The 72089-nt window shown below is 36.9% G+C and overlaps 2 long non-coding RNA genes across 2 annotated transcripts; both read right to left on the bottom strand.

The window, feature by feature from the left end:
- Positions 1–34810: 34810 nt before the first annotated feature.
- On the bottom strand, positions 34811–46522 carry LOC116183557 (uncharacterized). Its single transcript, XR_013339829.1, has 4 exons — positions 46471–46522; positions 40246–40410; positions 39386–39443; positions 34811–34897 (listed from the first exon to the last, which is right to left on the bottom strand). It is a non-coding gene; the product is annotated as an uncharacterized LOC116183557 (long non-coding RNA).
- Positions 46523–58345: 11823 nt separating this feature from the next.
- On the bottom strand, positions 58346–69214 carry LOC144246143 (uncharacterized). Its single transcript, XR_013339828.1, has 3 exons — positions 69074–69214; positions 68208–68296; positions 58346–58384 (listed from the first exon to the last, which is right to left on the bottom strand). It is a non-coding gene; the product is annotated as an uncharacterized LOC144246143 (long non-coding RNA).
- Positions 69215–72089: the final 2875 nt, after the last annotated feature.

Genomic DNA, 72089 nt, shown 5'->3' with positions numbered 1-72089 from the left:
TCTCTGAACCCCTGATGTCTGGTGAGGTCATAAGAGTGAGGAGAGCTGGAGCTGCCAAAGCTGTTTCCATAAAATAGGTGAAATGTTGGTCACAAATTAGATGTACCAGCTGAGCATCACACATAATGTGCAACTATACAGTGGGCTTTAAATGAAATAATCCTTGCTGTGTCTACTAAATCCCTTCCCTGTCCCGAATATATTGCTTTCTTGGAAAACATTTCCCCTTTCACATCAGTGATTCTATTGCCAAGTTCTATCTGCTAATCATCTGCAATTCAATTCTGGGAAATATGTTCAGCTGCTTAAATTCTCTGCTCAGCAGACATGCACTGGGTTTTGTTTTCTACCAGAAATCAGAAAAAGTTTTTGAAAGGTGCTGAACAAGAACGGAAATATAGCTGTTAGCCCTTTGAAATGTTTACCTCTAATCACATAACTGGAAGAGCACATCCATTTAACCAAAGGCTGCTCCCAAGGCAGCAGTGCTCCATGTGACTCTTCTATTACTTACAGATTGTTATTTGCTCTAAATAGCAATCTAAATAATACCGGCAGCTCTATTTTATTATGATATTATCAGTTGCTGCTTTTTGGTCCTTCAGTGCTTTCAGTATAGGATAAACGACCCATTTGATAAGAGTTAAATATAGGAAGGTAAAACCAGGTCATATTTTTGTGCCAGAAATGTGTGTGCAGCACATGACATAAGCTTCAGCACAGCAGGGGTTTAGGCTTTATTGACAAGTCTGAAAACATTATCTCATAAATTCATTGCACATAATTCCTGAGTAATCAAGGATTTTGAGCATTTTCATGTATTTTTAAAAATGAAATATGCATATTACAGATTGAAAATAATGAATGTTATGATTGGGAGAAATGTATCATTTTTATGTACTCAAAGCCTTCAACCAAACCCTTTCATTAAAGAAGAATAATTTCAGGCTAAATATTAAAGAAGCCGGAGTCTCATTCAGGCAGAAATCTCCAGTTTGTGCTTTCTGGCAGCAAAAAAACTTATATTGGCATTTGTTTTAACATAAACCACATTTAAACAGAGCATAAAAATATATTGAGGTCCACCTAAGACCACAGCAACTCAATTTAAGGGTGTACAGTGATAGAAGCAGGGCTTTAGAGTCACAAGTCCATGTTCACCATTTGCTTGTATAATTTTATGAAGTGGTGGTCTTGGATCTCTGCTCAATTCCTTTGGACTGCAGGAGATAATTCCATCTGCCAAGTGTTGAACTGAGCAATGTAGGCATGGACATTCAGACTACTTGGCTGAATGCCCTTTAGAGTAACTTTAATTCATCTTACACTAAATTAGGACATCTAAATCACTGCCACCAAACCAGCAAACAGCTCAGAAGCAAAGAACATTTTTAATTTTCCAGTAAGCTCTACTATTTACCTGTTCTCTGTGTGAATTGCTGTGTGTTTCCTTATAACATTATTCCTTGTCCACTAATAGTGTCCCCTTATGTCTTTATTCTCTGTCCCCTATTGAAATCTTTCAATAACAGTAAGATTCTTCAGATAATATTAGCAAAGTATGATCACTGCCAATGTCCACTCTCATTTTCATTAGATGATCTATGCCTTTTTATAGATCCTATTCTTCTTATGTCCTTGTGTAATGGTGAGCAACAGGTTTCTTAATTTTTCATGCAATATAGATTTCATTTATATTTTATTCATTTAAACTGTCCTTGCCTATAGGGAACATGCTGCATCCATATAATAGATTTCTAGGGTCTGTTGTTTCTGCACTGAACATCAGGATAAAGGACTGGAAAAGACAGTTACAATAAGGATAAAGGACTAGAAAAAGACAGGTATATTTGAAGAACTTACTTTACACACTTAGAAGCTCCTTTGAGAGCCTCTCTTCCTCCAAAGACTGGAATCACTCTTGGAAGAGCCCTGGGTTCAATGGCAGCTACGTATATTTGATTGCCTATAAGGCTGATACAATTGTACTGTCTTACTTCTTCACATAAGGATAACAACATTTTAATCAATATTACATAATTTGAAAGGTGTTCGGTCAGCTGAAAAAATAAGTGTAGACTTCAACTCTCTGGTTCCAAGGAGAGGTGAAATTGAACTTCAGAAGACAAATTGTTTAACATGTGAAGGATCTGTGAAGGTCAAATACAAATCAAATTTTACTATGCTGCCTTTGTCCTGAGGAAAACAGTCTAAATTTCCAAGATTAACTGATGTAGAGTGTATCTCGCTGATTAAAGTGCCCAAAATTGCCAGGAAGAATCTCCAAACAGGTGCTGCTGAGCAAGAACCCAGTTGAAAAAGTGTCAAATACATAGCACAGCTCTGTCAGACTGCAAGTTTGAGGGACACAATGCCTGAAGTCACTTTATTCACCCCATTTTTTCATGGCTCTCTGCTATGGAATGAACTAAAGACTGGATGCAGTCAATACCATGCAATGCCAGAACCATTGCATTCAACCAAAACTGGAGGTTTTCTGCATTTCTGTTACGTGCCACACTCTTCTATTACTTCTGTACTGAAAGCAGCTACTTCTGCTCTTCTGCTTGTTTATTTTTCTTTGTCTAGTGGAGTATCATGTGATCACCTATAAAATTCTGCAAAATAGCATTGATGTCAGTGGTTAAAATGCAAGCAAATATTATTTAAAATGCAATCTACAAAATATCCATTTTAATGAGTACATTTGACATATTAAAAATCAATACTTAAGTAGTAAAAGATTCTGAAGTTTAGGCTACACTCCACATAAATGATCTTTTCAAAATTAAAAGATGCAAATTTAATCAATATGTTTAAAGCTTTACATCACTTGAAGTACTTGAATTACTTCTAATCAGCCTAGTAAATTGAAACCATCATTTAATTGTTGTTTCTTCCCCCTCTTTGAAAGACAAGCCCACCTTCAGGCTATATTTTACTCAGAATAAACTAGATTATCTGCAACCTTTACTCTTCCTTGTTATTCTTGACAATGAAAGGTATAGTATAATGCCAGAAAAACAAACAACTAAAAATCCCAGATATCATTTCATCATTTAAGAAACTTAAGCCAAATCAATGGATTTAAAAAATAATATTGGTAAAATTTCCTTTTCACATTGTAATACCATTAACAAAGCTGAAGTATTTTTTTTGCTGATGAAAGGTCAACCTTTATGTTTAAACCAACCTTTAAGCCTATGTTCTTATTTTTCAGAATTATTTAAAAAAATGCTCATTTTGTGAAACAGGCTGTGTAAAACTCTCATATTCTGGTAATTTATAGTATGAACCAAAAATTGTCAAAAGTTAAAATTCCTTCTTTTTTTCCTCTGCAAGTATTAATTTTACAATCAATATGTTAACAATGTTGTCACAGCCATCTCTAGAAATATCTGCATGACACCTTAAAATAAAGTTCATACTGAATTTTAGCCCTGAAATACATTTTATTTTTACAGAATGTTCACCAACAACTTGCCGAATGTACTTCTGAAGAAGAGAAAGAAAGACTGAAGACCCAGTTTTACATTTTCACATGAAAATTCACACTGACATTGATAGAAAAAATCTCTCACTTGATTATTTTTGCATCTGGAATTAGTATGATTTTTACATGAAAAGTGACACTGACATTGATAGAACTACTCTCTCACTTGATTATTTTTGCATCTGGAATTAGTATGATTTTTTTCACTGTATTTTCTAGAATTATATCTGTACGTTAATAATTACATATGCAGCTAAAAGTATCTTAAAAGTTTTTCAGCTCAATATATAGCCTGAAGGTTTTCAGGCTATAAATCTTTTGGCAGCATGTATAAAGCCTATATTTCCTTTGAAATGGACAGGTGGAATTATAACAGAGAAGAATATGACAGTTTTATTCTTTTTTCTTAAAGTTGTCTGTGGTAAGTGCTGTGTGGGAAAGCCCCACACTTTGAAATGGAGCAGAATAACCTCTATATAAATTCTGGTATGCCACTACTCAGCTATTTAGTCTGTATTGTATTTATATAAAGAAACTTGTCAACAACAACATACTTGAACTGCAACTCACCCAGTTTTCCCATAAGCCACCAGAATCACATAAATAATGATAACCTGGAGTTACTAGTAGCTTATCTTCAGTAAAAAGCCAGCTTCTGAGTCATGGACAATGGGATGCTTAGACATTGGCATGATGTGAACTGGGTCAGCAATCTTTTCTTTCCTCAAATTTCAAGGATAAAAATCATATGACACACTTAAGGAAAGAAACCCCTGGGCATTGCAACAGAACCACTCTTGTATCCTCTGATATAGATGAGTCACTCCAGCAGGAGTTTCCAGGGCAAAGTATTTTTGGCTAGATGAGGAAAGCAGAGGATTGTGTTTAATCACTGAATTGTACACAGGCTGTTGCATGGTCTCAGCACGGCGACTTCCTAGAAGATGTGAGGTAAAAACAGCCACAAATTTCTGACCCTGGTCTTCAGCAACCTGGTTACTTCGTGGTGCTGTGAGGACACTCAGTAACAAATTCAGCAGTACCATTGTCTCAGGGTAAGATAAACTATCAGCATAAACTCACAGGTTTAAGATGTGAAGGTAATGTCCTTTTCATACATGAGAACCCAGCTGGGATTCTGACTTAAAAATGGAGTTATTCCCTCAAACCAATATATCATGGATGTCAGATATTCAGTGGAAAAAGATAAAACCCATAACAACACATTAGAGCTTTACCGTGCATCACCCAGCCCTCATTTAATAAATGGTGTAAGTATAACTAAAGAAGGATCCAGCAGGCAGCTTTTGAAGGAAAGGCTGAGCCTGCAGCTAGAGTGGGCAGCAGCTATTATTTCATATGAAGAAAACTCTGATTTTTCTTATTTTGCTACCAAATGGAAACTACATCCCATACTATAACGTCCTTTGACAGGGGCAACACAGCACTGCCCAAGGAATGGTGTGAAACCCACCCCCTTCTCTTCTCCTCCACTCACAGATGTTGTGTAGAGCTCTTGAACACACAGGTCTTGTCACCCATGTTCCTAGAGGGTCATGGGAGGAGAAAATCCAAAGGGAACTGAAAGAAAAGCACAGCAAGAGTTTCCAGTTCAATTTAAGTACGTACAGACGAAAGTTTATTCTTCACTTACGATTGTGAACTGCCCTTGTAAACTCCAAGCCCAGCCCTTGGAATGTTTGATATGACTTGCAGTACAGGTTCTAATTGTTTTTAAGAATGGAAACTGTCATCTAGCTAGCATACATTTTCTTTTGTTATCCCTTTGAATAGAGTGCTTCCCTGTGAAGCATTTTACTTTAAGTTTCATAGGCATTCTGTAAGAAATAAGAAACTTCCAAATTGTTGTATTTCCAAATTGTCATGTAATCCAAATGGACCATTGTTCTTTCCAGAAATTTAATGTATTGTTTACTGTGTAAAAATCTATACTGCTTGTATTTTTCATGGTTTCCAACTTGCATGCAATAGTTACAATTTGGCAGCAATCAATATTTTATTTCCTAATAGAAAGATCGTGCAATTCCATCTCTGAGCAGTTGTGTTCAGGAATCCATATATTGTCCAAAGCAGGCAAGTTGTGGGCTTTTCACTGATTTTTCAGAGACTAAAATGTCAGTTATTTATTTACTTTTCTAGATAATGTATGAGCAATCAGTTATCCTCTGACCTCAGATCCCCCAGGCACTTCCCATCTGTCAGACATTTCTGTAACTACATGTTCTTTCCCAACATCAGACTAATGCACCAGGCTTGTACACATCCCTTACAATGAAAAAGCTGCAACAAAAACAAGAAAGGTGTCACATCCAAAAAAACTAACCTCTGTGTTCCCTGCTCCTCTGCAAAACTCCAGGGAGCCATTGTTTTTACTATGTTTTTGAGCTTCATAATATTATACATCTGTATTTTGGTTTTTCTTTGTGAGAATGAAAGCTTGAGCACTGTACACTAAGCCAAAAAAAAAAAAAACCCAAAAACTATTTTCAATGAGGCAGGACTTCAAGGGTGAATCTGTGAATGTGTGGCAGACCCATCACAAATATGAACTCTAAGGGTTGTTTGTTTTCCTCTCATTAGTTCTTTGAGAAGGTAATTTTAATGAAATACAGAGTAATCGGTCGTCGTTTAATGGTTAAATGCAGAGCTTCCTGGAAATGTTTTCCCTGTGTATTTACACAGGAACATCTAAAGTGTAAATATAGTCCCTGGGTAGTTATCTCACATTGTAATGGATTTAATACAGTGGTTCAGATTCAGAGTTGACATAAGTGTTTTGCAAATATATTGCCATTAAAGTCAATGAGGCTAAGTCAATTTACACCAGTTAAGGGTATGACAGTGTGTACAGAAGATTTTTTTTGGCATAATCTTCCTGTGTTTGACAGCTTCATGGGCTTTAATACCATTGAGAGAGCCTTTAATACCATTGTGGGGCTTCCCATAAAAAGAATTTCTTCTGACATACAGAGGAAATGTATGGGGGAAAGGAAACAATTTAAAAGTCTGGTACCATAATGTTGAAAACGTTTGCATTATAAGAATAATGTATTGGTGAAAAATTTTTTTTTCCCCCAGATGTTGTAAAGCAACAGCACAACACCCTGGGAAGGAATCACTATGGTAGCCACCTGAGGGCATGCTAGGAAAAGAAGAAATTTGAGTCTTGTGTACAAGTTTGACTCACCCAAACCAACAAAAACTTCCTGAAATTATATCTTTTATTTGTATTGACTTAGTTCATTGCTTTCCCACAGATTATTTGCCTTTCATTTTTGTGATTCATCTGTGGGGAGCTAAGAGTATCTGAGGTATGGGCCTGAAAGGAGATGTGCTGGGCTGTTAAAACAAGTTTGCTGCTTTTCTGTGCAATAAAATCATCCCCTTTGCAATTATTCTAAACAGTTTAAAGTTTTCTTCGTTATTATTTGTTTTTCACTATTCTCCTCTAATTCCCTCCTCTAATCCCCATCTATGCAGAATATTTGTCCTGATTACAAGGGCCCAACACACAAAAGGCAATTTTTAAATATATACAGGTTACATATTAAGCCTCATTTTCTGATTTATTTCCTCATGATGTTCACTTTGCCTAGTCTGGTTGTCATGGCTTTTATTGCTAAAGTTACCTGACAGGCTTCCTATCATCACCTGGCCTTTAATATAAAAAGATTGCAATAATACAAGAACTGAAAATTAATGTTATTATTGACAACGTTTATCCCATTACTGAAACAAATGCTTACTTTTAATCACTAAAGGCGCTCTCTTTGCTTTAAAAAAATTTAAAATATGTTTTTGGAAATTCAGGTTACGTTTTCTTTGTTATTAATTATAAAAGAAAAAAGGCTAGAAATTATTTCCCTGTTGTTGTGAACATATTTTGTCAAACTGTGCTGAGAGAGGTAGTGGCACATATTTGGTGTAAAATGTAGCACTACATACTCATTCTTTCAGAATAATTTTTGTACATTTTGTGAATTATACAACAGCCTTCATGGAGGCATTTGCACTTTCCTTTTGGGAGAATGGGAAATATTTTCAGTGTTAAACACAAAAGGAAGGAAATCAAAACCCTACTTGCAGCGTTAATTAAAAAAAGAGAATCATCCAAGATTTGTTCATTTCCTTTGGAAGACTCGAATTACAGTGTTACAAATAGATTTTGCAAGTGTGGAGTTTTGACTTGAAAAAATAATAACACATAATAGCCTTATCTGATGCAGGGAAGAGACGTAAATCAAATGAGAGGGAGCACAATAATTAGTAAAAAATACCAGAAAAGGAGCTCTGATGTGGTTATATTGTGAGAAATAATGGACCTGCTTGCAGAGAGAATATTCCACTTGATATATATATACACTTTCTAAGTTTACCAGTGGGAAAGTTATGTCAGGCACAGGCACGAGCTTCAGTCTGCATTTTTCAACATGTCATTTAAAGTGCAGGCTGGTACACACCTACTCAGGTCTTACTCATTGCTCCAGGATGCAACTCCATTTCCCTTAATATGCTTGGATAATAAAACAGTTGGTGGCAATTAGCTTAATGATTTCAGCATGAAGATTAGTAACCCTTGTAATTTTTATGCTTGCTAGTATAAACCAATTTACAAGGGCTCAAAGTACCTGTTAAACTGCCAAAGTGGTGTGCACATTTCAGTACTCGAATTAACCTCTGAGTTTAGAACATCAATACCTTTTTATACAAAAGTGATGCCTCTCTACTTCTTGCATTAGTAATTGAAGTACTAGTTAGGATCACACCTTGGATTTAAAACACTTTTTCCACAAGGAAATGCTACCCTTCCAAATTAAATTTGAATACAAGTGATCCAAGAAAAAACAAAACAAACCTAATTTTTCTTTGATTTTGTAGAGTTCTCACACATTGGCATAATCAGCAATTACTGTAGCAATACATTATGTGTATTCTTTATAGAGTATATAAAAACCACAATGATAATATATATCTATATATAAGCTAAACAAGCAAACAGATTGTGCAGTCCTAATCTGCCTGTGAAAACTTCCACTGAGGAATTGTTTTCCCATGTATAATCAGTGAAACAAAACACATGCATCTTTATACAGATGAAGATTGCAAAGCAAACACTGTTTTTAAAAGACTGCTAGGTAAATACCTGTCCAGTACTTCAATTTTCTGTTGAACCTGTGCACTTTTTAATTACATAACAAATAGCTAGCCCATGTCTCTTATCTAGAAATTCCTTTAATCAAATATGAAAATGCTGTTCCAATCTATGATTTTCCAGAAAGAATCAGGGAGTGGCCTAACAAGAATTCTCTAACTGGAAAGAAATGATCAAGTGAACATTTAGATTTTCACCCACAATCAAATGCAATCAGATGATAGCAGCTTATCTGATAAGTTTACTTATCTTCACCTTAGCTTGCCTCTGCATCCATGACAGACACTTGATTTCTCAGAAGCAAGGACAATATTTTCTTTTTTGTAAAAATTAGTTTTCCTTTCAATATCTCAAAGACGAGATTATCAATTAAACTAATATGTTTTTTATTATTTTCATATTTTTGTTATTTTCAGTCCAATCAACATTGACTATTAAAGGTCTTAGGGTAACCACAGAAATTTGTCTACAAAATACTTTTCAGCAACTCTGCTGTTTTTTGGGTTTTTTTTCATTTCCGGTGTTACTGAGTTTTTTACCATTTTCCTTTTGTCTGTAATGTAACTTTTATTCACTGTTTGTAACTACAAAATGGAGGAACATCTCTTATTTATTTTTACATTGCCTGTTTCCCTGTAGAGTTTTTGACAACCATCTGCTTAGAGTAGACTTCATCTCCCTCTCCCATTCATCCCTGTCATAATAAAAATATTGACAGAAACAACTTCTCCCAGGAAAATAGAGGGTTAATGGATAAGTGAAAGCTTAACTTTTTTTTTCATTTAAGTCCTGGTGTACTCTCACAACCTGTTATGTGTTTATTACCTTATTTTATTTACCTTATTACAACCTTATTTAAGTGTTCACATGAATTTATTGAAATAATTGAAAGTTACAGCTCCAACCCCAAACAGTGGATTGCACAGAAAGATTCAGAATTTATCCAATCTTTACAAGTTGCTGTAGGAGTTTTGCAAATGGCAAGTAGAATGCCAGATGAAAATCTCTGTGTGCATTACATGCAGTGTAAGAGGAGGCTCTTTAGCAGCAATTAAAGGGGAGAAATAACAGCAGGCTTATGTAAATGAGAACAAAATGAGAATGAAAACACAGTGACAGCACAATAAGAGGTAAAAAATGTTGCATATGGGTAAGGGGGAGCTAGGGCAAAAGCACTAAACCACAGGCATTCCATGGAGAGCCTGGGGAGCTTCTGATGAGTCAAGTTTTGGAAAGACAGTAACATCAAGTTACTCGATTGTTATTATTAATCACTACTATTAATATTATTATTATTTTCTACATTGTTTTGATTAAATTGTTCTTATCTCAACTAAGTAATTTTACTTTTCTTCTGATGGTTGGGGTGGGTGCACCTTCCCTGACCTCGAGGTCCTGGGCCAGTGCCTTTCCCAGGGCACAAAACATGGGCAGCTACTCCCTATCCACTTCTCTTCACCCTCAGCCTTCTTTTTGAAGGTGTTCTTTTGAAGGACACTCACAAGAAGAAACTCCCAGCTGGAAAGCCCTTGTTTTGTGAGAGTCCTACCTTGTACACCAGCTGGAAACTCTCAGGGATCTGAATTGTCTCTGTTTATCTGGGTGGCTTTGGCAGCTGCACGCCAACGATGCCACCATTGATGTTCCAATGATTTTGGCTGGAACAACCTTCAATGTTTTTTGCATTAGTTTTATTCTTAGTTTATATTTTCAACTCAAAGCTCATCTTCCCATAGATGCAACACACCTCTGGAAGCTTGGGTACTGCTGACTCTTATCTGGTTGTGACCACAAGTCCCTCTCCATAGTGTTGTTCCCAGGATATCATCTCACAACTTGAAGGGACTGCCCAACATTCTCTGCTCTCAATCTTGCAAACTTGCATTTGGCCATTCCAAAAAACTTTTTCCAAAAGAAACACCAAAAAAAAAAAAAAAAAAGGCAAATTATATCTTTCTATATATATAAAATATCTTCATAATTAATTACTGTTCAATCAGCCTTAATGTCATTTACAAATTTTCTCAGTAATATGTCCACAGATTTTCCTGCAGATTTTTTACTATGTATCTAATGGCACTGGAACAAGTTGGTAAGGATTCTCCTTAGACATATCCACAGTAGATGATGATATAATTAACACTGATGATATAAATAAATTTTGATAAAGTACTTTTTGCCACCTCCTACTTAAGCAGCGTGACCAAGCACTTTAGTTTTTAAGGTTGTTTCCATTAACCTGTGTCCATCTTCTAAGAGATGAATTTAAGAGAAAAACCCATCAGATACAAATATCTATATAATAATTAGGATATCTAAATGGCTAATATAAAACCTAAGAGACCTTGAAAATTAAGTTTTATACTCAGAAGCTGATCTTGATTGGAAGATCTTAATGAGAAAAAAATATTATATTGATGAGCAACAATCAAATGGAGATGACACTAACAGAGTTATCTTTTAAGGAACATAAATTTCATAGATGTTTCAGAAAATCTGAGATAGAATTAAATTGTCTTCTCTTGTACCCCTTGTTTGCTAGGCCTAAAGCACTGAGATGGCCTAATTTGTAATTAATGGTTATTAGTTGCATAAAATAAACATCAGTTTTACAGGACATATCAGGGAAGAAATGTAATGAAGTAGGGGTGCGACTAAATGACTAATTAAAATACTAATTTCTGGAGGCTTGTGTAGTGCTGTTGAATATGATTTTGAAGTGGATGCCAGTTACTTTATTAACCTTTCAATTATTCTGCACCAAGAAGTTTACAATGTGAACAGATATTAAGGCCAAAGAGTATTATTTGATCACATCCTCAAATATTTTGCATACAGGAAAACTGTTCTACTATTATTCTAGGAAAATAAGACATATGTATAGTGCTTATAGAAACAATAAAGTTATAAGATTTTCCCATCCAGCATAAGTAATTCACCTTCAGGAAGGTGTTAAACAATTCTCAAGGTCTCTTCAAAATATTAGCTCACAAGTTCTGAAACAACAGTGTTCAAGAGCATAAAAATATATAATAAACTGCTTAATCCTTGTCTTGAATGCAAACCTAAGACAACTTTTATTGTGGAAATCCTCTTGCCTTTCTATTAAATTTTCCCTCTTCCAAGCAGATGGGGGAAGGGAGGAGGAATTATTACCACTGATTTAATTAAGCTCCTAAAATTACTGGTCCAGTCCATTGGGAAATGACAAGTTTGAGATTGCAAATTGGATGTAATCAACTCACCTCATTATTATTTTTGGCATAAAAATAAATTAATTTTGTGTATTTTCTGTTCTCATTACTGTACTTGTCATAAGAGGGAACTATCAAACTTTTAATAATACCTGATGTACTTTGGTAATGATGGGATTTGACATTTTCAACCCTGTCCTTGATTTGCTGGATATTCCACTCTTCCCTGTCAGGTTAATAAAGGCTGTAAATATGGAATCAGCAAGGCAATTTTCTACAAAATGCAATTGCCCCACTTTATCCCTTTCTAGTTTTCAAATAGCAAAAGGGGAGGGAGCGAAGAGAAAATGAAGCTGAACTGCATTGATATTACTGCAGTTTAAAGAAATTATTGCTGTGCACTGAATAAATAACAAATGTGAAATTATATCTCTGGATATAATATTTGCATTCAGGTCCAAATATTTAACTTCTTTTTTTGGAAGTAGGCAGGTTTTGCTAATGAAATGGAACCACAATTGCCTAATTTACAACCAAAAAAATGGGTTTGCCCATTTTCACTTGGAAATGTTGTTATAGATGATTAGAGAAACAAGATCTCCTTTAGTAAAATTTGCATCAAAAGCAAAAAAATAAAACCAGAAGCTTCAAATGACAGAGTTGTTACATTATTGGTCCTCTTCTTTTTGGACCTTTAGCAGAGGACACAAGACAGGCTGGTTTAGCTATCAACAGTGTAACATACTGCTATATATAATTTATTTTCAGCTAAACCAATCATTAAACCTTCTTCAAAACAGAAGACCTCTTAGCTTGTGAATGAACACGCAGAACTGAGAAAATGCCAAAATCATGCTAGATAACAGAAAAACTTCAAAATTGTATCCACCTTTTCCTCCAATACCAGCAAAATCTGCCACTTGAAGTGATGCAGAATTACACTTTGAATGGCAGGATTTTCCAAAAAATGCTTTTCGTCACCCATACCTTTCTAGAAATGTGTCTCTCCTGGATAAAGATATGGTTAAACTGGCACATGGCTTTCAAAATCCTGTTGTCTATTTTTATAATTGTTGGGTAAGTCCAAAAATCAGAGTTACTTACAGTTCCTGATGGTGACTGTGTGACTGACTTCCTCCTTCCAGGGCTTTGGGTGGAGTAGAAAATGAAGCCTGTGCTGAAAAACTTCCACTGGCATCCAGTCACGTTCTCACCCGAGCTGAAAGCCTTAATTCAAGTGTTCAAAGCAGTTAAGGGATCAAGCACCAGCGACATCAGAGAATGTATTTTGATCTATAAATCACAGAAACAGAGATATTTTTGAGGGAACACAGAGAATGAAGATCACAAAAGCCAGAACAAAGCAGGCAAGAGCCAGGGAGAAGGCATTTTCTCTCTAAAGGGATCCTCTGCCTTTTAGAGGACACCAGGCAGAGTGGGTTTGATTGCCTTTCAGATGCAGCACATGGCTCCATTTTAAGTGACAGAACACACTTTTGATCTCCAGCTCACTAACCCTCCCAGAATCCCTCTGCAACTGCACTCGCAAACGGAAAATTAAAATGCATACTCCTCACAAAGTTTTCTGATCAAAATGGCAAAAGCATCAGAGTCCTCATAAATTTGATGAGTAATATTATTGGGGTATATGAGGCCAGGTGCTACCTGGTTTCCCAACCATTGTCTTCTTGATCAACACTAATGAGAAGTCTTGTCCTAAGCCTCATAAAAAAATGAACCACCTTGGAGATCAAAAATAAGTAGTTATTTGGGAAAAATGACACTAGGGTGCAGAAGAGTTGGACAATATGCATTAACTGCAGAAAGACACGGGTGCTGAGATGCTGGCCCTTGATCAAAACTGTTGTTTCAGAATTTGACATCACATTGCAAGCAACTTTCCTAAGTGGCCCATGTGAGGTTGTGCAAGCACCAGTGGACATCTTGATATAGAACTGGGATTTCAAATTGCTTCAAAGTTTGACACTCCTATCTTCCTTCTCTAAGGATAAACAGCTCCTATACATCAAAATTAATGTAGATGTTCCGTGAGTCTAGATCTTTCTAGAACATATTTTCTAAATATAAAATTTACAGCTTTGAGCAAATGCCTGCAGTGAAAGAGCAAATTCTTGTGGAGAAACCAAGGGTTACAGAAAGAGCATCAGATAAAAAACAGGATTACTTGAAATCACTGAAACAACTTCTGTGGAAAGGACTCCAAGTGGCTGGAAAATCCTGTAGTAGAAATAAAACATAGAAAATTATTTTTAGTAGCTATATTAATCATTTGGAGCTTTTAAATCAATTTAAACAAGTCTGTGGGGGAAAAAAACCCAACAAACTAGTTTCTCTTAAATTTAGAGCCATGCTGTCAACTGACCTTAATAAAATCAGTGGGTGTCTAACATGATTCTACTGTGTTTGGCTTATTATTTTGTCTAGACAAAAGGCAAGATCATATCTGTAAGTCACAGAACAGTTTTGTATCTGCTGGGAAACAATAGTACTAAACAAAAAAGATTAAAGATAAATTGCAGAAAAGATTTGGTTTCTTCTGGGGACAAATGACCTATGCAAGAAAGATATACATCTATCACCTTGTAGAAAAGGCCTCCTCTACCTCTGTGAGCAGAAATAATTCTCTTTAGTTGCCTTTTTCCTTTATATAGAAACTATACAAAAGTTCATTTTAAGAAGCTGGGAAATCCCACATTTGCAGGCTGCCTTGTGCTGCTTTTTAAGCCTTCTAAACAATCAGAAATTCATTAGCAGCTCACTTTTTCTCTGGTACCCAAAAGCTCCGAGGCAGGTATTAAATACTCCCACTTTAAAGCATTCAAAGCAAATTCACAATCTGTTCCATATTTACTAATTCACCAAAGCTTGATGGCCACTGGAAAGCAGATGTTAGGGCTTTCCTGTCAACATCTGTGTTTGCTATGAATAAGTGGAGCTCTTCTAATACAAAAATCATTACGAGGGAGCGAATAAAAACCTTCAAAGAACTTAATAAAAATTAACCTGCACTAAGCAATGTATTTTTGCAGCAAGGATCTGAATGTTAGTTCTTTCTGAGAGATCTAAGGAAGCTTCAGGCTATATTTCCAGACAGCATATAACAGGAAGAAAAATAACAGTTACATAAACATGTGTAGATTTTTAGTGGTTGCCAAAGAGATTCATTTGATATTTTTATGATCCAAGTGTTTTCCATTTAGCCAGCAGACACTGGTAATTTTGTTCTGCAGAGAAAGCCATAACAAACCAAATAAACTACTTGATACAATAAAGCTGTTCTGCCCTTAAGGTACAGAGCTTTTCCATACTGTTTCCATTTGAAAGTTTATTCAGATTATGAACCCCCTGCTGACACCAATACCTCTACTCTCTCTCTCCCTTCCCAGCTCTTGAGTCAAATTGTTGGGCCAGCACTTTTACTTTGATTATGTGAAGTCCCTGTGGAAATATACAGTACATTCTAAAACATCTTTATTTTACAGCCTGCTATGATCTTAAATATTTGAATGTCTAATTTACAGGCATGCTTGGGGAAGTGTTGATGCAAAGAAACTGGCTATTCGTACACAACCCAGATCAAAGTGGTTCTTCTCAGTAACAGGCTCTATAGCATTAGTTAAATAATTGAGGAAAAGTCTACCCTAAAACATCTGTAGGCAATTTCAATGAAATTTTAAAATTCAGGACTGACTTTAGCCAGCCTGTTGTCTGGGCTTTCCTATCAAATGACCCTGTGCCCTACCACTGTGTGACTACCTGAAGGACAGTGTTGGTGCAAATACAGATGTGGGCAGATGTGGAGAGGTCCCTGACACATTTGCTACTGACCATAAACTTTGTAAGGCACCAAATTGAGACATCTGTGCTCTGCCTCCCAGCTTTGCTTGGTAGGGTGGGTTTACTGTGCCCTTGGCTGTGCTCACATACACAAATCAGCTTTTAGCACAGGCAAAGCCACTTGCACCTGCCTGAGATATAGTGCACAAGCCTTTTTTCAGTACTGGCACCTCCATAACAGAAAATAAATCTGGAGCATGGGGACTGGTGGCTTAATGCAGATTGGTGCTTTAATTCACCTGCTGAAATGTCTTCTTGGACTTGAGGGGTTGTAAAGAGGAATCACAACAATAGTGATGGGGATCAGACAGAGGTGCAAGCCTGAAGAAACAGACATCTCAATTCTATTTATATTATCTGAGCTTTAGAACATTAAGCAGCACAGTTCTTGTTCCTACATGTGAGAAACAACCACCTCTGTGGGCAGCCCTCAACCACAGCAGATTATGGATTCGGCCATCCAATAACACATTTGTCATTTTTTTTCCTTAAGAAGAAAATTGTTTAGTTGGATCCCAGATCAATTCTCTTCATAGTATGGCTTTGGGCAGGAACAATGAGTGGGGATGAAATATTTTAACCCAATCTTGCTTCCCAGCAATTTTTTAATGTTGAAAGACACCCTGAGCTATGGTTTTGATTAAGTCAATATTTATATATTGTTAAAAGATGTGCTCAGCACTTTAGGATTGCTCAGGATGCCAGATTAAGGAATTATCAGCAAACCCAAGAATTTTAGTGATGTTGCTGTTGAGCAAGCCAACAGCAATCACAGTAATTGCACCTTAGGGAAGCAGAGGAACCACTTGTGTTGTTAACTGCTACCTGTGTATCAGGAGTGAAAGTCATTACAGCACACAGTAAACTAAGGGCTGAGCAAGGGCTCAGTCACAAATCACAGCATATGCAGCAGAATTTATGAACCAATTTTGAAATGTCAAGACGATCTTTCACATGCTCTTACATGGACTAATAAAAAGCTTGAAATGGTTCTGCATGTTCTAAGATCTGCAGCATGTCAGGTGGATTTTCATATTTCTCTTGAAATGTAGACTTTGGTTCTGCGACTTTCCTCAAAATAAGGATGAATAAAATAAAAGAGACACAGTTGTGTGAGAGACTGAAATGTTGAAGGCTAATGACCAAAACCAATCAGCCATTTGCAAAATCATCAGGCTGCCTTGCTGAGGCCAGGTTTGCATCACCAACCAAAGGGGAGGAGGAGTTTTTGGATATGTAGTGACTGATAAACCAACCTTTGTTATTAACAAGCTAGGCTTTGAGCCAGATATGGGGGAAGGCCAATAAGTAACACATCCTGAGGAGCTGGGATACTGCTTTTTATCATGGCAGTGTCGTGCCTTACACAGCTGGCTCAGGTGTAAAATTCCCCTTCAGGACAGGTACCAGGGCATTCCCACCCAAACCTGAATGTGTATTAACCCATTGAATTTGGTGTTATAGCTTTGAAATTAAGGGGCTCTCAGGCAAAGATACAGGAAAAATAGGAATAATAGGAATAGAATAGGAAAATTATTATTATTAATTATTATTATTATTATTATTAACAATAATAATAATAGGAAAATTAAAAATACATATAATAATACTAGGAAAATTAACAATACAAACGCAATAGTACAAAAAAACCCCACTTACAGAGTCACTGACTGTGGGTCAGGGTGTTGGCAGCAGTCCAACTGAAATGGTGGCTGCAGTGCTCCTGCAGTGCCAGATGTGGTTCTGTTGAAATAAATCATCCTGTAGAATGGTCAGTGGTGGTTATGTAGACAGGTCTGGTCTTCCTCTAGGAATCCAGGGGGAAAGAAAGCTGCTCCTCTGGGAATCCAGTGGAAAAAGGCTGCTGTAGTGTTCCTAATCTCAGATTTATCTCCAGGTAGGAATGCTTGGCTCCTCCCTCTGGGTGCAGCATCTCCCAGTGGGATGATGGAATTTTATCAGCCATGCAGTGAGACTCAATGGACAATAAGAGAAGATATTTCCTAGAGGGAGGATTGGTTGTGGAAGAGATAAAGCCAACTCTTATTTTTCTCTATTCAGCCCCAAGGGATCTATTAACAAGAAGCTTTGTTACCCTTGCCTTCAGGGGCAGGTCATAGCAAGATGAAACACCAGTGATGGAAGCAGAGTGTTCTGCAGCTAATAGTGATTTAAGTACTCCAGTTTCCAAATATTCTCTTTCACTGTACTTTTAAAAGCAGAATAAATACAGATTGTCTTGAATAGTTATATTTAAATCCATAATCTTAACTCTCTACATCTCAAATTTTGATTGAAGTTGGAAAGTAGAGTTGCAAGTTAACCCAAAGAGTATGAAACCATCTTGCAAGCTCCTTTCCTCATGAACTCTCACTTACTTTGGTGAAATTATTATTGCTATTGATTATTAAAAATTACTATTGCCATCTTCTGGTGCAATTGAAAATAGGAAGTTTTCCTTCTCTAAAACACGTGTTGGACATGCTGATGCTACCTAGCACTGGGAACAGTAATGTTCCTTTTGGAACTGAACTTGGAATGCATAATAGGTGTGATTTTCCTCTAAATAAAAAGAGGGTTTCTACAAAGAGCTTTCTTGTAGAATTGTTTGTACTGAACTTAATGTTTGTCTTGAAAAGGATGTAAGGGGGAAAGAGTGATGATGTATCAAGCTCACTAAATTTCTGAACCTTTAATGAAATTATTCTTGGATAACTTAATGGTCTGACATGGTATGTTTTGGGTAAATGTCTAGGGATAGTAAGTTTCTATTACCAACTCAAAATTACCCTCACATTTTTCTAAGTTTTCAAGGATATGAATTCTGTAACAACAACAACAAAAAAATACACTAGCTTTCACCTTCAGTGGGCAATAGCCAAAAGTCTGATGCCAACAGCACATGTTGCTGGTTCATGGTTCTAGATTGAAAAGTAAGGGGGAGATCTGTGGGCACATTCAAAACACCCTGGTGTAATTTTTACTGTGATGATGAAAAAAAAGAACTGTAGGCCAGCCCACTTAAGAACAATATACTTGTCAAAATTAGTCACAAAGATAATAAAACCCACCAACTCCAGAGTTAAATCTTTCCATATAAAAAGCTGCTGTAAGTGTAATACATATTCCAAGGTAGAGCATACTGACACATTTTTAAGTATTTTTTAAATATTGCAAGGCTTAGTGGCTGCAAAATGAAGTGAACAAGTTTCAGCACTGGAATAGGTCAATGAATACCTAGTCAGTAAGGACCAAGCCACCAGGGAATTTCACAGTATTTGATGGCTTTTTATCTCTATGTATGCCCTTCCACCTGAGTACAACTTCCATGCACCAATAGCTTGGTGAAATTTTAATGGCCAGTGTTTTATAGTCTAGGTGTTTTCAGATCTTCAAATCTGCACATCTGTAAATTATACAGAAGGGAATGAAATGTGCTTCCTTACCTGCTTAGGTACAGTAGACTGATTTCAGAGTTTTTAGAGACTTCAGTTCAGGACAAAAAATAAACAAGGAACTTGCTCATGGACCCACAGGGAGTTTTTTCACTAAGTGCTTTATATATTCTCCTTCACTATAAGTGGTGCTACTTAATGTAAATTCTTAAATTACTGGGAAAAATTCAGCATTAAAATAAGTTTTTATTGGCTCTAAGATTAAATACAGAACACCCTCAAAGAAGTGTGGGGAAATTAAAGGGGAAATGAAGAGGAAAAATCACATAGATGGTAAAGTGTTATCCGTATTTCTTTGCAGATCTAATACCAGACTAGAAGATAATAATAATTTAAAGAAATATATAGAATCATTCGTGCGCTTGCCTAACTACAGCACATAATGCCTCGATGTTGCAGATGCTGTGTTCACCCAGAAGAAAAATGCAATTTTGCTGAGTTCTAGGCAGAGACTAACCCACAACAGTTTCTCAGTAGGAGATATGCAATGAGGTGTCCGACTCCAGCTTGTTCAGGTGAGACTGCTCAGCCCAGATCCTTCATTCCCATAAGGTCTGAGTAGGGACTGGCTTCTCTTTATCCCACTGCCATCCTAAAGAAGCAACCAAAGGCTGAGCTGCTCTAAAAACCCCAAAGGGAGCCTTTCTAAAATTTCTTTCTTTTTCCTTCAGCTGAAGATATTATATTATGAAAAGACAGTGAGTCAGGCTAACACATTAGACTCTTCCAAAAATGCCCCGTCCAGCTGGTCCTGAGCCTATGGTTTTCCTCCTTTTCCCTCTATGCTTCCTTAGTGTGCCCCCAAGAAGTACCATCCCCCTTTCCTGCCACAGCTTCTGCCCCCAAAATGTAGAGGTCATCCCAAATGGCTGCAAAATGTGCCTCAGGATACACCAGCCATTCTTCTGGCAGGAGAGGAGATGCAGCTTTCTAGAGAAGAAAGTGGAAGTCGGTTTATGAAGAACTTTTGGTTGCGTGGCAAGAGCCTTGCAATATAAATTCAATTAAATACATAGATCTTTTCCTCTCCATAAATTATGCATTAGCAGGCAGACACTTAACTGATACTTGCGTTTTGAAAAAAACTCCATGAGAACTGAAAGACAGAGAAAATTTTTTCTGTCCTTCCCTTCTGGAACAGTTTCACTCTGAGGTTACTTCCAAATTTTATCCACCAGCAGCATATCCTGTGCATTTGCTATTAGTTCTAGTTAAACTGATTGTGCCTTGCTTATTATTTATAATTGTAATTTAAAGATGATATAGACAGTTAGTTGTATTTTTATAATGTTGTCTTAACCTCTTTTATATTTATTTTCAGTTTCTGGTATCAATTTCATTAGCTGAAGTGACAAAAAAACCCCACAATTTTTGCATTGCTGATGGATTAATATTTATCTTTCCTGTTTTAAATAACACACATTTGTCATGGCAAATGTTGCACTGGCCCTTTATACCATGGATAAGTGAGCTCTCAGATGTCATTCCTCAATTCTCAAGGATCCTTTCTTTCCCAGTTTAAATCTCTAATTAACCAATCTACCTTCCTACACTGACAGTCCTGGTCACACAGATTTCTGGGGACATTCACTCATCACAAAACAGGGGACATCCTGAGCACTCAAGAACTTTTAACAAAGGCATTAATTTTGATTATTATTGAAGCAAATCAATTACTCTCATTTTAAAGTTTTGCTGGCTCCAAGTCAACCATTACTATTGCCTATCATCCACCAAGGCAAATAACAATTCAAAACTTTCACAAATGCCAAATATTTTGACTCTGCAGGTCACTTTAGGAGAGAATTGTCACTTCCCTTCTTTTTAGGTTGCTAATATATCGAAAGGAAAAACTAATGTCCATTTTAAGTACCTGGATATCTATGGCTGAGAAGTGTTCCTTGTAAGCAGTTATGATTTAGAAATGACAACAGAAAAACAAAAAGTGCTTTCACTTTTTTGTTTTTTTCAAAATTAGAAAACAAAAATGGAGCACTTCAAAGGGTATTTTTTTGTTACTCTTCACTTCCATGCACAACACGGTGTGACAGAAACAATGGAAAGTTCTTTTTGGGCTTTTTGTCCACCAAAAATAAATATCTTGCCACCTCTTTTTCTTACAGTTACTACTATATTTTCTACTTAATTTTTAAGAGATTTGCCTACCCATAAATTTAAAAGAGGGGGAGAGAGACAGAGAAGGAGAGAGGAATAACCAAAGTTTTAAACATTTAGAAGCCATAGGTAGGCCTTAGCATTTTTTCACCCCACTGATCTCTTGTATTAAACAAACACAACTAAGGTAAGCAGAGGAAGAAAAGCAAAGATGTTCACCTTTTGTCATATTTCCTGAGTATATTTCTTCATGAGTTATTTTTGATAACTGCTAAGGCATAAAACTGAGAATAGAAGCAGACCAACGGAATTGTTTAAGACAACAAATATGGGACCAAAAAAGGAACTAATTAAAATATAAATAATAATACTATTTGTATTCAAGAAAAATCAAATTTCCATGTGGGGAATTCGGGGAAATGGAGGCATTTTGGACCTGAAAGACAAGAAAAAATTTACAAAAGTGCTGCTCCTGTTGCTGAAAGTTCCTCCTTTCTGTGACTATGTTGGAGTGGCTTCTCTTGCTATTCAATAATTTTAGGAAGCAGCTGCCCCTTAAACGTCCATTTATGCCTCTGCTTTTTAGTGAAAAATAAGTTCTGTGAAGACGTGAAAATATTTTGATAAATAGGCTAGGTCTACAGTTTGAAAATTGACTGTAGAAATATTTCACCATTCTTATAAATGTAAATACTATTGTACATAACAAAAATCAATGAGAACAAATCCTCTGCAGTAACTTATATTACAAAACAAATAATACCCAAGTATTACATAAATATAGCCAGTGTGGTCTTTGCCGTAGAAACTAGATTCTCCACAGTAAATTTAGACAAAGATTTCTTAAAATCCATGTATAAAACATATGGAGAAAAATGGATTTTTACTGTACATACAACAATGGTTTCCATTACTGTAATGATTTTTCACAAGCTCTTTATGGTTTATTTTCTTGAAAAACCTAACATTTGTATTAAAATTCTAGTAACACTCAAACAAATAAATAGCAATAGAAAAAAATTATTTTCTGTATTAATATATTGCTCAAATAAGATTTTATGTTTATCAAAGTAAATATGACAGGTACATTTTCAATAATCTCGTTTGCTGTTTTGCACATAGAAGCCTTGAGACTTTTTCAGTCAAAGGGACAGAGAGGGTGTGCAGTTGTTTGGGTTTTTTCCTATAAACAAGTGTAATATAGATTCATCAGAAGTCTCATATGAATTTCTGTGAAAATTAGGTTGTTTTCATTTGTTTCATTTGGTGGTAGAGTTATACTTGTGTTTGGAATTTTATGTGGCTTTTGGTACTGAAAAATGTTATTATCATGTAGAGTAGCCTAATAAACAGACATGAATTCTTTTCAGAAGTAGGCCAAAAAAAAAAAAAATCTGGGTTTAGGGGGAAAAAATTCTTATCCATGTTGTCACTGTTGATGATCTCTTCCATAAAAAAATGCATTTTTATTTGGCACTACTTATTCAGTAAGGTCAAAACTTGTAAATAAAATACATAGTCAGTTTTACTCTAGAAATAAACACTGACAGCCAGTAAGGATCTGGCATCATGGGAAACAGAACTCAAGCAGCAATAATCAGGTGAAATGGCAAGGAGAAAAAATAAGCCATAGGAGAAGACAAGGAACACCCTGAGTTAATATTCACTATAATAATTAAACACATTGCAAAAGTGAGAGAGGCAAAGAGTTGGTTTCAACATAAAAGAAGCACAGATGTTACAAGACTGATAATATCAAGTGCATCTTCAGCAGCAATAAGATTTATCTGTGCTTCCTGACAAATTTCTCATAATTTTCAGTCCAAATTGTTCTCTTGTGGCTCCATTTCCATAACCACAAGCTTTTGAAGAGTTTGAGGCATTTTTCATTGGAAAAACCTGATTTCTCATGATATTAGAAAGAATATCAGTCAAAGAAATGCTGTGCTATGGTTGTGCTTTCTGTGCTTTTCTACCACGGCTTCAGAAATAGAGGCAACCTGCTTTGTGACAAATAAAAAGAAAATGACAAAAGACATAAAAAAAAACTCCAATATTTTTATTCCTGTAATGGTTTCCACATCCTCTATTTTTTAATTATCTTTCTATAGTCAGTGAACTCTCAGAAATTTGTTTTTTCCTTGGCTGGATTCCCAGCCATGCAACAAGCTTACTGAAGTTCTCTGCAGAAAGATTTTTGCATCTTCAGCAAGTAATGCAGGCTCTGTTTTACTCCTCTCTCTTTTCCTGTCTGACCTACCCCTTACTCTCTCCTATAATTTTCATTTTGGGAGTACAATGGCTGTGCATTTGGGATGCTATCATGTGCCTTGCTTCAATCAAACCTGGGGGTGCCAATGGAATTCTTGACTGCAGTTTATTTTTTCTTATTGACTCTTCAGGAAAGTTGGCTGGATTTGGAGGGGATTTTTGCTTTCTCCTCACCAGACATTGGACAAAAACTTTCTGCTGTAATGTGGGACAACTGCAGACAACAATTTTATGGTAACTCCTTGATAGAATGAGTCAGGAAAATAAATCCTTTACTTTTCATTCTTAAATGCAAAGGAAGAGGAATAATAGCAAAAAAATAGTGAAATATAAAGGTAGAAGAGCTACAGTTGCCCTCTGCAAGGGATTAATATTGTAAAAGTTGTTTTTTGTTACTAGATGTGGAATTAAATAAAACTGAATTTTTTCATTTAACTTTTAATGAAGGGAAGGGAAGGGAAGGGAAGGGAAGGGAAGGGAAGGGAAGGGAAGGGAAGGGAAGGGAAGGGAAGGGAAGGGAAGGGAAGGGAAGGGAAGGGAAGGGAAGGGAAGGGAAGGGAAGGGAAGGGAAGGAAGGAAGGAAGGAAGGAAGGAAGGAAGGAAGGAAGGAAGGAAGGAAGGAAGGAAGGAAGGAAGGAAGAGAGAAAGGAAGAAAGAAAGAAAGAAAGAAAGAAAGAAAGAAAGAAAGAAAGAAAGAAAGAAAGAAAGAAAGAAAGAAAGAAAGAAAGAAAGAAAGAAAGAAAGAAAGAAAGAAAGAAAGAAAGAAAACACTTTGAAAAGTTATATATACTCAATCTACAAAAGCTGAAGAAACTGGCTTGTGAGGGAGACACAAATCCCTGGTCTGTTGGGATCCAATCTTCGTAGACTCTATTTTCATGCTGGATTAACTCCTGATGATGACTTCAAAAGGACAAGGTTTTCACCTCAAGTGTTCAAAGCAAAACTGAAAAGAAAAAAGCCCACACAAGACTCCCCAACCTGTTTTTGATGTGGAATGTGCAGCACAAGATGACTGGGACTGGCTGAGCAGCTCTGATCCTCTAATCTACATTGTTCAAGAAAATGACTTTGAAATGCATTTTGTGGTGTAGAATTATTTTGTGGTGCAAATTATTATGTAACCTGTAGTAACCATTTATATAATTTACCATGTAATCATTAGGCTCTGTACGAGGAAAATCTAGCCAAAATATGTGGAATAATATCTTGTTTACAGCATCATATAGATTTGCAAAGAGATGCCTGATGTGTTATGAATACTCCATGTATTTTTAAAGTGTAGACAGCTTTAGGGATAACTTAGCTACATATGATATACTGATGTATTATATTTTTATTCTTATACAGCTCATTCTAAAGCTTTTGTGTATGTCAAGCTTTTTGAGTCTTAATTTTCTTGTCACGTTTAAAGCAATATATCAAGCTGAGCTTCATATTTAAGCCCAGACATGGAACAGCTGCATCTTTATGTTCTGACTAGGAAACATTAGGCTCTGCACCAAAAGCTGACTAAAATATGTCCAAAATAGAGTTTTTGTTACAGGAGAGCAAAGTACAACAACAACAACAAGGAATCATATTTCCTATCTTTCAAAGCAGAGGCAATAATAATTCTTCTAATGGTAAGATGATTATTGTCATGTAATGTTAAATCATCTTTGCTTGAAGGTGCTTTATATTTTCATTTTTAGCAGCTCTTTGGAAGGTTACATGACCTAAAGACTAGGTATTATACAAAGTTTGGGTAAGCAACCCAAACTCAGCACTGAGGCAGGCACTAGAAAGTTCACCTTTTTTTGGGAGAATATAATTGAAGATTCCAGCCAGAAATCAAATACATACATAAGGATGAAAGGTGCTGATAATCTTGAAGATTAAATTAAGAATTGTTTCAAAACACAATTCCCCTTTTTCTAATGACAAAGTTATTTCCACTTTGTAAAGTGCTTTTGATGAGGCTCCGGCATTTGAGGGCAATGTCTGTGTGTAAAGGGCAAATGTTATGGAATAAAATTTGGTTGAGAAAATTACAGACCAAATGAGGAAAAACAATTTAGTAGTTTTAAATGAGTCCATAGAACAGTAAATAATAAGGAATCAGGAAAACAAATATTTTTTAATTTAAATGCTAATATCACCTTTGCCTCCTAGAAATAAAGAAAATTAATAGGAACAACATAAATGTACTTAGATCAAGCTCAACAACTGGTAGCAGGATATTCACTGTTTTGTAACCAAATGGGACATTTCACAGCTATGTAACTTCACAGCTATTTGTGCTGAACTAAACAACAACTAACCAAAATCCCACAGTTGTACCTGTTACCAGTTTTTTCTACTCCGTTCCCCTAGGATAAACTGAAACATCCAGGAGTGTAGAGAGGGAAAGAACAGCATTCCAATGGATGAGCCCCTTCAGCTCCAAGAGGTGTGGTTGGGGATGAGCCCAGCATGCCAAACCCCAAGCCCAGTTTCATGTTCTTTCTCACCCAATAGCTTCTGCTGGGGGTATTCAGGTGCCTCTTGGACACAATGGTAGTGTGGGTGCAAAAACACATCCTTGTTCAGAGCAGGTGCAATAAAATATGTTGATCTGAGGTGACATAAACCTTGATAACTTTTATGAAATCTCTTTCCCAGACCTTAGCACCTGAGTTACTTGTCAGCTGCTCTCAATTTAAACACACTGGTACAGTTAGAGCACCATGCCTTCCATCCTCCCTGCCTCTCACAGCAGCATGCAGACAGGCTGCTAAAAGCTGTCTTTCAAATTATTTCTATTCAGATGTGAGAAAGAGGAAGAGTTTGGGAGCTGGGGGTAGCTGTAGGAGAGGGAAAAGCAAAACGTGAGAGCTGAGGTTTGTGTATCACCATACTGCTGAAGAACTGAACTGAGCTAAAACACTCAGTTATTAAATAAATATATAAATAAATAAAATACAGTAAATTATTGTCAGTTTTCCTTTATTTAGCACTAACTCTCTTTTCAAGACTGTGTAAAGATTACCAGGCATATGCTGTTTAAATTAAGCAAATGCCCCATTTTAGGATTCACAGGAATAAGCCTTTATCCATGGGCCCTGACAGAAGTTGCAGGGCACTTCTGTCCTCATTGCTCAGATGTGAAACTCACATTTTTACTGTGCTATCTCACAGTACATCAACTGCAGCAACACTTGGCTTCTCAGGAAAAGACTAGAAAGAACCTGAAAAGGACTGCAAAAGAAGGAAAGATCACTTTTAGCATGCCCTCCTTTTATTTATTTTTCTCTTCTTGATGGTTGTTCTCTGGTAAACATGAAAATTAGGCAACATGAGCCTTTCTTCTGACAAGATACGGGAGATTTTGGTATATTTCATTACAAAGTATAATGCTATGTCACAAAACATAATCTCTGTTGTCAGAAAGAGCTTAAACAACAACCCAGGAGCACATACAAAAGAACATTTGAAAGTTCTCATATAGTACATTTGATTTAAAAAAAAAAAAAAACATAAGTAACCATGTAGCCAAGAAAATCTATCACCCAAAGCATTCAAAGCTTGTTAATAAAAGTGTACTGATAGGAAATTAAAAATATGGCCTAAAAAAAATATTAAAGGTGATCCCAAATTGAATTTAATGCTGTTTAGTGAATCTTATACGTGGTTAGAGGAGGCCTCGAAGTAAGAGCGTCACAATTCCAGCACATCAGAGACTGAGTCCCAAATTCCTGCTGTGTCTGCTGTGATGCCTGGGTGTACAGGCTGCATGAGGAAGGGCTCATTATGTCCCACATGATCACAGAGCCCAGCAGAGATAACAGTCTGCATCATTTGTTCTCCTTACAATAATTTATTCATAGGTAGGAATATGAAAATGTGCCCTTTAAGGAGTTTATCTGTGTCTATAGCAAACACAACTTAAATCAATTCTTCATCTCCAGCACTGGCAAAGTTTGACTAAGGCATTAGGGATTTTTTATTAACCTCCATTAATTCAGCAGTCCTACCACTTTAATAACAAATAAAAATGGATGGCTACGAACTTCCATCTCATTAAAAGGTGTGACTGAGTACAATTAAACATACCTTACATATCTCAAGATATATTACACATTCTAATAAAATTCCAGTGTTATAAAGAAGTAAGTGAAGTTTATTAGGCTGTTGACTAGTGATCACATATAGCACATAATTTCTGTGGTAGGAGGAACACATGATTGATCTTAATTTCTCTTGCAGTTCTGATTTCATTTTTGCATTTCTATTGAATCCTCAGATATCCCACAGCAATTTAATTTTAATTAGATGAGCAAATAAGATGATGAAAGACTTTTTTTTAATAGCATTCAATGAATTCCCTACATATTACATTCTACTATTTGAAAAAGTATTAGAACATATATGGGTTACAAATCTCTGTAATACCCTTCTATTTCTGCTCATTTCTATTCAGAAAACTCTAATTTTCCATTAATCTAACTTATTTTAAGTGAGTGTCTCAACTACTTAGTGTCACTCCCTACCTACTTTCTTTTAAATGCAAAGTTCTAGTCCAAAATTTTAGCAGCCTAAAGTTCAGGACCGATCCATATTTAGCACGCGAGAAATAAATTAAAATAATCAGGCCGTATAACCTTTTGAAAGTGAGAAATAATGCATGAAAGATCTGGGGAGAAAATACCAGAACACATTATTTAACATTAAACAATGAATTAGGAAGAGGGAGAAAAAAAAAAAAGAATATATATCAGATGATGTAAAGAAAATGGGTCCAGTATGCTGCTGGTATAACAATGAAGAAATAATATAACAATGTTGCACCATTGAAAAGCCAAGTCAAGATAAGCCTGCTTTATGTGTCACTTAGAATGAATAGGCTATATTAATATACAGTCCATATTTTAAAATTACCTCTAAAATAAAATGAATAATGCTTTTGCTGCACAAACCAAACTCCTTTATCTGCACAATAAAACTGGGGTACTGAGTCACTTAAAAGAGAAAGCTCTTTAGCACAGATAAAAATTCAATGAAGAAAAATCTTCTCCTGTGGTGAAATATGGAAAATAAATTATGTTAGCTGCTTGTGCTCCTTGCTAGAATGACATTTATAAAAGCATAACTTAATTTTGGGAAGAGATTTGCTACATTTCAAAACCTCATGTAAGTTCATCAAGCATGAAGACTCACAAATGTTAGGTGCTAAATATAAAGCTCAACCCCTTCTCCTGCATCAGTTTTCTTCAGGTATCTAATTTAATATTTCTTCTTAACTTGCACGTGTTTATGCAGAATTTGAATGTAATAATCAGCTTTGACAGGTCAAAAAGATCTACTGACATACTCATCCTCTCCAAGGCAGAAAGAACAAAAAAAATCCATTGCTTTTACAATAAAATCCAATTTACTCTGGGTCTCACAGAGAATCTAGATTTATCACCCCATATTTTTCAAACAAAATATGAGAACATTTTCACATTTAAGATAATTAAGGATTTTTTTCCCCTGTTGGCTTTTTTAATGACCTTTTTGACAGTGAAAAGACAAATGAAATTACCTCTAACCCAAAGAAGTTGACTTCATTCTCTTTTAAAAAGACATAATATTTTCCCTCCAAATCTCTCTTAAAAGAAAGAGTAAGAAAGGTCTCTCATTCAAGAAACTGTAATCAAAACAAGTATTAAAAATCATACATCACTTAAAAAGTAACAATTTTTTTTCCTTAAACATGCAAAATAAAATGCAATCTCTGTAATAATCTAGTAATTTCTTCCATTGGCAAGAATACAGAACTAGATCTATGAGGTTATTTCTGAATTCTTGAGGCACAGAGATACTAGAGAGACCAGAGAACTGAGAATAATGGTCCAGCAGAAGATACAACAGGTAATGGGCCATTTCACATCTTTTGTTTATATTTACAATTATTATTCCAGCAGAAGGCTTCATGGGAAGTGCTGGACTTTGATTGCTGTTAACTCATTGGACTTTACATGTTTTATTTCCATCCTGGCCATCAAAGGACTGCTGTTGCAAACTGAGACTGTGTGAATAATTTTCTCTTATTTTGTGATGACTGGATAGCCTAAAAACTAATTTTTAACCATAGCATTTTAAACCCTCAGATTAATCTCATTGCTACACCAATCAATTTCTAATTACATACTTTCATCCTTTCAACAAATACAATTTTTAAGAAGTTCATTAGATTTATGTTTTTGCTATTTTGTGACAAAGAAGTCAAATACATTGTTTACTCAATCAGTTACACCTCAAATGTATTATAATAAAACCTTTGCTTTCTGATTTTTCTTCACACTGTGAGAAAGAGTTTGAAACTAAATAATGGGACAAGAATTGTGTTTTATTTTTGGTTTTGATGGAAGAAGTGACAGGCCTGATCCATTGCGTTTGACAGTTCATATCCCCGTAGCCTGAGCTGAAATTCCAGTTAGGATTGAACAGATTTATCTGGATTCCCCAGACTCATCTTTACCTCAGTGATACTGGTCTGTGGCAATAAGTTGAGTTTCTCTTCTGAAACAGAGAGTGAGCCTGGCTGATGACTTTGCCTTCCTTGCTGCTGGGAGAAAAGCAGGTTTTACAGCAGAAACCTCCCTCCACCAGTGAATGGAGTGAAAAATGTATTGAGAAATAAAAATATGCCTTTCCCCAAGGCTCTTGTTGCCCATTCAAGGTTCCAGCAGTCCAAGGCAGCAGAGGGCAGCCCAAAGGGCTCAATCCAAGTTTGCAGGGTCAGACTGAATATAACATTTCTCTCCCAAGCCCTTAAGAGCCTTGCAGCACCCCAGACCATCCTTCAGAGCCACTTTTGGCTCTGCCCTCTGGAACTCCTCATCCCTCCAGAAAAAACTTGCCAGCAAGTCTGTGGGTGCTCTACTCCCTTAATGTCAAATTGTAAACTGGAATAGAAATATATAAATTATATCAGGAAGGACAGGAAAGAAGGACAGGACAGGACAGGACAGGACAGGAAAGGGAAAGGAAAGGGAAAGGGAAAGGGAAAGGGAAAGGAAAAGGAAAGGGAAAGGAAAGGAAAGGAAAGGAAAGGAAAGGAAAGGAAAGGAAAGGAAAGGAAAGGAAAGGAAAGGAAAGGAAAGGAAAGGAAAGGAAAGGAAAGGAAAGGAAAGGAAAGGAAAGGAAAGGAAAGGAAAGGAAAGGAAAGGAAAGGAAAGGAAAGGAAAGGAAAGGAAAGGAAAGGAAAGGAAAGGAAAGGAAAGGAAAGGAAAGGAAAGGAAAGGAAAGGAAAGGAAAGGAAAGAAAAGAAAAGAAAAGAAAAGAAAAGAAAAGAAAAGAAAAGAAAAGAAAAGAAAAGAAAAGAAAAGAAAGAAAAGAAAAGAAAAAGAAAAGAAAGTGTTGGACCAGATAATCCTTGAGGTGTTCTTTGCACACAGTATTCTATGGTTCTAAGATTGAAATAAAGCCAGTCATGGGTCACTAAGCCACCCTGATCAGACCTAAGGGAATATGAAATAGTTTGCACAAAGTATTTGGAATGTGTTTATTTGTCAAATTCAAAAGAAAAAGAGCATATATAGAATCAAAACTCAGATGTGAAAAAGAGGTAAATCAAGTCACGGAATTATGTTTTGTATTGTTTCAGTAAATAGTGGCAGTAGCACTTACTAATTTTTTCCCCTTAATTTTTGTCACAGCATTTGTGGACAACTGGGCCTGACTGAGTACAATACATATTAGGAATTACATATATAATGCCTGGTATTTTACCTTGAAGTTTAGTAGCAGTATATTTCTAGATTAGCAAACCAAAAATATTTTTAAGGCCACCTTTAAGAAGTCTGAAAATAAATTTGAATACAATAAAGCAACAAACCTCTCCATCAACTTTGAAAATTGCACCTGAGCACTTCCCATTCCCCATTCTTCCTCCTGCCAGTACTAGTTTAGAGCTAGTGGTGCAAAGAACGGAATAAAAAAGCAGAATACTGTTGTAATAAACATCACAGCATATTATTTTAAGAGAACAGGGAAATGCAAAGCAGCAAAATGTTATAGCTCAGTTTAGGACTTTATTTTTAATAAAGTTTTAATTTTAATGACTGCTGTTCTTGTTTAAAGATTCATGTACTCTCAAATAAGTCTGGACTGCCAGAACCTCATCTTTAGGTTCTCCTTTATCAGATTTCCAGCACTGCAGTGCTCCCTAGAGTTACATGGATGAACTTGGTTTGGTTCTGGCCAGTTCCTTGACCATTGCTCAAGGATATCCCAGGGCAAACCTCAGACATCCAAAGCCAAGAGAAGCAGCCAAGGCTTTCCCTAGCTCAGCAGTGGTAGCTGACTTGTTCAACATTTGCACGTTTCTCTTGCACCCTTCCTGCTGAGCTAATCAAAGGTAAACTTCCTACACGACCTATTCCCCTTTTACATCTTTTTTGTCTCTTTGATGGCTATCACATTTTCTTTACACACAAAGGTATTGGCATTTTCCTTTTCTGAAGTTATTTTGGTTTCCAGATTATTTCTAATGACAAACTCTACCAAGTTTCACTATGCACATGGAATACTCATGACTGAAGATAGAGGCTACTATTAATCATGAATTACGATAGCAGATGTTTCTTTTTTCATGTTTTTACCAGTTTTGTATATGTTAATACAAAAGAGGAGAAAACTTCAGCTTTTGCAGTGAATACATTCGCAACACTTCCCTACAACCTAAATATTCAATAACAATGGTAAGTTGTCCCTATGTTACATTGATTGGTTATTCTCACTAGTTCCCTGTATAAAACCAGAATCAATATCCCTTTCTGACAGTTCTTCCAACACATTCATAAATAAAGGGTTATGTCTTCCTCTGACACACATGTGCTTGATTTATAGCAGCTTAAGTGTCTGGGAAAAATCACACACCATTACCAAGGCAAGTACAAGATTATTGCTCAGAGTTTCTGTGGGAGAAGATGGGGGGAAATCCTGTCTGTCAGCTCTCCCTGTAGCAGAAGAGCTGCACGATGAATTCAGTGCACTTGCAGTGATCTGGTAGCCCACATGAGGCATTCAGGCTAATACATAGGATTAAAATAAATAAAAGCAGTGTTTTGAGCCACATAATCAGAGGTGCACACCCAAGCCTATTCTGCATTGCTGTCGAATGCATTCGATATTAACCCAGGGCAAAGGAGGACAGGCCTGTGTAGATTCTTCAAATTCTGCTGTTGCCCAAATAGTCTGTCTTGTTTGCTCTTTTCCCACTCCATAAAGCCACACAGGGTGCCTGCACACTCTGCATCGTGAGCTAATAAACCAAGAGCAGCTCCAAAGGACAAAATCACCTCTCTTTCCAGTTCAGTGAACTGTGTCCTGCAATAAGCACAATCATTTGCATGATGATTGTAACCAACACATTAAAATAAATATTTCATACATATATAATATATATATGCCTAAATTAAAGGGAAATGTTTCATGCATATATAATATGTGTGTGTATATATATATATCCCTGTAGAGTTGGAAGAGATGGCACCAGAAAGAAAACAAACTAAAACCATGTCTCAATGTAATAATGACCTACTGCTTTTCAAGCAGCAGTTTGAAGTATTAATTAGAATATGAAAGCTGGGAAGCATTTACTGCAACATATAAACATATTTATAAACATATTTATAAACATATAAATCCTTCTTAAGCAACTGCTTTACCAGATTCCCTTTGTCAGGTTCTTGAGTAAAACTGCCATCCATGAACATGTCTTAAAACTTACTTCCATAGAAGAGCTGAAGAAAAATTACTGTGTTACTTGTTCAGTTTGTGCCAATTCTGGATTTCATGCAGCATCTTGAAACTTAGGAAAAAATAAAATTAGAAATTAAATGGATTTTTAAAAATATTTCTGTCTCTCTGTTTTCTGTGCTCATCCACCAACCCAGTCAACTCACATCCTCATTTCTGAAGCTAAAACTTCTATAAAAAAGCAGCAGTGAGTCATGCAGAATATACTTTGCTTGTTAGTATGATGATATCATTATCACTCTCAGTGACACGCCTGTAACACCATTGCTATTGAATGTCTAGGGATGATCTCACTGGTCATCAATTTATTTAAAGTTGGAGCATTTTAAAATACTTAAAATATTGTTGTTCACAGGAATAGGTTTAGTTCAAGTGTAGTTAACAGTAAAATCCCAAAATAAATTCCTCAGAAAAAAAATTGAGCAATATTTTAAATTTTAACTAAGAACTTTATCTCAAGTAATGGTACAGGATGTTCCAATTTCAGAAACCTGTGTTTTTGTGCCTGCATCATGTTTTTTTTATTTTCATAAATTTTTGAGACTGAGAACACCAGAAAGCATTTTATTATGATTGTAAATGGAGATGATTCATATAATAATATATAAAGAAAATGACCCTGAAATTCAAAGCAAAATGACGTGGTGGTCAAGAATATATTTTTTCATTATACTTTTGCAACGCATGATGTTAAGTCCTCACTAGTTAAAATGAATATAAATGTCCGTATATAAATAAAAATGAGTTGATGTTTTTCAAACATGAAGAACTATTAAGAAAAGGAGCTGCAGACCAAGAGGTTTCATCTTAATTTATGGTAGAATATCATACAAAAGGAATAAAATGCAGCTCTTTTATAAAGACTATCTGAATTTAGTAGCTTAGACTACCTGAAGAACACTTTTTTAAAAAGTTCTTAGCTAATGGTTCTACACTGCAACAGATCCCCTTAATCGAATCAAGACTGAATTGAAGCACAGCTGGATGTTAAAAACACTTCTCTGTCTGTTTGATATAATAAATAGTACAAATAAAAAATGTTTGACTGCTAATAATGTAATCTAAACCTCAAATATTGTGTTTAAAAGAAATTTGGAAGTTCTGGTAAAAACACTCTTACAGAAGTTGGTTATAGACCAAAATTAAAAGGGTTCTGTACCATGGGAATTTTGCTGATCTCTGCTGCTACAAATATTATTTAAAACTATAGTAAATGTCTATTAAAGTAGTAAAAGCTAGTGGGGAGGACACACTTTCATTCTTTTGATACCACATTAATGAGGGGTTTGGTGCTGCATAAGACATAGAGCATTAGCACTGAAGTATTCAGCAATTTTGGGCCCAAAACCAGGTCTCCAATTTGGAAAACACATCTCAAGCTGCAGCTCTGCTTAAAAGTGACTCTCTATTGCATACATAAACACCCCTGTATGTAAGCTGCACATGACACAGGTAATTTACAAAAGATAAACTGCTTTTTTCTTTCTTTTCTTTCTTCTGAGTCTTGTTGAAGCCGGTGAGCGCAGATGCTGATGCTGAAACTTTGGCAATCTCCTGACATTAAGTCAAACTGCAAATAAGAACAAAGAAATGTAAATGGGCACGTTATTTTCGCTCCATTCATTATAACATTTTAGAAGTGTTACAGGGGGTTGGTCTGTGTTGGTTTGTTGTTTTTTTTGGGTTTTTTCCCCCTGCTTTGAAGCTGCAGGTTTTGTTCTGAAGGTGGTTCCCACACAGGGATTGTCCTCCTCTCCCCTTCCCTTCGGAGCGACCCACCCCTGCTGGGTCAGCAGCGCACGAGCCGAGCGCTTCCCAAGCTTCCTGCAATGAACTGCGCCTTGTTGCATCACAGGCAAACATGTTCCGACTCATTTTGGGTACTTTGGGAAATAAGAGCTTTGCAGTCCACAACGAGAAGCAGCTTGGGCTGCTGAAATAAACTGCGGTCAGGACTGTGCCTTGTAGTGATTTTACCTGTGGCAAATTCCCTTGGTGTCTCGGTACTTTAATCAGAAAATAATTGCTGTTGTTTTGCATCAGAACTGACATAAGCTTACAATAATGTTTGTGCCTATAGTGTATTGTTTGTGTGTGCACCTAGGATGGGGTTCAGTTGACAAAAGCCGAGTATGCGGTTCCATTTCAGACACAATTTGGGCACCCTGCCTGGACTCCAGTGCCTTTCCACAAGGCTTCTGGTCCTCCCTCAGTTCGTTTGTCCTGTCTCCAATCCCCACAAAAAACATTTCTGATATCCTAGTATTGTAAATGCAGGCGAACCCAATGGGAAGAAATGCTGATGTCTGACTCAATTCAGAAGGCCTGAATGATTTCTTTATTATAACTGTGCTATAATAATATACTATATAAAAGGAGGATACTAAAACTACATACTACTTTCTCTGACTCTCTCACTCAACTCAAAATCCTCTGTTGAGAGTCCAGTCCAGCCCCAGGTGGGTTGGATTGACCACCAGGCTCAAACAATCCTCACCAGAATCCAACCCAGCAATCACCCCAGGTAAACAATTCTCCAAACACATTCCAAATAGGAAAAACAAGGAGCAGAAATAGAAATTTTCTCTTTCATTTCTCTCTGTGCTCCTCTATGAAAAATCCTGAGAGGGAGAGAAATGTGCTTGCCACATCCTAGGGCAACTTAAAGCTGCATAAGGCACATAGGCTTTGGTAGTAGATTCCAACCCACTCAGACTTATGTAAACTATGACAGAGTAATTTTCTGGCACATTTGTATGCATGTGAAAAAATACTAGCCCAAGATCCTTCAAGGACAGAGTGTCTCATTTCATGCCATGACACAACAACTAATAGAGCAAGGGAAAACTGTGGATGTACAATTATCTGGTTGTTTTTCAACCCTAACAAGCTGTTAACACAGTTCATTGCTGGGTAATAAGAGGCTGACTTTCTTTTGCCAGCTGGGACACAGAGCTCAGCAGTCAGATGTTTCATGGGAAGAATTTCTGCCTCAACAAAGAAACAGCAACAGACCCACAACAAAACACAGACCCAGTGATCCTGTGCCAGGCTGACACGCTGATGGGGCCAGTGCTGGGGTGCCACAGAAGTCACCTGCCAGCCTGCAAAGTGGCACTTTGCTGGAGTAATGCATCCAGCTCTGAGCTCCTGAGGACAGTAAGGTCATGGACCGGTGGAAGAAGCTCCAGAGGAGGGACACAGAAATGTCAGAGGGATGGGACACCTGACCTCTGAAGACAGGCTGAGTCTGTTCAGCCTGGAAAGGTTCTGGGGAGACCTTAGAGTGTCCACCAGTACCTGAAGGGAGCTACAAGAGAACCACAGAGGGACTTTTTACAGGGGCATGTAGTGATAGAACATAGAGGAATGTCATGAGGAAGTTATGTCAAATATTGGGAAGAAATTCTTCACTACTAGGATGGTGAGACACTGGCACAGGTTGCTCAGATGAATTTTACCCTGTAAGTGTTCAAGGCCACACTGGATAGGGATTTGAGCATCCTAGTCTGGTGAAAGGCATCCTTGCCCATGGCAGGGGGTTGGACTAATTGACCTTTAGAAGGTCCTTTCCAACCCAAAACCTTCTATGATTCTATGTCTTGCCCTGTCCCCAGCAAGGTCAAGTGAAGATGCACCATCATGGCACATGCAGCTCTGGGACAGTCCTACCATCCCCAAAACACATATTTTATCCTGCTCAGATGGAAATGCCACACCAAAGCCTCTCAGCTAAGCTGCCCTAAGAGCAAACACAGCAGAAAGACAGTCCTGGATCTCTGCAGCTCCTCCTCTCTCCTCCAGCCATGATGAGAAACATCAAAACGGCTGAAATCTGCTTTTGGCCTCCTTCAGGGGTTTTGGCCTCCCTCAGGGGTTTTGATCTTTCTCTGCCTCAAAAAGGGAAAAGGAAACCAGCCACTACTGACATGAATCCTTTGTATCCATTTTCTCTTTCTACAATGGTATGGAAATCAGCATTTCCTAAAATAGTGCTATTTCACCCTCATTGCCATGACTTTTGCTTTGGCAGTGCAAATTAGAGCTCACGTGGTTTTCTCCATCCTCAGACAACATGTTAGGAGAGCAGATTCCTGCTTTTCTTAAAGCACTATCCATCTGCAAGTTTAGGAGCCCAAACACATCTCCCTCTGGAAACCATTATTACATCTGCTCTTCTGAATGATCATTAGGACTGGCTGGAACTATTCCTGTAAATGGGCCTCCAACTACAAAGTTTCTCAGGGAACAGGTGAATTTCTTAGAGCAAGGGAGGTGGTGCTGGGGGAAGCAATTCATGGCTACTTTCTAGAGTTTTTTTTAACTATTAGAAGAAAGCTTTCATATTTCTATGGCACTTTCTTCTAAAACCTCTGTGAAAGGAACATCTTTATTAAAGCTGGCCTTGAAACAGCCACTAATGGGGATGCTCAATTTTAGGATCCTCCTTTGAGGGACAGATTTACACTCCAAGGCAAACCACACAGGCATTTAAAATATTTTCAAAACCAGGGCACGGAAAGCTGAAGAATCTCAGCATCTGCGAAAATGTGACTCTAATTTGTAATGCTGAGAACACTTAAAAACAAGGTCTTTATTAAGGAAATAAAAATGAATTCTGACTTATTGATGTTACACTGGTATTAAAAGAATCTGGAAGTCACACAACAGCACTGAGGAAGAGAAAGGAGAGAGATACAAAGAAAGTGCATAAGAACAGAGAAGATTAATAGGTTTAAAGGAAAAAAACCTGATTGGCTTACATATAAATGTACTATGAGGTGCTATTCCTGACTGTTCCCTTCCTTTGTAGGTCTTGTTCAGATACGTGGTAGAAAAGGAATGTGCTGAAACCTTTTGAGCCATTCAGTTTTAATAGTAAAAGTAATTTTCTCAGGTGGGCACTGAACAGTTGCAATTACGGTTTATTTTGCCAGAGAAATTCTTTTAAGATACTAATGGTATGAGACAGAGGGTAAGGAATGTCAGCACAGCATGTCTCCTAAGCTTGATACCAGCAGATTTGCAGAAGACCCAGAGACAACAAATGGTATTTTTCTGTTGAAAGCTCAAGGTGGTTTATTTCAAATGCACTTTACCTGTGGGTAATGAAAAATAATGAAAATATTCTAACTGTGGTCACACAGCTATTGCTATTCTTATTCTCCAGATCCATTTTAGCTCTAGCACAAATGTCTTTGTCTTTCAAAACTGTAAGGCTTTTCTTTTATGAAAGATTAAGACTTTCACTATCTACTTTCCATTCCCATTCACTCCGTGGTTGCTTAAAAACTTAACCCCCTTCATATCCTACCCAGCAATTATGCTATTTCTTGTAAAAGATCATGCTAAAGGTCTCTCTCTTTTCTGAAACAAAGGCTGCATATCACACAGGACAGGTTAGTTCTACAGACAGGAACTTGTGGCAGAAAAATCACCATTAGAAGAAAGTTGTCCTCTTTTAGCCCACTGGTGTCACCCTACCACAGAATCAGTTAGGTTGGAAAAGACCTGCGAGATCATCAAGTCCAACCTTTGACATCTTGTGAAAATTCTGTTGGGGTTGGGATTTCTTTATCTGGGTTAAGAAGATTTTGGTGGTTTTATTTTTTTTTTTTTGTCTTTTTTTAAAAATTATTTGTCAACTTCTTTCAACAAGTAAAATCAGTCTTTAAAATCCCCATGTCTTGTTATCCAAGACACTACTGGCAGCTGTTTTCTCACTGCTGGAGTAATTCTTCCTAAATGTCTAGATTTAATTTAGTAGTGAACTTGGTTTTATAAAATACTTTCCACACACCCATTACAAGTATACTAGAGACCAGCATCACAATATGATAAGTGAACTACATGGAAGATATGATAAAGTCCTATTTTATTTTTTTTTTTTTTTCAATTGACTAGACCTGAACAAGGACAGAGGTTGATCTCTGCTATACAGGCAGTTCACAGGAGGTCACCTTATCTCTGCAGTGTTATTTTGCTTTAGCTTGGTTGAACTTTCCCAACATCTTTATGATAAACAAAACAATTTTTTCCATTACTAAAGGCCACTCACCTGACAGCTCAGGGTCTCAGGACTTGTATTGGTTGTATTCACCTGAGCTGATTTTAGCCTTAAAAAAAAAACAATCCAGAAAATATTAGTATTTGTGATAGCAGTTGCCTGGTGGTCAGCTAACTACCAGCTACATTTTTTTCAGATTTCCTTAGGTTTACAGTGATAACGAGCAGCTGTTCATGTTTCCAGAATAAAATGAAGTGCAAAAGGGTGCACCTGTGCAGAACAGTACCAGAGGTGCAGGGGTTCTGACAGAAACCACAGCTGCAATTCAGAGGTTGCTATGGGATTTCAGCCTTCCTTTGTCCAGACAAACCCAGCTCGAGAACAAAAAGTGAATGGTTAGCAACTAAGGACAAAAGTGAGCACCTGAGCTGCGTTCAAAAAAACTTCCAACAATAAAGTCTGTGGAGGGCAGGACTATCATCTGTCTTCTCCCAGGAAATGGAAGAAGCTCCCTAAGACAAGACCATGTGCCTCCCAGTTATGACTTCAGGGTGCTGACAGCTCATTCTGAGCCCATCTCTTTCTTTCAGGAACGCTGAAGCTGACAGTCTTTGAAACCAGAATATTTCTAGAATTGATTTTTTATTTCCCCTGAGAAGCAATATAAATGCATTATGATTTTTTCCTATATTAATTAGAATTAATACAAACTATTGTAAGTCATAAATCAAACTATTGTACTGTTAAATCATGAACTGGAATAACAGTAATTTCCCAGCTTCACCTGTGACTGTGTTCCCCTTATTCCCAAGTCAGTTTTTTGTATAATAAGCACAAAGCATGATGACTCTCTCTATATGTAGGTATAGACACACAATAAAAAAAAAAACAAAACACCAAACAGAGCTCACCGTGTATTTAAAAGATGCACATCATTCTAATTGACACAGGATATTAGAAATTTAAAAGAGATGTGTAAACACCTATAGTTCTTCAATCACAGGAGTATTTATCCTGTCAAAACTTTACAGAAATTGTTTTGCTCATTTCAGCTGTAACTTGGTAGGTTATTTCATCTGTAAACAAAAGCAAAAAGAAGACATAAAAAAATAGCAACATCATAAACTTGCTGCAATCTGTCCTAGAAGGATCAAATGAGTTTTCATCATCAAATCTTTTCAACCAGAAAGTGATTTGTGTTTTGTACAAAGTATTTAACTGAATACAGTGAAACTGGGATGAATTTTCAAAGATATGCAGTACTCATTTTATAGAAGTGCAGTTTAAGAGGTAATCTTGGGGAAATACACATATTCCACCTATGCTTCAAAAAAAGTCAAACTTTGCGAGGACTTTTTCTCTCCTTTTTTTGCACTTACTGGGTGTAACAGACAAGCTTTTGGGGCGTGCAAATCTTTCTTTAGACCTAAAATAAAGCAAATAAACTCAACGCTGAGATTTGTTATGATAATTATTTAACCAATTCAAAAGGAAATGGTACCAGCAAAGCAGAGGGAAACATCAGCAAGCAAAGCAATAATCAGTTCAGGAGGTCTGATGGGACAGAGAAGTCAGGCACAGGTTCCAGCTGGAGAGAAAGGCCAGCTATCAGGGTCACATCTCGATGGTTTTTAATGCCAAGTGCAGCTGTGAATGTTAGCTGTGAATATACTATATTTGGTAGCTGCTCCTTAAGAATCAGGGCTGAAAATCAGAAATGCAGTCTTCTGAGATACTGTTCTTCTGGCTAGGGTACACATTTTACCTCCATAAATTAATTGTAGAAGGCCATGCTAGTGGCTATCTGATTTTGTCCCTGGAGTATCTACAGGGGGATTTTGTTGAAGTGATGCCTTGTGAAGGCTGCCCTAGAACAGAGGTTAGATGGAGTAAAAGAATAAAACAGGGATTTATTAGGAGGCCTCAATGGATCCACCTTGGGCAGCACAAGAGTCCAGCCAGGGTTAGACCCCAGGTGAACCCCAAATGGTCACAAAAATGGAAAACCAGTCATTGAGTCTCTCACTTTAATAAGTTTTTATCCATTTGCATACTGTAGTTAATTGTCTAATTATAACTCTAGCTTATGAAGTCCCATCCTTCTTGCTTTTCTCTTTGATCCATGTTGTTTGTGCTCTTGGGCCTGAAATTTGGATCAGTTGTCTTTTGTTCCCAGACAGAGAAGGAATTCTTTTGTCTCCCTGCTCTGTGTAGAGAGCTCACCATCCCCTCTTATGGACCTCAGCACTACAGAATCTGAAAAACATAAAAGCTAGAACCTGAGGCATCAACGGCATAGGAAAATTAATTTCTGATAGCTTTGCTCTGACAGACACATAATGCTTGGAAAATATGCCCAAAGTTTTGTGTAGTCTCAGGTTTTTCAGGCTGATATCACCTGGTAAAGCTTCACCTCTGACACACCTCTCTACTCAAGGTTAGTGAGCCACTTCAGTGCCAGGGGAAGGGCTGGAACCATGCCAGGGATGCTTGGTATACTTCAAATAAATGCCAGGGCTTTTTGAGGTAAATATACTGGTCTTGCTTAAAGTAGATGTTCTTTCTGCCTTATGAGAGTCACCAACATCACCCTCGTGAAGACTTTGCAGAGATGCAGAAGGTGGTATAGTTGCTAACTTGATATTCTTGACTTTTCTCTAATTAAAATCACAAATCTATTTTAGAATATGATGATTTCATTAATGATTTTAAAAGGAAATAGATCAAAAAAACCAAGACCCCACACTGCTTTACTCTGGATTAAATATATTCAAAATGAAAAGCATTTTGAATAAGGATACAGACCATTTGCAAATTTTTTTAAAATATCCTATTTGGTCAGTGATTTTATTTTTAATTCAGAAGACTCAAAACTTACATTTTTGCATCCCCACCAAAAGCTTTATCAGAAATTCTCTTAACAACTCTATTAGTAACACATATGCAATCATCATCACGCTGTATTTAATTGGGACAGATACAAGAGGCATATCTGTTTCCATGAGAGTTTCAAGCTAAATTACATTTTTGATTGACTTACTTGAGTGGCAAATCTCCATTAGCCAGTTATATACTACATGCTGTGCTATCACTCTCAGGAAAGCAAAAACCCCATTAAGCATTACTAAAGCTCTCTATCAAACAGGTTTTCTCATATGCATTCATTGAATAATTTTTATTTAAATATTCCCCCATAAAGAACCCAAACCAACCAAACAAAAAACACACCACAACTCAATAGTCTCTACTATTTAAAGTATTATAGCAAATGTCACTCTTTTTTAATAAATAGCTTGCTCAAGTACTTTTCAAGTGTTAACACAAATAAATAGCCTTCTTTTAATACTTGCAACTAATCTATGTTAGTTTGTAAGTAATAATTCTGCTAAAATGAGAAGAAAGAAGATTGAATTACAAGTCCCTTTCCAAAAGAGCCAAATATGTATATATGGAAAAGCATTAAAAAGATGAACTTTATATTAAAGTAAGCAGTATCAGTACATTTACCATATAAATACACTCCTAAGTCCATTCTTTGGTGAATGGTTACTGAAGAAACTGAAAAAGATCCATATCAAGTTAATTAATTCCACTCTGCTCACTTACGGAAAAGAATATAAAATAGAAAAATCTACATATATTATTCCAAACTGCTTATTAGATAGACTTATCTATAATATATATGTTAGGCACAAATTACATTAAAATAACATTTTACAGATTTGCAAAGGAAAAGTTTCACAAGTTAGACAATGAGAGAGGGGAATGAAAAAAAAAATCAAGGTTGGCTGAGTAGCCTCAGCTCACCCCTTTTGCTTAGGCAGTATTTTCTGATCTTTATTTAAAGCACATGAGATAGCAAACATTTATTATGATGTAGCAAATTTTGGAAGCCAATGCAGAGGAATGATGGCAGGAAGTTAGGAGACATGGAGCAAGGATAGATCCCTGACATTCCCACTTAAGGTGCTGCCACAGAAAATACTGCTGCTTCATTAAACCCCAGACCTGGAAATCCATCAGAGCAATTTCTGGTTTGTAATTCCCAAAGTACAGCATAATTAGCTTCAGTCTAATCTGCTTAATGTCATAGGTGATTCACTGCCAATGTCAAGGTTAAATAAACCCCAAAACTCCCAGAAAAAGTGGTAGTAAATCAGAGTCTAGAAGGTGGGGGGCTTAGAAACACAAAGCAGAGGCTTCAAAGCACTGATAATTTATTTTTGAGGGCTGCAGTCACCAGTTTTCTAGGAAAGAAAACTAATGGGTCTGGGCAAAAGGACTTTAAATTGGCAAGAAAGAATAAAGTCCTCAGTAAGGAGACAGGAAGAAACAGGAAAAAAAAAACAAACAAAAAAAACCCCAAGTAGCCAGTACACAAAGAAAATCTGTAAGAAAGATGCATCAATCAAAGAAAGAACAGAGGGCACCAAAGTGGGATTCAGTAGGTAGGTAATGTAAGAGTGCTTCTAGAAAGTGGCAAGAAAGATAAAAGCAAATCTCAGCAAAATGAAATAATGGGAAATAATGAGGAGCGGATGAGGCCAGATGATATTCCCATTCCAGTGAATTAAAGTGTTCTGTTTGGGACAATAAGAGGAAAACTTAGACAACCTTACTGTGGGTTAAAACTAAATAGTTGAAAAGTTAGCAGAGGAAAGCCCATGAGACAGAGGAGTGACTGCAGGAGCCATCCCCTACTGCAAGGTAACCATCAAAGTAGCAAGGAAATAATATCTTTAAATCTCTGGGTGAAAATAAAAGCAGAGAGACAAAGAAACTGTTCTCTAAAGATTATCAGTAAAACTCACATGAAATGAAGTCCAGAAAGTGACAGCACATACCAAAATTAGTTGAAAAATCATTAAAAGCAATATTAATTGTAATACAGAAGTTATTTTAGTAATAAGATTATACAGAGTAGAATAAATTAGTCTCACATTCATTCAGCAGACATGGTTCCCATGCACAGTGCAGGGAACTTCAGGATCCTGGAAAAGGAAAACTCAAGGAAAAATGCTTTTAAATGCCCTGCCCCCTGGAATATCTGTAGGTGAAATTGTAGTTACAATGGCCCACAAATACCTCCTGATGTCATAAATTAAATTCTTCTCTTTCTAAGGCAGGAGTCTCTTGAAGGACCAAATATTTATCTTGTTTTGTTCCAATCTACACAATATCTTCACGCAGCTAGACTTTCTTCCATGTAAAAGCTTTTCCCAGTAGAAATTAATATTTATTCCCCAAAAGTTTATATTTATTCCAGGATATTAAGCTTTCTAAAAACATTGAAGATTTCCTTGGCTGTGTTTGCATCGTGCTCATATTTCTCTGCAATCAGACATATTCTTAGTTTTCAAATAAATAGCATCAATCAATGGTTTTGCATTAGACCTCTTTTTTTTATTTTTTTTTTTTTTTGACAGAATTCTACTTTAAAATGGCCCTGCACAGTGACCTGGCCAGAGCCCTCTGTGAATTCAGCAAAGGCCAGGAGCTCTTGCAGTTGTCCCTTATTGTGACCTCCTTAATTGCACATGTTAGGAGACGCCAGGGAGTCAATAGCCATCAACCTCTTTCCTCCATTCAGCTTTCAAGGCCATATTTCAGACTGCACAAAACACCAGAGAGTTGATTTTTACTCCTAAATCAATGGCACTTAGGCATATTAAATATCTTCATAAACACAGAGCTTCATGAACAGCACTCTGATACGGAATAAATGTTATTTTCTGCTCTGTTTTTCCTCTTCTATGCAATGTCAGTGCAGAACACCTGAGGGACTATATGTATTTTTGCTAGATGATCCTCAGTAAAGTCTTAGAGAAGATCAATGTTTTCCCTCTTTAGGAGTCACACTCTGATAACACTTCTGATAAAATTAGATAAATAGATGAGCTGCAGGTTTCTCCATAAGATTCATGGCTCTGTGTCTACTGGAATTCTGACCAAAATCCAAGCATGGGCAGACAGCATTTAATCTTTTCCTACTCTATCAGATCTCCTTATTGCTGTCTATTTTCTTGCATATTTATTAGGCTAAGTTCTCTCAAGAACAGACTGAATACTTAGTGGAATGGGTTTTTCTTAAACCCCTCTACTGGGGAGTTTCACACACCAGAAGATTTAAAATTGGTGAAAATGACCTTGCACAAATCAGTCTAAGGTGTAGCTAGCTTTTCTGGAGCAATACTGTGTGAAGAAGTGTAGCAACTTACCTGGATAGCTCAAAATAGTTTTATTTTTCTATTTTTTTGAGGGAATGAGCTGCTGCATCTATGGAGAGATTCAATTATTATTTCTCCTTATCAGACCTGAAGTTCTGCTACCTAATATGTCGTGTTTTCCTGCACCTTTTTTCATGGACCTGCAGATCTCATAATGTTTCTTGACTCAGAGGATTTTTCATTTTGCTTTGGTGGCAGTTTTTTACACAGAACTTGCCTATTTAAATTGGGATGCATTTTCTGGCTTGTGGAGCTCTGGTGTTGTCATGTGGTTTTACAAAAATGGTAATGTCTCAGTTCCTAGATAGCCTTACAGAAGTGTTCTTGTGTAAATATATATATATATATATATATATATATATATATATATATATATATATATATATATAGTTTTTCCCCTTTTACTATATGCATAAATATGCAGAGAGCATTTGTAAACATTGAACTCAACAACACTTTCTTGTAATGCATTCCTTTCTCCTTAAGATTTCTACCTAATCTGCTGTATTTCCTTAATCTGGATTGAGGACATGACTATTATGAAAAATGAAGAATGTTTAGGTTTACACTGCCTTTTTTTTTTTAAAGTAAGATGTATAAGGAAGAAGCATTCTAACATTTTTAGCAACTTTTATTTAAAGTTGTTGTGGTTTTCTGCTCTTGTTTGACCACAGCATTAATCCAAAAGCTAAGGATACTTGTCAGTGTAAAGCTTTAAGTCCAAAACACTAATTTATGCTTGATATTTTAAAATGGGTAGCATAAGAATTATTTGATGACTACCACAGACTTTAAGAGATGTTGAGGATTATAAAAATAAGTGTTACCTTTAAGTTAATTTGATGCATAATAGGAAAAAGTCATTTTTGTAGTAGTAAGAAAAGGACAACCTTTCTTCTGGTACATCACCTTTGTTCATCCTGCTCTTTCTGCCCACAGATTTCACTTCAAGCTTCTTTTCTAGGCAACCAAGGAGAAAAAATGGATTTTTTAATCTGTGATTAACAAAATTTAGCTCAATATATACAAGAGTTTGCATACATTTTCACTCTTCTAAGGAAAACCTTGAAACCAGCTGAAGAGGTCATCAAGCTCAATGTTTACACATGCTCTATGTATATTTATGCATAGAAGAAATGGTGCTAGGTTATTAAGAAGAGCTGTTCTTGGAGGCAATTATTAAACTAAACTGCACTTCACTTCACTTGGATAACATCAGCTTTCACCTCTCTTTTCTCTCTTTCAAATGTGTGTTGGGAGTTGTATGGTGCAGAACTCATGAAATTATTTCATGACATAAAAGTAGCAATTCAAAAGCTGTTAAAAAATAATTGATATAAATGTTTCTCTTTCTTAAAGTCTTGCTTTTTTTTCACAATAATTCTGAAAACCAAATATTTTATTTCAATTTCCTCTGCAGAAAAATTTCATAGGAATTCAGTTGATCTTTTTGGCAATTAATTTTTTTTTAATTTTTTTTTTTTTTTTTTTTTTTGAGATAGAGTTTGCATATGCATTCAGTCCAGTGCAACTTAAATTTTCATAAGATACTTTGAGTTTACAAATAGGAGATTGGGAATCAAGTGTCTTGATGAAGCAATTTGGAGTAAGTTAAATCTTTATCCCAGAGTGGATAATACATATTATCCTACATGCACTCTCTGTGAAGACAAAAAAGGAGCAGAGATCCCGTGTCATCAGTAAGAAAACACCATATTTTTGTTTAAAGGCAGATTTCAGATATACTTTCTACCTATCAAAAACTAGAATTACTTCTGTTTATACACGCCCCTGGTCCTGCTTTTGGCTCTGAGATGAAATACCATCTCTGACAGCTGTTCTGCAAAGTTTCCATGAAAAACCAAGTGTCAGAAAGGGGATTGCTTTGCATCATCCCTCCTCTATCCCATCATCCTGCTGCTCCAGACACCCCTTGGCTATCCTGCTATCCCTGGAGGAGAAGGCTCATGGATCTATGGTGGAAAAATCTTTATTATAACTGTCTGATGGGTGGCAATGGCATAGATGCCTCACTAATCCCTTAACAAAAGATTTGTCTCAAACACAACCACAAGCAATGCATTTGAAGTGATTTACTAGCAGTGTGCAAAGTGACAGCAACTAATTTAAACGAGAAGTACAATCCTGAAAGTGTGCCAATGGTTTCCACAAACATATATCTGATGTACAATCACAGGTAGCCACAGGGAACGTGCAGAGCGAGCACAGCAAGGCACAGCCACGTGTGGAAAATGGAAAAATGGAAAACATTCCCACCTCCACACAGGTAATCGGGGTGCAAGCAAGTTTTTTAAGTTGAGCACAAAATGCACCTTTCAGCAAGGGGTTTGGCACAGGAAGGCTCCCCAAGCAGCACTGTTAGTGTGCCTTTGCTCAGTTCTCCTCCCAGCACAGGGCAGAGTAACACGAGGTGATGATAACTTGTTGTTGTCTCAATGATAACTCGAGTTTGGCTTCACTTCATAACAAACCTGTTCATAAGCTGCCTGATTGTACTGTACTACAAACCACGGTATTATCTCACTGATATGACTCACAGCACTTAAATAGATAATAATTTCTTTGTGACAGAATCTCACCTACACTAATGTAGAGGTTAAATGCACGAGCCGTGGCATAAAGAATCCTGTCATTAACCGCAATAATTACAAACCACACATCAAGCCAGACCCTGAAAGGAGCTGTGAACACCTTTACACTCAGTTCTCTTACAAAGGACAGAGAAACAGGAGCCACCAGATGAAAACTGTTGGAACAGCTATGTCAATGCCTATGACACAAAGTTCAAATCATGCAGAACGATTGTGGTGTTATCAGACACAATATTGTGTTACCAGAGTGTTGAAATGCTTTTAATTCTGTCACCAAAAATCTGTTTCGCCACAGGTTTACCTGCATACAGAATGATCTGGTTTAAGATGTTCCTTGACTGGCATGGACCTGCAACCTATCTTTGAGAATTCAGCATAGCTATATCAACAGAGGTTCATAAAACTCAGGCCAAAAATAGCAATGCTGATAAGAAAAAAAAAATATATATTTTTTTTTTTAAATTATGTTTTCCTTTTCAAACACAGTCTGTGAAGGCACATATTTGTCCTTCATAAATAATTTGGGAGACTGAAACACAAGGAGGAAGAAATACTTCTGAAATCAGAAAAAAAATCACCATATGGAAGAAAAAAAAAGAAAATAATTGCCTGTAAGAGGAATGTCTTTAATTTCTGTAGCAGTGAAGTTCCTAACAGGATGGAATAAAAGTCAGAGGATCTTTGATCTGTTTATGAAAAGGATGGGGTGATATTGCTGAGACCAGAACAGAGAGCTTGATGACACCTAGCAGGTCTGTCCAGCTGATGTTAAAATAAACCAACTTAAAAAAAATACAGACTACTCTTTTAAAAGGACCAGAAGGAAAAAAACATGTCAAACAAATTGTTCATGAATAAATAAAATATTCTGCAGATGAGTAATTTAAATCCTGTATAATCCAGGCTGACCTAGCACTTTCATTTTGAAATGTCTGTGCTCAGCTTTAGAAGGAAAACCTTCAGCACATTTTGGGCCAAACACAAAATTCTTGGTCTTTTCTACTTCTTGTAACACTGATCCTTGGTGTATTCAGAACATGCTGGTACCATATTTTCTGCAGTTCTATTTGGTTTATGTTCACATTATCAAATACCTGTCCTTCAGATAAAATTTTGTCACTGGTTATTTTATTCATGACAAAGTCCTTTCATCTGACCAGAAACACTGAAGTCACACTGATGTCCAGTAAAACTGGTGGATGTGGCTGCTACGTTGATACCTCTCCACCCTGACTAAATTATTTCAATATTCTACATAGTAGTTGCAAATATTAGGTCCCTTGAAAACTATCTGAAAGGAATGTTCATTTATTTAGGTGGGTCTTTTCACAGTGCATTAACTTGCAGGGGCTATTGAGGGTGTGATGCTTAAAAATAAGAGCAACTGCATGAAAATATCAACTGTTGACTAATCATTAACACCTTCTCAGCCCAAAGTTTATGTCAACAGTAAACTGGGATCATAATCATGTGCTCAAACACATCTTCATAATATATTACGTGTTTCAGCAGAACCTAAGGAAGTAATAATGTACCTAAAAGTGCTTCCAATCTCTTTCATTGGCTCAAAACCACTGCCTACTATTGAATTATCTGCTATGTAGTTTCTTCTCTTCTTCTCCTTCTCAGTGTCAGAAAAAAAACCTCACCAATAAAAACAAACAAAAAAACTCATCAACTGAACCAAAAATCCCCAAAAAAACGTAATTTCTGGACTGAAAATACCTTTCTTTTCCAAACTTCAAGCTTCTCAAACTTGCCCATGAGCCACAAGTGCTCAATTTGATGTTAAACACCAACCTATGTTCTTAAAATAAAATACTGCTTAAGGTCAACAAGGTGTCATTCAGATGCATTCCAATATCTTCCAGCATAGCAGGGGTTCAAACTATTTAAGCTAAAAGTGGATTTGTTCAAATGGCTAAAAATTATCAACATCACAGCATTACTCACCAGTGCCTGAAAAGTACAATTCTTTTTCCTTCAGAGAGTTCACAGCTTGCTATTGTCGTTACAGAGTGGTCTTAGATTCCAGGTGTTTTTAAAAATAGTGCTCACAACATTTGCATTATTCTTCAGAAAAGTTCCTACTTAATTGAGTCATCTCATACTTGGGCCCTCTGGCCCCCATTTGGTAATATTTGAAAGCAAATATGTGCTGAAGAAAAGGTTCACTAAGTCATTTCCTTGGTAACATAATTTCTAATGATTCATATAATCATGCATATCCTTTTAAATATATTCTGAGCAATAAACCATGATTGAAATTAAGTAAAATATGCTCTTAAGGTTGATTTAATCTCTTTTACTAAATAACCATTAAAAATAAAATTCTCTCCCAGGATGCTCAAGTCAAAATGACAAACATGATAATAAACATTTGGCAATAAAAATAAATTAAAAATCAAAGCTTTATGATATATCTTCCTATCAAAATGAAAGTGGCAAATTGAAAACAATAACGATTCTCATCCACAGTTACAGTTCCAACAGAACACTTCAGAGTTTGATTTACAATTAGTAGCAGCTTGAAAATGAGCTGTAATTTTACATTTTAAACTGCTACTGCTCAATCCATCAAGTATTAAAATCTTGATGTTGATGGATGGCATTCTCTCACGCTGTTTCTCTTGATGAAGCTACACAGAAACTGAAGCAGCAATATTCACCATGTTGGGAGTTTGCCTCCCCCATGCCCAGTTCACTTGCTACCACTGTCTTCATATGCACCAGGTATATTTTTGGTGGTTTGAGAAATTTTAGTATCTTCACCAGGACACAAGTATAGGACACACACTTCAGTGGCTTTCAAACTGGTATTGGTCCAGGTTTCCAGCAGCTGGAAGGAGTGGGCTGAATACAATCACTATCAGTTTTCCAGCTGCCATGCTGCTTCCTAAGAAATGACCAAGCAATAGAATTTGGTTTCCTTATGGGAGTTTCACTGCCAAGAAAGGGCTCAGGGACTAAGATCCCTTGGAGTTTTTAGCCCTGGTGCAAGGTGAAAGGATAAGACCAGCAGAATACTGGCTGGTCCGAGCATTTTCCCTGGTGGCATTTTCAGGTTTGCTCCTCCTGCTCAGGTTGTCTCGGGTTCTGAGGTTTCACATCCCATCCAAACTGCTGCTGCTGGATTATACAAACACTGCATGTTTTATTCACACTGACCCACCTGCTTTTAGCATCATACCTTGTGATGGCCACAGGACTGGGAGAGCCTAAACTGCCTTTCCTCCCTTTTTCACTTATTGCTATTCGCTCCCACCTGGGTTTGTAGAGCGGCAAAAAGAAACTAGAAATTAGAAAATATGCACATCCTGAAAATAGTACCTGTAACATTGGACCATAAGCAATGCAGTTTCCTTTAATTTGCAGAAAAACAGTGAACCATAAACCTTTTTTACTGCTATTTCTTTTAAATGTGGATATCACTGAGAACATTTGCAGCCTGGATATTTCGAAAAACACCCAGGCCAGTTCGTAAACTTTTGACCTGTGGGATGACTAGGTCTAATAATTTTCTTCCACGAATATTTTCAGGAATTTTTAATTCATAACAAGCACAGACACTCCAAGTTAAATAACAAGAATACAAATTTTTTAGAAAAGAAAAAAACCCTTATATCCCTATAGTTGTTGGCTATTTAATACTTTCATTCTTTAATACTAAACAACATCTAGGTGCTAATCTCTCCTAAAAAAGACACAGTTATTTGAATTGGAAAAAAACACATGATTTTTGCCATATGCAATATTGTGTAAAACCAAACTTCATGTGAAATATTTAAGTATAATATTTTATACTTTTAATAAAATTTAAATGCATGTAATGATAGGCAAAAATCCCATTCCCTCTTAAATATTACTTACTCCTTTGAAGTGGCATTCCTAGTCTATAAAAATAATTAAATTATAAAACCAAATTAGTAAATATTACACAGGCTATTATACAATCTGACAAATTGATTTTGTGAATTATATTGTGACTGGGTTAATTAGCATAAAATAAACAATGAAACTGTCTGTTAATGGCTCTGGAAAGAAACCTGATTTTATTTTATTTTCAGCCAGTTCCAAATCTTCAAGAAATGTGAGCATCACCTTCAGTGGATGGATGATAAGATCTTTAGTGCTTTGAAAACAGCTCTTGTAAAAACTTTCAAAGGAGTGATCCATGTCTTAAAGTGGGAATATGGAATGGCTGTGACTAAACAAGCAAGAAAACACCTTCAGGGCTTAAATCGGCTACACCCTTTTGTTTGAAGTGACAAGGCCTATCATTACCAAGAAAAATTTTGCTTCTCCAGCACAACAGAGACACCACCAATGCATTCTTGCTTTTTCTTCCCTCCTGTTATTACCTTTTCAAGGATAATTGATTTCACACATTTCTGAGGAGCCCGAGTTGAAAGCCGTTTGTTTCCCCAACAACACGCCCAGCCCTGCACACCTCTGATGAAAGAATTCCACATCCCCAACCACTGCCTCATCTCTAGCAAGTTTTTCCTTCAGGATCATGCTTCCTAATATTAGGATTTCTTTGTGCTGCTTCAGGGTAGATACCGATCTATATACATATATTGTTTTCCTCCTTTAATTTATCAACATTACTTAATCTTTCTCAAAGAAACAAAAAAGAAAATTAATTTCTTTTTTGTTAATTTCTGGAAAAGTTCTGATTTGCACCATGCACACAGAAGTTGCATAGAGTCCTGTAAGGCCCCAGAATTCGCACTATGAGACTTTTCAGAGGTTTTTCAATTTTTATGGACTCTGATTAGAGGCATGGGAGAAATGCTGAAAAAATATTCTCAAGAGGTCAAAACAACAATAAGAACTTTAGTGGCAACTGTAGAAAATCAGAAAACTTTGGCAAAAAGTTTGGCATTCAATCTACATAAAATATTTCTCAAAGCATTAACTTGACTCATTCAACTTGGCAAATTCTAAGCCTGTTTTATTTTGAGTTACCTCAAAATTCTGAGGAAGAATATTAGAAGAAGGAGAAAAGTACAGAAAAGATATAAACAAGAACAAATATAGCTACCACTCCTGGCTCCAGAGGTGTTCACCTGATAGAAATTCCAAGAGGAGGTAGAGTCAAGACATATGGTCCTTACTTTCTATTTCTACAAGAATTTTATTAAAAAAAAAAGGGGGGGGGAGGGGAGAAAATAGTTTCAAAAATTAGACAAAAATGGAAAAAAAAATATTCAAAACTAAAAATCCTCCAAAGAGAAAAATATGCAAGCAGAGCTGCACATGGGTATGGATGATTGCCTGGAAAACCCTGGTGGCAGTAGAGAGGACACTGTAGCACAAGTCACCCGTGTAAGGAATCAAAATGCTCTTATGAAGTATTGGACATGGCCTGAAATCAACATGTGAACAGCCTGACAGGATCTAAGGCTATTTTTCCCTTTATTTGCAGCATATCTGGATGTACAATTCGGGTTAAATCCATCAGCAGGGCAATAACTGATACAGGCAGAAACTCATGCATGTGGCTTCGTATGCTAAAAACACATGCTGCCTCAAAACACAATAACCAGATGGACTTTGTGTTCTAAAAATGCCTAAATTTGTGTCTCCACATGCACACAGCGATGCCTTCTGAAGGCTGACCTAGAACAGAGACTGGCTGGAGTTTAAAGAATAAAGTAAGGATTTATTCGGAGGCTTCAAAAGATCCACCTTGGGCAGCACAACCCAAAATGGACAAGCGGTCATGGGTCGCACACTTTTATAAGTTCTGGTCCATTTGCATAATAATGTTTGGAGTTAATTGTCCAATTATAGCTTTAGGTTATGAAGTCACATCTTTCTTGTTTTCTTTCTTCAGTCCATGTTGTTTATGCTCTTGGGCTGAGATCTGGATCAGTTGGCCTTTTTCCCAGCTGGAGAAGTGTTGGAGCCCCGGCCTGGTTCAGGGGTTCCGTGTGGTGGTAAAGTTTCTCCTCCAACTTGTGCTTCTAAAGAAAACTTAGCAATCTCTTGTTTGGTTTTAAGGCAGTTTATTGCAAGCTATTTAAAAGATTGTCTTCTCTGGCTGCTGTGGTTTGGTAGCTCAGGCGGAGGCACACACACACCCTGACATCCTCTCTGACTCTTGCTTTTTTCTTCTCTCCTCCTGCCCCTGGCTGCTGCTCTCTTTTATATGATATCTTACGTGATATATGTTTATAGTTTTTCTCTAATACTTACTGCTTATATTAAATGGTGTTTTTTTATTCTAAACCAATCTGTGAGTGCCAACATCATCAAGAACATGGAGGCAAGGAAGAAGAAAGAGGAGGAACAGGACCGGCCTACATTTCTCCATCTTAAAACCTCTGACTCCTATGTACAAAGTAAAAACCTCCCTGTATAGGTATTAAAGCCCTCTTGTACAACACTAAAAAATTCTTCCCTCTACTTTGTAACTACTTCTACTATAATATTTAAAATTTTGTGACTTGTTCTACCTGCAAAGTTGGTAAATCATTCCATGGTTCAAACCCAAAATCACAGCTGTTTCCAGCTGCCTGCCAGGGTCTCAAATGCTTCTGACCTGGGCCCGGAACATCCAAAAATGTCTGAGGGACATTCTGAGTTCCAACAGAGAAGGAATTGCTTTGTCTCCCACTCTGTGAATAGAGCTCACCATCCCCTCATAAGAAGCCCAGACCCACACGCTTAAGCAGAACAGAATCTGAAAACTCTACAAGCTAAAAACTGAAAGAAAAGCTCAGACAGAAGCTCAGCACTCTGGGCTGTGTGCTCGGGGTGATGCTGCGAGTCCCGGGCTAAGGCAGGCACACACCTGCCAGCCACGGCACTCGGGACTAAAGGTGATGGTGGCAGGGAGGATGCAGGACCTGCATCCCTTCCCTCTCAGCATCCCCAGGAACAGGAGTGAAACAGCTCGCTGGACCCCGAGGGAGCAGGGCAAAGCAAGAAATGTGACAAAACCACCAGACGTGGGAAAGAAAAGCCACGGCTGTCAAGAATATGACAGAGCCTGCAACTGGACTGAGAAAGCTCCAGAGAAATTGCAAATCTAAATGCTACATGGCAAACAAAGCAAAGAAGGGGTTGTTAAATGCTTCCAAAATGCAGATGAGATCATGAAATCCCTAAGGAACAGCAAGTGCTTTTACAAACACAAAATCTTTTCCAAAAAAAAAAAAAAAAAATCTAAATTAATAATGTCCATATAACTGATGAGAAACAATAGGATTGATACGAAGCATTATGACTTTAAATTTGTGAAATAAGCACTTTATCCCTGCCCACAAATTCCTCAGTCAAAAGCTTATTCTTTAAATTATATACTGATGACACTGGGACTGAAAGCCATCCATTCATCCTTGCTTCCCTGTCATGAGAGGAAAGACCTCCTATATTACATATGCAGCCATATAATCAAGATATCTATCAAGGACTTTAATCAAGTAAAATATTAAATGCCATTTCATAATCAAGAAATTAGTGTTTCTGCTTGTCTACTCTTTTCTCCATATGCAGTTTCATTTACTCTTTTTTTCCTCTCTAGCATCTGTTTTCTTTCATTCCTTTTAGCTGCTAAATTTCACTGAAAATAGGGATTTTCCCCTTATATATAAAAAAAGCAAGCAACCATTTTCTCTTCTTTTTGTTAAACCTCATATTCCTTTTCCTTGTGGCAACCACTTTGTGACCAAAATGACTTTGTCTGATATTCTTCCTTTACAAGTAATAGTTCAAATCTGATGATCTTTTGGAAAACATTACCTCTCATAATGGTATGCATGAGTTCACTACCTCATCTCTCCCAATTATAATATCCTGCCACAAGAAACACAATGACTTTTGAACTTTGAGACTTTTCCAGCCCTGCAGGAGCTGAGGGGATTTTTGCTTTGGCTTCTTTTGTATTGAATCAGAATAGATTTAGCATCATCTTGACCTGGAGATTGAATTGAACCATTAGCTAAAATTGAATGCTTCTAGAAAATATGTAAAACAGCATAGTGATATATAATGTAATGCACTCTTTTGAAAGCTCTTCCATATAATTGTGTAGATGTTAAGGAGGTTATTTACTGTACCTCAGACTTTAATTCTATTTGCTCTTTATGAAAACTTCCAGATAAATTCATACAAATGGTAAGAAAACTTTTTCTTAAAAAAAAAAATTGCAGTCAGCATTCCCAATTACAGTTCAGAATACTTAAAAAAATGAAGTAGCTCATTTTCTTTCTAAAATCCATTGATTTCCAAGAACTACTTTTTACCTCAATCAATATTGATAAAAATATACCTACTCCATCATATATTTTTACTTTCATAGAATTATCAAGCAGTACTTTAAAAAAATATTACTAAGAAAAAAAACCATAAAGTATGTTGCATTCTGTATAAGATTCCAATTTACAGTCCTGGCCTATGATTAAGCATTTCATTAGTGTCTCACTCCTCATTCATGGGAGGAAGCTTTTTTTTTTGCTGGCAGTTGTGATCAGGTGAAAATGTTTCTTGTGCAAATCATGAACACCATTAACCTGAACTGCCAGTTCCTGGGAAAACTTGAACAAAGAAAGATTTTCTTCAAATTTGGTCCATAAAACTGAAACAGGACTGGACTACCTGCTCCTTGTAAGGATATATCATTTGAATTCAAGTCTCTTGCTTTTAGTTACACTATTTTCAACTCTAATTCTTCTCTAATTCAGAGTCAATTGTGTTTTCTGGCAGGCATAAATAGCTTTTCCCCTCTGAAGTGGCTTGTACTTAAGTACAAAAAGTGATAGTTCATTTGGTTTGAAAATGAGATCATTGTCTCCATGTCCTGACAATAGAATAACTTGTGCAAATAACACATTTTTATGAGCTACAGAAGTTAATCAGATGGACTCTTGAAGTTCTTATGGACTATTACAATTTGAGTCTTGTGTCCTGTTTCCCACCTCCTCCTCTCAGTGAAGAAGCATTTGGTTCTTCCCCTTGGCATAAATAAGATTCTCCCTTCCACCAAGATCTCTTGTTCCCCCTACATCTCCTGATGTGAAAATGCTGCAAGTACACCCATAGAAACAAAAACCGCTGAAAAAACACCTATTAAAATAATGTTTGTAACAAAGACTAGTAAATTTGGTATTGCAAAAAAAAGGCATATTTTACTTACCAACTGCTAAATAACTAGAAATACCTACAAAGCTACCCTACAGCTTATATTTTTATGTGTCCTGTTGGAAATTGCTGGCATTTTTCCAGAGCTTTCTGACATTTTAACGGCAGACAACTTTTCATATCCATTTGCATGTTCTAAGTCAAACCAAGGGCTCAAGGTGTATTCAAAAGATCTCTTTTCAGCTGTTTGAAATTACTAGTCTGAGCTAAAATGAGTGTTCTATCAACAACCTGTTTTTTGACAGTAATTTCAAAATATAATTTAAGTGATTAATTTCAGCCTGTCCTTTTTTCTTTCGCTGTGCCCTGTTCTTTCTTTAAATCTGCCACCCATTCTTTCTCAAAAGCTGAAAATTAACTGAGAGACTATTGCTTAAAAACAGTCATAATTGTGTAGTTTACATTTAGCAGTGATTACCTTTTACTTTCTCACAGTCAAATCAGACTGGAGTTTGTTTCTTGTCAATGCTTGCTCCTTCTGAAAACCCGCATTTCCAGCTGTGAAATAACAAATAACCAATCTTCCCCTTCTCTATCTCCTGAATTTTCCAGGACTTTCAGACATGAAAATTAAATATTGTGTATCTGCAGACTCTCATAAAAGGGGTTTTTTGGGGTTTTTTTGGGGGTTTTTTTTGGGTTTTTTTTGGTTTTGTTTTTTTTTTTAGTGTCTAGTTGTGGAGAGCCTAATGTCAGCATAAATATGGAGGGGAGAGGAAGGGAGCAGATAAAGTGTGGAAAGAAATCAGTTCTGAACAACTCTAATGTTCAATAATCTTCTAGTTTTGCAAGTAATATTCAAATCTTCAGTAACTAGATTAACATAAAACACCCCTGATTAGCTTGAAAAATACATTGGTCTAATTTTTAACACATTCTTACCTTCCATTATGTATTCATTCAGAGCTGGTGATGTCTGCTGCTGTGTGTTCTCCCATGTACTGTCCTCATATCCATCACTCCCAAAAGACACACATCCTCTTCCTTTTCATCCCCTTTAAGTTTCTATATTTTTTTTTTTTTTTTAAGAAGGTCCAGGTGAGAGTATTTAGCTGTGAAAGCTGCTGCATTTTAAGACACAAAAATCAGCTCCCAAGATCAGGCAGTGATGTATCTGTAATTACTTTTCTAAAAACAAGTATTTAATACCCAGCTTAGAAATGCAACAAGATTTCTGATTCTTGAGCTTTAAAAGCTTTTGTTTGTTTTGTTTTTTGGTTTTTTTTTTTTTTTTTTTTTGTTTGTTTCCCCTATCTCCCAGTATTTCCTAATTGTACATACTGAAATAGTGTACAGTGTTTCCTAACTGGCAAAATGAAGTTTGATTTAGGAAAGTGCTTTCAGGAGGTGATCCTCAAATAACTAAAATCCTTAAGGGCCTTATCCTGTCCCTGGATTTATAAAAGAATGGTGCCCATATATTTTTTACCTGCTTTTTAGGTACATTTTTTAGCAAGTAAAACTGCCTACAAAGTAAGCAAACTCCCTGCAAATTTTCATCATCCCTCATTTTAACTGTTGCTTAAGGTATCTTTGAGGAATTAATGGGAACTGCTGTCAGTAACAGAAATATTGGTTGTAGAAATAAAACTCAATTTTACTTCCAGGAGTTGAAAATGAAAATAAAACCTGTTCCTTTCAAATAAATTATTTTTTTTTTAACGTGCTAAGATGCAAGCTCCCGAGCCACTGCTGTGAATCTTGTTTTGTCCAAAAAGGAGCTAATCAGCTTTACATAGCGAGTGGCAGCGAGTGACAGAGGGGTGTGATGATGATGAAATCCTTAATTTGTCTGACACTGCTCCAGCAGAGCACCTGCCCACACAGGTACAGGGGCAGAGCAGCTGCATTTCCAAACCCATCACACATCTTGGTACATAATCACCCTCCAGCCCCTGTAGCTCCAACACAACATTAATTTTGCAACATTAATTGCATAAACATAATGTGAGAAAAATGCTTGAATGCAATGGTTATTAGCAGATGTTAACTCCTATCCGAAATCAGCATATATTTTCATATTTATAAAAATCAAGATGTAATAATTGAATATATTTTTAATGGTGCTTGGGAGAAAAACATGTAATTTTTCTTTATCATTTTACTTATTTCACACATAAAAATTAAATATAAAATGAAGGATCAAGAATCATTGACTTAAAAACACTCAAAAAGAATCTTTTAGTGAGAATAAATTTTGAGTTGTGACTTGAGTAGGACTTGAGTGGGAAGAGGTTATTTATTTCAATAGCTAGAGAATATCCATAAGGCTCTAAAGAAGTTAATAAGGATTATAACAGTTCTCACTGTTTCTTCACACCACTTCAAAAATCTGCAAATAAAAATGAGGATAAAATATTTGCTGTTAGGAATCTGGAATTCAAATAGACCAGAAGAGGAATGAGTACTACTCCATTAACATTAATACTTGTACAGCAGCTGTGATCTTGGCTTTTTTAAATGAGAGACACCTCCAGGCAGATTTTACAGAGTTCTGAAACCAGAAGAGCAATTAGCCCAGGGTCAACAGCCTGAATTAGGACTCAGTCCAGGGACACCAGATCATAAATCAATATCTCTGATAAAATGAACAAAGGCAGAATTAAGCAGGTTGTATACAGGCAAAGATGTAATGAGTAGAAATATTGTCTTAGCCTGAGTTTGAAGAGGAAAATAAATGAAGAACTCTGATACAACAGCCCTGTGCTGATAATATTGCTATATCCTTCTGGGGAAAAAAAAAGAATTTTAAAAATTAACCTAGGACTGTGGTGTTTAATGCCTAGTAACTGTGAACCTTAGAGATCCAATTCCATGTTCAGACTCCGTAGCTACAGACTCACACAGATAACTTTACCCATATGAACAGTCTCCAAGATTTCAACAGGATGAAACATACCAAACATGCAATATTCATCTGAAGGGAATAAGTGCACTGTAGCATGAATAAATAATGCTTAGTGAAAGGTTGGGTTGGAGACAGCCTTAATCAAAGAATCATAGAAGGGTTTGGATTTGAAGAGACCTCAAAGATCATCTCAGTTTCAGTCTCCCCTCCATGGGCAGGGAGGGATGTCACCCAGATCAGGATGCTCAGGGCCCCATCCAGCCTGGCTTTGGGATGGAGAAACTTTATTTTCTTTAAAAAATAAAAGGGCAATTGGGTCATTTGAAAGGCAAGTGTGTCCAAATGGAGCAGGCACAGTTTGGTGAGGTGGTTTCTGCCTGCCCCCATCACCTGGCTGCCAGCTCTGAGGGAAGAGGAGCTGCAGAGCCCCTGGGACACACTCCTGAGCATCAGCTGCCATCTGCCAGGCAGACACCACGCTTCCCCCACCTCAAGTCCTCTTCTGGGCTGAGACCATGGGAGCAGGAAGCATTGCAAAGCCAAGGGAATCTCCTTTTTCACTCCACGGAAATATGACAGCCTTCCACATTAAATAAGTGTTGTGGTTACCAATTTCCTTGGGTTTGGAACTTGCCTTAAGCTGCTATTAGAGAATTATTTCCTTCTTTGACAATTTGCTGACATCTTGCTAGCATGGGTGAAGTCACCACTAAATTCCCTTCTCGAGACTCACTGTAAACTCGATGGGAAAGTAAACACTTTGCCCAATGGGATTTTTTTGCTTGTGCATTCCTCCAGTTGCTTTTGCAACACAAGCAGCTTTGCTCAGCAGCAAATCCTATTCAAGCAGTTATTGTGATTGCCTGCACCAACATGAGACACTCATTTAAGAAGATTACAAAATAATGATGAAATTGCAGCATTACTACATTGCAAATCTCATCAGTGAGGATAGAGAGAAGCTCTCAGAAAGTAACAGATTGTTATTTCAAGTTTCTCCATTCCCATTATCTGACTTCTCTGAACATAAGGAAAGTAAAGACATTGATATTTGAACTTAATTAAATATTTCAGAGGTAGTTGTAATGCCTACATTGTAGTTTAGCTTCACCCCAGAGTTAACAAATGAATAGCAGGTGATTAAAATGCACTTTAAACCACCTTGTGAAAGCAGGGCAGCAGCAGCTTGTGCACTGGGCATTTTTGCACCATGTGAGCTTTTTAAAATGCTTAAAGCTCTGAAGCACCTATCTGCTGAAAGGCTCAGCAAGATATCCACTACTTTAAAATTATATTGTTAACAAATATTCAGCTAAACAAAGTCAAGAGCTCAGAGCAATTACTATAACGCGGCTGGGGAGGCACCAAATCTATAAAATTTAAATGCTGGATTGTTTTTACTGCTTTTCTAAGAGGCTCAGTTTCAGGCAAAATTGAAGACTGGAATTATCTAAAACTTCAGTCCCATCTTAAAACCAAACTGGCTGATCTTGTTGTAGGACACCTCAGTCCCTGCAGATAATCTCAGAAAAATATTTCCCTTTTCTTGCTCCAAATTGCACACCTTGAGGGGTTTTACCTTTCTGTGCTGGGCTGCAGTCACGAGCTCTGCTCTGAAAGTGGGAATTCTCTCCAGGACAGAGCAGTGCAGCATTAAAAAATGAGCAGCTGCTCTTCTCATCTTGGATGTATTGGCACTTTTTACATCTCTGGCATCCTAACAGTGTTGTGAGTTACTGAGAGTAGTCAGTGCTCTCACTTGGCCTGAACACCTTTTTTGAAGCAGTTTATATAATTCATGCCCATATTCACAAGTGGTTCACACAGCCAGGCTCTCACTCAAAGTATTTTAAAGCACATTACCATATGTGTAAGGTTTTATGTACAGATATTCTATATGCATTCATACCTAGATATGTCTTAATTTAACACGCATTTTGCAAAGGACAAATATATATCTTATAGAGAGAGTCAAACATAGATATGTTTTAATATAAAGCATTTTCTGAAAAGGACAAACCTGAGCAAGTGAAATCTTCTTCCTGTTGAAGTTAATAGTAAATAACCTCAAAAGTACATCAAGCTTGGGACAGAACAAGAAAGATAATTTTCACAATTAAACTTAGGTAAGGATCTTTTGGGGGTGACATTTCTGGTGAAGCTAGTGGATAACAAATGGTAGTTGACAATGAATATCTATCATCCACTACCTTTGCCACTGCTTTGGCCTTTAAAGCAAAGTAGGTACTCCAAGGACAGAGGTATGCAAGAAAAACTGCATTTCTTACATGCAGAAAGATGAATATAATAGAATAAACATATTCTATTTCCTTTTAAAGCCATTCCTCATCTTTCTATTCCATTCCCCCTTGTCTGTCATGGACATGAGATGATTGCAGGGATCAGCAGAAAACCCTGCTAGGAGTTTGCTTTTATTGTCAGGCACAAACACTTCCCAAATTCTTGGTCTGGTGATCCTATTCTAGTCATTCTAGCTTTTAAGTAATTTGAGAAATCTCTATTACTTGAAAATATACCTTTATTATAGATTTTATAGCCAAATGTTAAAACATCTGAACTTCTTTGGGGAAAGAAAAACAATTTAGTGTCATAGTTAGAATATGCTGTATTTAAAAGGAGCATTTTCCCCTAAATGTAAATGTTTTACTTTTGAAAAACAAAGATAAACATTATTGTGCTTTTGGATTTCAAATGTCTTTTGGCAGATGACATATGTTCCCCAAAAGCAGACTTTGGGGACTTGGGCCTTGACAGAGGAAAAGTACTGAAAGGATGAACAATCAAGTGATATATTCCATCTCTGTTTTCAGTTATGGTATCATTTGTAGCATTTACAAAAACAAAAACAACAGAGTATTCACAAAGCAACAGCTGTCCTTCTCTTCAAACTACTCTTAAAGATTGTGTCTGTCATGATATTTACAGAACTTGACAATGGTTAGGCAGATGATATTCTCCAATTGCTTGTTACTTGTGCCAAAGAGGAAAATAATTTCATTCCTCAAAAGAGTCTATTCTATCTCCTTTTTTATTTGTCTTGGTGAATAGGGGTTATATTTTCCTCTATGTTCCAAACATAGGTAATTATGATAGAGATCCTAGTTGTCATCAATATTAAAGGAAAAAAAGGAAAGAAAATCATGTTTATTTTTCTACTGGAGCCCAAGTTATCAGTTACAGACTATTATGGACAGCAAATGACTCCTGTATTTTTGCTAGGTAATAATTTACTTCAATAAGTTATGAAATCTAATAATTTCTCTTAGGTTACCATATCACTGTAAAAAAATCTTATGTGTGAAATCAGATTTAAATGTCAACTGGAAAAAAGTCCACCAAATATATCTCTCAAAGCTAACATTAAACTGCAGGTAGGAGCACAATTAATAAAAATAAATAAATAAATAAATAAACCAAACCAAAACAAAACCCAAACTAAAAAAAATATATCCAGCATAAACCCAGAGGTAATTTTTGGGATGCATCACAAGAGACTTTCAGGCAAATAAAGAACATTTTAGGAGTACTGCTGAGACTCAACAATATCAAAACAGGTAGTTTTCACGAGCTGCCTTAAAATTCCTTAGCTGTTGCTGTTTCTAGCACAAGTGATATAAAAGCACACTTGATATCAAGGCTAGTATGATTGCAGCTCCAGGGGTACAGGCAGCAGGATTCATCTGTCACCTTGCCTCCACCTGGTACAGATCTATGTGCTAGGTGATCTCAAAATATCTTTTCACATTGGATTTCTCAACACACAAACCTGGAGGAAATGGGGAGGTGAAAAAAGCTGTCCTAAATTTACTCCAGTGCTTCAGGAACCCTTTAACACTAAAAAATCAGCTTTTAATTCTGCTGAAATTGTGAACTCCTCTCTCTGGGACAGTGATTTCTAACTCCCAGGAAAACAGCCCAACCCTCAGGCTGTGGGCATTTTCTAAGAAAACTTGGTTTCTCCAGTTCTGAATGTCTGGGGACAGGGAAGGAGGGAAAAGAAATGGAAATACATTCTCCATTCACCTAAAAACAATCCAATGATCAGATGATTCATATCAGCCAAGTGTTAGAGAGCTATATAGAATATTCTAAAGATAAAAATCTCCTCTGAATATGTATATGTTGAATGATTTTTTGAGTACTTCAACCACTTCTGCAGTAACCCAAGAAGAACAGGACTGGAATTGTTCAAACAGTAGCTAATATTCAAATAACCCATCAAAACTGTATTTCCAACAGACTGGCATCATGAAAAGAATTTTGGATAAAGGGGAACAGATGAAGAGAAATAGCAAAAAGAACTCAGAGGAGCTGTCAAAGTCCCCCAGGACAGTTTTAGACAGAATTAGGACACCATTTGCAGGGAAAGTTGTTGTTATGGACACTGAAAGCTCAGCCCCAGCTCTGCATGAAGAAAGCAGTCAGAGAGGAACCTGACTGTTCAGCTCCAATCAGAATTAAATTTACATTTATTTAGTCCCATAACTTGTGGATTCTAAATTTTAAAGCAGCTGTTCAGCCTGAGACTGGACTTTAATATTGGATAGATGTCCAGGTGAAAGGGAAAAGCCCTGAGGAGCCCTCTCCCCGGGAAATCTGAACAAAACTGGGATCTGGAGGCACATCCAGGATACTGATACATCCCTCAGAGATGCAGGAACACCCCTCCAAATTAAATCCTGGCAGGCAGCAGTGGGTGGCTGCAAGCACAGGTAGAGAGCCACCATCTGGGAGGTGTTCTGTGAAAATTTGGAAAAAGCTCTTCCCCTCTGCAAAGAGGTGGTGGCACACTGCAGGTCCCAGCCTCAGCGTGGCGTGTCAGGGCTTATCTCAGCATCCCTGCCTGCTGCAGCCCAGCCCTGAATCACAGCACCCACCTGGACCTCATCTCACAGCATTTCTGAGAGAGAGGGCAGGATTTGTGTCTGGAGTTACAGAATTTCTGAGAGAGAGGGCAGGATTTGTGTCTGGAGTTACAGAATTTCTGAGAGAGAGAGGGTAGGATTTATGTCTGGAGTTGTTGGAACTCAAAATGTCCCTCAGACATTTTTGGAGGTTCCAGGCCTTGGTCAGGAGTATTTTAGACCATGTCAGGCATCTGGAAACAGCTGTGATTTTGGGTTTGAACCATGGAATGAGTTACCAACTTTGGAGGTGGAACAAGCAGTCACAAGAGATTAGATAGTATAGTAAAAGGAGTTGCAAAATAGAGGGGAAATTTTTTTAGTATTGTACAGGGGGGTTTTAGCACCTGTCCAGGGGGTGTTTTACTTTGTACATGGGGGTCAGAGGTTCTAAGATGGAGGAAAGTGGGCTGATCCTGTTCTTCCTCCTTCTTCTTCCTCACCTCCATGTTCTTGGTGATGTTGGCACTCACAGATTGGTTTAGAGTAGAAAAGCACTTGGTAATATCTGAGGTCCCTGGCTTTAACCTCACTTTCCCATGTCTTTGGTGAATGCTGTAGGCACTTTTTCCTCTTCCACAGTCTTCATGGCCCAAAGCCTGGACTTATTAACCTTTGATTAAAGATTAAAAACAGCTTTAGAAGAAGGCAGATGGCTCCGAGCACACAGAGCGTGGTGTTTTGATATTCTTAATGAAAGCAAAAAAAATCTAAATTCTGCACCAAATAAGACTGACATTTATAAAAATTCCACTGGGACATTAGGCCACGGATGCAGATTATTCCTTTTGTCACAGAAGGGCAAAAATCTGGCATAGAGTCCAAGGGGCACTTTCTTCTTAGGAACCTCCAGTTCAGCTGGGCACAGTATTCTTGGAAGTTGGACCCTGACTTCTCACCCCAGCATTTCCTAATGTCTAGCTTTAGATATTTCCTCTCAAAGCTGTTGCCTGCTATTGCCCCTGCTGCTGCCTCCTGGCACCTCCCTGTGCACAGTGTGAGGTTACTCAGCAACTTGAATTATCTAAATTTTGATAGTGCAGTTTCCAAGAGTTAGGGGACGCAGTAACTACAGTAGTCGGAGCTCTTTTCCAGTATTCAGTCACTGATTTATTATGTAGTGATAAAACAAATGTTTTGAACCATTTGCAGAGTAGGTATTGTTGGCTAAGCAATCAATTTATCAAATTACTGTGTTCCAGACTTTGGAATATACTCTGGCTTTCTGATGGAGTGGAAGGAGGAGGAGGAGGAGAGTAAATATTTCCCTGAGTAAATACAAAGAGACTGGAGAGACATATTATAAATACACATTGAAATACAGAACACTAGAAAGTAGCAACCAATTAAAGCCTTTCCATCTCTCTATTTCTTATCTCTATCTCAGTTCTTATCTTATAAAACCTTTGAATAGAAAAGACCATTCTGAAGGCAGTAAGTGGAGTCCAAGGTAGATAAGCGATTACAAAATCTCCGAGAGGCACACAGGGTCTTTAGAAGTGAGAATAAAATTTAGAAATTGATACTACATCTGAATGCCCAGCCACAAGACTCTCCACACTGCTCTGGGTGATCTAGACACAGGCAGCAAGAGTCACCTTGGTTGAGAGCTGTGCAAAATTCCATCTTCCTTCCAGAGAAGGGAGTCTCACAGGGCACAGAGCTGTACAAAGACACCTGCACCTTCAGAAGCAGCAAACTCCTTAGGCCAGACAGCCAAGAGCACTCACTCAGATTTGACAAAACGAAGTGATGGTGCAAAGCCTTTCAACAAAAGAAAGTACTTTAGGCCAGTACTGACTATATTAATTTCTAACAGAGGTTCACTGACTAAGGGCCAGGTAGATACAGCAAGTACATGCACAAAACTTAACTGTACCAAAACCCTCTTTTCTTTAAATCTGTCTCTAAAATTACTATGTAAACTTGGCACAATGATGAGTTGAACTACAATTATTTCCCTAAAACCAGAGCTGCGACATGCTCTACATGACTGGCTTGCATAAATATCTCTTCTTCAGGTGGTTAAATGCACCATTCAACAAGTCATCACAGGCTGCTGTAAATTATTTGTGCATATTTCAGGAAGCAGCTGTTAGGAAGCCTCACAGGTCTAGATATAAATCACATGGCCACAGACTTTCTGGGAGAGGCAAGCACAGCTCATGCCAAGATACTTCTTTTATTAAAGAAAGGAAAAGAAGTGTTAAAATAATAGTTTAGATTTGGAGCATTTTCTTTCACTGATGAGTTGGAAGTTAAGAGACCAGCTCCAGCTAAAGAAACTGACTGAAAATCATGGTGGTCATTTTATTCTTCTTTTAAACATGCAGCCTCAGGATGTGATAAAAATGTTTTATTCAGAGCTAATTTTACCTAAAACAAGATAAAGGAGAAGGTAGTGTCATGTATAAATAAAAATGTTAAAGACAGAAATTCACCTGTCTGATCCAAATCCCAATTAGACGGACTTACTTTGAATTTGAAAGCTGGATTTGGGTTAAAGCACAAAGGTTTTAAACCTCTTTCAAACTCATGCAAAGTTAGTCAGCTCAAGAAACAAGTTTTACCTGTTCTCCAAAGCCTTCTGGCTTTCCTTCTGAAAATCTAAACTTGGCCACTCTGAACAAAAAGAGATGTGTCATGGAATTGAGCCAAAAAACTTAATGCAAGTTCAGGCATTTAAATATACTAAGGCTGAAAAGCCACGCAATGCTGGTCATGAAATTCAAGCAATCTTTCACTATCTGCTTGTTCACAGCAATAAAAAAAATAGTTATGAGTTTCCCAGAATAAATAATTTAAGTATTAAGAAAACTAATGAGCCAGAATGCTGTTGAAAAAGAAGAATGTGTGTTTCAGAGAATTTGTGTATGCAAAAACTTTTAAACTTGCGTTTACAACTTTTGAATAGATTTTTAAAAAACTGAATTTTTTTATGAAGATCTAAAATCTCTACTGCCCTATTCCCTTTCTCCATGTGATATTGCCTATGTCTTCTGAGCACACCACCCAGACCTTTTCTCAGTTTAGCTTTAATGAACATTAAAATAAACCAATTCTTCTGTGTAAAGCCAAAATACAGTGTTTCAGATTGAGACTGGAACTCACCAAAACTGTTGAATTCAGCTGCATAAATCCACCTTTAATTAAGATTGCTGCATGTGCAGGTATTGCCAAGCTGTCCAAAGCATGACCTGCTGAGGAAATCAAGCAACCAAGGGTCAGAGATTCTACCTGGGAATTCTTTTGTCCATTGGGAAGACAGGAGAGAAGACAAATGGCTCAGAGAGAAAAGCATTACTCAGGCAAACTCTGGTAGGACAGTGCTGCAGGGGATTCCCCCTTGGGAAAGGTGGGAGAAGCAAGAGCTGCAGCTGTGCCCAAGCATCTCCTGTCCTGCTGTGCTCAGGCAGAACCCTTCTGTGTGTGTCTGAGAGTGAAGAAGAGAGCAGCAAGGGTTCATCTGGCATCACAGCATGGTACACATCACCTCTGCAGGCTGGCTGGGGGACAGGGAAGAGCCTGTCAAAAGGCTGGGCACTTTGTTATTCACATCCCCTTCTCCTGAGTACATCCTTACTGAAGAAAAGGCGAGTAGGTTTTTAGTCATCTTCACACTGCACGCACACACATATATAAAAATACACACACAGGCACACAGAGTGTTGCTTTGGAAGCCACAAGAACAGAGAAGCCATTCTTAGCACCACTGCAGAGCCTTCTGCAATGACACTGCTCCTCACACGGGACCTCTCAGAGCCCACTTTGCAGCACACCTTAGTGCAGTGCACCACCAAGAGAGGTAGAAGCAGGAAACAAAACTGCCTCCTTGCTCCAGAATGCCTAAAACCAAAATACAGGATGGTGTCAAGTTGTTTGCCAAGGGAGGTTTTGATCAGGCATCACGAAAAACTTCTTCATGGAAAGGGTTGTCAAGCACTGGAAAAGGCTGCCCAGGGAAGGGGTGGACTCACCATTCTTGAAAATGTTAATAAAATGCTTGGATATGGCACCTGAGAACTCTGCTTAGTGGTTGACACAGTGGTGGTGCTGGGTTGATGGTTGGACTTGATGATCTTAAAAATCTTTTCCAATCTTAATGATTCTGTGATTCTCAGGACTAAAGGAAAAATAAAACCATGCAGGTGCTGAAAAAAAAAAAAATATGAGCAGGTGTCCTCTTTCAAAACTTCTGCTTTAATCTAAAATATGGAAACTTTTGATGGACATCAGGTTGTGTGTCCCTGAAATGAAATATGGACCTCTAGCTTTTATGAAAGTAAAGTATTTCAAAGAAGGCATGGAGGGGAAAAGACATCTCATATAATGCCTTTCTTCAGGAAAGAATCTCTGTATCAGTTCATGACACTGCAGACTTTGATGCTGCTTTGACAAATATTTCCTCTGAGGTGAACTTTAAGTTTCTTTAGTTTAGTTTTACCATTTTATTTTTTTAACTTTTAGTTTATGTAGGAATTGCATTGAAATGATAACCTCTATTCCCTCCAAACAGACAGATTGGAGAATAAAGACCGTTTATTTCTATTAAGCTGTACCACTTCTTATTAAGGTTATCCAGGCCACTAACTCATGACAAAATATCTTGTTCAATGTAATTTCAATTTTGATCTGCAAGAAAAAGCAGAAGATACACTTGAAAGAGCGGTGCAAGGTTTATTTTTAAAATTTCCTTAAAGAAAAAGAAAAAAATGAAAAAAAGTTATTTGTAATTCTGAAAAACTAGTGAAAAATTAACCTGATATTTTTCTTCTAATTTTGAAATGGCCTGCAATTTTCAAGATGTTGTTTTAAAATTTTGTCTCAGTTCTTGCCTTACATTTTTTGTGAAAGGCAAGTTATCTCCTCATTCCACATTGCTTTGCAATCTCAAAATAGTCATCTAACATGAGAACACAGTCAGAGCTGTAACAAGCAGAGCTGCCAAGATAACAGCTAGAAATTCCATCCTTTGCTTTCACCTTAGTCTAAAATGTAAAGTACAGCATTTTAAAATGTTTCATTTTGAACTATTATTTGAAGTCTAGATTGAAAAAAAGGTAAAATGGGCTATGCCATCTGAAAAGCTTCAGTTGAGTTTCAATTCAAATTTTCTTTTTCTCTTAATGCATGAGCTTAGAGAAGAAATTATTTCCTCATTCTTTAACTCAGTCACTCCGTTTTCCCTTGCACAATTTTTATGGGTTGCCATCTCTGGCTCTTCCAGTTTTTTCCTTTCATTCATCTGCTGTCATTTCTTGAAGTGTAATGTAATGGCATCTTACACAGTGGCACAAGATAAGGGTTTATTTCTTTGCTCGTGCTATGTTTAACAAGGAACACTTTTCTATGCATATATTGAGCCTTTTCTGTAAAAGGACTGCAACTTCTCAAGTCTCCATTTGAGCTTTGAAATTTTCTTCAAAAAGCCTCCTAAAATCTTTTAAGTGTAATTGTACCTTCCACTATTTAAACATTTTCCAAGAATCAAAAGCACATGTTTTCAGTTTTGCTGGAATTTTCTTTTATAATATAAAACTATGGTTTTTGGTCCCTGTATTTCAGGAATTTACAGTTGTAATGAAGTTGTACCTACATGAAAAGTTGTCAGCAGTCAAGGCTGAAAGTTACTTATTTACACCTCAAACAGCAGCTGATGCATAGGAAGGAAAGATCTCTCCATTGTGGACTCAAAATGCTTTGAGCATTCTTAAAGCACTGGTGAAGAGCAGAAACAGAATGAAACAGTTCCAGTAAAAAAAATGAAATAAAAAAATTAAAAAAACCACCTTTGAGACATTTCTCCAAACTAGTCTATTAAATGTGACTTAGTGGAAGGTGTCTAAGGCAGAGGGTTGGAACTGGATGATCTTTAGGGTCCCTTGTACCTCAAACCATCCCATCATTCTACAATCTGCTCTGATTTGTCATAAGTGGTGGAAGTGGAGGTTTGTGTCTTCTTCTCTAAATTCACAAAGAAAGGCAGAAGAATACAAGCACAGCTAAGAAAAGTAGAAAAAGAAAAAGTAAAAAGTAAAAAGTAAAAAACGAAAAAGAAAAAAGGGAAAAGAAAAAAAAAGAAAAAAAGGAAAAAGGAAAAAAGAAAAAGGAAAAAGGAAAAAGGAAAAAGGAAAAAGGAAAAAGGAAAAAGGAAAAAGGAAAAAGGAAAAAAGGAAAAAGTAAGTAAAAAAAGGAAAAATAAAAAAGGAAAAAGGAAAAGAAAAAAGGAAAAAGGAAAAAAGGAAAAAGGAAAAAGGAAAAAGGAAAAAGGAAAAAGGAAAAAGGAAAAAGGAAAAAGGAAAAAGGAAAAAGGAAAAAGGAAAAAGGAAAAAGGAAAAAGGAAAAAGTAAGTAAAAAAGTAAAAAAGTAAGTAAATAGGAAAAAGGAAAAAGGAAAAAGTAAGTAAAAAAAAGTAAAAAGTGAAAAGTGAAAAGGAAAAAGGAAAAAGGAAAAAGGAAAAAGGAAAAAGGAAAAAGGAAGTAATAAAAGAGTAAAAAGTAAAAAGTAAAAAGTAAAAAGTAAAAAGTAAAAGCAAACTACTCTTTCCAGCACTGTATAAGTCCTGATTCAGAATGGCATTATTTCACAATAAAAAGTGTCTGCAGGTTAATTTCTTTGCCAAAGCCCTGCCTGGCACAGGACCATGGGGAAGCATTGCAGCTCCAGCCTTGCCTCCTCCGAGCTACAATTTGTGCATTCAATTTGAGAGGCAAGAATTTGGTATGCACCAAATTCTCCAAAGAAAGCAAAAATATAAATGAAACATCTAAAGCAAGGTCTGCCTCTGTGCTCCTCAGTGCAGCATCAGTTTGTAGCAAACCAGGAGGCATTAATGAGGCAGTAACTGTTGGTAATCTGGGTTGTGATGTTTGAACTCTAAGAACCAAGTAGAAAGCCATATAATCAAGGCTGCTGAGGACAAAACTGATATCCCACACCACTTGCAGAGCAGCCATCACAGTAATATGGGCTTAAAATAAATGAACAAAATTT

The sequence above is a fragment of the Lonchura striata genome, chromosome 4 (assembly GCF_046129695.1).
Source record: "Lonchura striata isolate bLonStr1 chromosome 4, bLonStr1.mat, whole genome shotgun sequence".
NCBI lineage: Eukaryota > Metazoa > Chordata > Aves > Passeriformes > Estrildidae > Lonchura > Lonchura striata.
The sequence above is the reverse complement of the archived record's forward strand: the minus strand, read 5'-3'. Positions and strand labels throughout refer to the sequence as shown.